The sequence below is a fragment of the Pinus tabuliformis genome, chromosome 8 (genome assembly GCF_031772625.1).
Source record: "Pinus tabuliformis cultivar Carrire ecotype Pingquan chromosome 8, CPIR1, whole genome shotgun sequence".
Lineage (NCBI taxonomy): Eukaryota > Viridiplantae > Streptophyta > Pinopsida > Pinales > Pinaceae > Pinus > Pinus tabuliformis.
The window spans coordinates 1,234,052,178-1,234,124,266 of NC_142294.1; the positions used below are offsets into that span (position 1 = coordinate 1,234,052,178).

Here is a 72,089-nt window from a genome sequence, read left to right on the forward strand (position 1 = left end):
TTGGGTTTATTAATCCCCTCGGTTTATAATATTAATCCCTTGAGTATATATTATTGATCCCTTAGATTTACAATATTTATCTTTTGGAGTTATCAATCACTTAGGTTTATAATATTAAATATTTCTTCGGTTTATTAATCTCTTAGGTTTATAATATTAATAAGCTCTTGGGTTTATTAATCCCTTAGATTTAAGGTTTTGGTTTACAATATTAGGTTTAGGGTTCAGGGTTTATTCTCGTTTACAATATTGGATTTAGGGTTTACAATAATAATGTTTATAATCATGGAGCTTATAAATTTAATCGTGTAGTTCTCGATCCCTTCAATTTATAATATTATTCCATTAGATTTATAATATTAATCCATTTGGTTATATATATATATATATATATGAGAGATAAATAAGTATTATTAGTAATAACCTAATGTTATTATAATGTTTTATGTTTATTATTATAATTTGAAATAGAAATAGGAATATATTAATTTAATATTATATAGCAATATAATAATCTAATAATATAATATAAAATATAGTATTAATATAATAAACATAAATATATAAATATACAATAATATAGTTCAAATTATTTATATAATTATTAATAATAAGATATAGTTAATTTTGAGCAAGTACACCTAATAGTTATTGCAGTTGTCTATAATGCGACTTTTTGGAAGCCTTTCCGGTGGGTTTTTCTAGTAAAAAACCGACTGCAATTTATTGGAATCACAAGTTTGATAGCTAGTTTTTGCACAATCAAAGCGTCCCAGGGTTTTTTCAGGGTGCTGAATCCAAATATGCGGTTAAAAAACCATTTTAACTGCAACAAATCAAGATTTAACCTCAATTTCTTCCGCCGGATTCCGTCACTGGAATCTCCAAAAAGTCGCATTATAGACAACTCCATAGTTATTAATGTGGTTGATATACGCTTATCGATGTATATCAACCACATTTACTAATGTGGTTGTAGAGATGTTTCATATACGTCTATCGACGTAAATTAACCACATTAGTAAATATGGTTGTGCTAGTACTATGGCCATTATGTACTTATTGGAAAGCGCTAAATTATAACCATTATATACTCATTAATGACCGTGAAGTTGATAATTTACTCAAATTTTTTATTAAATAGTCAAAAGGTTAGTATAGAATAATTGTTTTTTAAATAATAAACCCTAAAACAATCAATATGGAAGAATTTGTTAGTCGTAAACTACATGCAATTCTAGTGGATGTCCCAATTTGCAATTCGATTAAATTGCTTTGGTTGATATGGAGAACATTATTTATTTAAGTTGAAAATTTAACAACATTGCACCATTAAAATTGTAATCTATTACTAGTGGTATAGTTCAGGAGGCACTACTTGACTTCATCCCATTATAATTGTACTTCCAATATTTCAAGAGGCTGTAAAACTTATTGGTAACAATGAGGGCCAAATATTGTGTAAAGCATGATTGAGCACAATGGTGGGTTATCTGCATTTAAGTGCAAATGGAACATACCTAAATAGTTCTATATTTGAGGCATTAGGGTGGAAGATGCAGAGAGAAGGATTTAGGATGCTAGTAAACAAGAATTTTCACAGGAATGTGAAGGAGTGGGAGAGTAAAGGAGTGATGTTGTTAGAAGGGAGAGTGAGAAAGATTTAGGATGATGGTAAACAAGGTATAGAACTTTGCACAACAAGTTTACGATTCTAAAAATTCTCAACAAGATTTGTTGTGGGGTTAGTTATTTGATTTTGTGGCTCCTCTTCTAGTCAGCGGGCCTGCTTTATTTATCTTTCCCACATTACTTCCTCCATTCTTTGAGGATGCCACGCTATCCTTTTCTCGAGTTATGTCAAATTGTCTTCTTATTCCAATGTGCACTATATATTCTATTTTGCATTCTTTTTGAACACTTCTAGTTATATTGTCAGAGCTCTCATGCTAAAATGGACTGGGATAAACAGGGCAGTGTTCATTGGCTCTGATTTAGAATTTGGGAGAACCCAGTTTCACTTGGTATTTCATACTTGAGGAAGAAGTGGTTATTGACTTTCATCATCTCTCTACCTTGCAAAGACATAAAATTCAGATGTGGTCATACATGGTGGAAATTCTTTGGATTTTGTTGTTGTTTCTATTGCAAATAGAAATCTGTACTCTCACACTTTAGGGTTGTGGGTTTTTAGTGTGTGGTCCGTGAATTTTATTTTTTCCAGGTGACAAATTTTCTGAGTGCATTTTTCAGCGAAAATATTCTTGTGTGAGGTGTATATTTTATTTATTTCCTGCGTCTGGGGACACACTTTATTTGTTTTTGGAGGATTATCACTATAATACCATCCTTGAGGTGGTCTATCTTTCTAGGGTGGACTCTATTTAATATGTGTCGAAGATCCGCGTGGAGGAGGGAAATAAATTCTATGTTGTTATTTTCACGCGAGTTGTTGCTTACCTCCATTTGGGGATGGGCATATTTAATGGTATGGATTTGGGATCTGAATAAGTGATACCACATATGCGATCGATGCCCTTGGATTCGGAGCAGAAGATTTTTTATTCTGAATCCATACCTTCATCTATGTTGGTCACTTAGAATATCTATTGGAATTTTTGATTTTCGACGATGTACTGTTTATGGGCTCTATCTTCATGTGGATGTACGGCTGGGTTTGGTGAGATTTGGGAATTATATATGGTACATTCTATGTGGGGGGACTAATTATTCCTGACATCTATACCACTTTCCTTGGGTGTCATTTTGTTTCCATTTTTGGTTTCTCTCAAGGTGTCCTATTTTTATTCTGATCACTACTTTTGGCTTCCCTCAGTCTCCCCACTTCATGTGTTTTACATGGTAACGTGGTGAACACATATTTTATGCAAACATAAAATCGACACATAGAATATTAGGATATATACAAGTCATATGTATCCTAACACAAGGCTTTCATTCAATCCACTCTAGATGTTGAGGCGACATACTAGAAAAATTGGTTGGATGTGGGGAACCCAAGTTCGTCAACTCTCACACACGAAAACAATTCCTCGGAAAAACCAAATTTACTATGCAGTCAAAGGATTTCGAGACGTGCCATAGAACCCTAGACATAGGACACCAAGTAGGGAAGAAGGATTGTGGCGAAATCATTGAGACATGGACAAACACGAAACTCTTGAGTTTCGGTTATGAAATTCTTTGAGATCGAGTTACGAGTCTATAGAAATGTGCACTCGTAGGATGTTGGGACTTTTCTGATTTACAGGAGCCAGAGGACCAAAATACAATGGTCACCAAATTTTGGTTACACCCCTAAGTTGAATTGATTGATGAATCATCGATACAATTTCCATTTTGTACATTAGTATGATTTGGAGTGCATCGAAAACAACCCTTGGGTTAGGGGTGAAGTTTCCTCCATATTCATAGATGGTACATTGGCTTTAACCCTACAAGTGATACATCAAATAATAAGATGGTCTAGGTTAAATTTTTGACTCAGTTATTTTTAAAGGAGATCGAGGAGGCGATTGGAAGATTCATTTATATGGAACTAGGACGTTTGGTGGAGAAAGACAAGAAGGTGGCGTGGATCTTGGTGGAGTTGGGTTTTTCAAGGGTGTCTCCCATAACACATTGACATGGAATAGGAACAAATACATATAAACAAAACAACTAGATTACTTGGGCATTCCCTTCTGATGATTCCTATGCCATCATACTGGACATCTCTTGGCCTAATGCCCTCGATAGTTTCATAAAGTTGGCGGTGATGAAAATTCAAGGATAGGCTATGAGCGGGTGCGTCCTTTTGAGGACCACTCTCACTATAAGCCTATCCCAAGTATTGATTTTGATCCATATATATCCTTCTCATTTTTATTTATCCCACTCTTCCACCTCCCCTCCCAACCCTGATATTACGTCTCCTCCCCTGCACTCCGAGAACTTGGTGACTCCCCTTACCCTTGACCTTGATGTTTTTCCCAGGTTACAAGCCTCCCCCCTCTTCTACTCCCAGTCGCCTAACTTTTGCCCTTCACTTTATGAAATACCCTCCATTCCCTCAGATGCTATAGTGGGGTCATATTTTTCTTATGCCCCTCCTTATGGTTCCCCTCACTCACCAAGCCCATCCTCCTATCCTCCTCCTTATGTACGGGTTTTGTAATAATCCTCTCCCCATAACTTGGTCAAAAGTGACCTCGATTTTTTATGATTAACCCCTCTCTTCCATTAGCTTCCCTCTCCATTTATGAGGGTGTGGTACATTATACCTCCCCAACTATCAGCCCCAACTCAGCCCTCAAAATCATTGTTAGACGTAAGGGTGGAAAATGGAGCAGACAACTTCAAGGTAGATTGAACCCAGTGGCACTCAATTTTCTTGATACTTCTGACCTCCGTGATGTTCCCATATTCCATTATGTCAACCCTCTGACCCTTAGAGAAGATGTTCTTGAACCTTCGAATTCATGTTGATTTTCTTGTTCTTTAACATTCGATGCCTAGGGGACTTTTTTAAACAACTTTCCCCCAGGCACCTTTTCTATTTTTTGCTTCCTTCCATTATTGGGTTACAGAAAATGATGAATACCTCTCATAAGGTATTTGAATATTTCCAATATATCTTTCTGGAGTGGCACATGGTGGCTGTAGACTCATGTGGACTTTCGGGTCTTTTGGTAGCCCTTTGGGATCCCAAATGGATGTCTTTATTGGCATATAAATGTTTTATGGGTATCTTTTTGACATGGCAGACTTGCGAAGTTTCTGCTAGAATCCATTTCCTTAATATCTATGCCCCTTATAAAGACAAGTCTTTTTTTTGGATCATTTAGAGGCCAAGGATATTATGAATATTGGTTCCCTTGTCATGGTGGGAGATTTCAATGTCACACTCTCCATGCAGGATTGTTGGGGGGGGAAATTGCACGCGGGATCATTTGGTATATAGGCTACAATCAAATTTTGTTGACAATCATTTGTTGGAGATATCTCCCTTTCCTCTCTCTCCTACCTGGTATAGTGGTAGAGCTGATAAAAACTATATCAAGAAGTGATTGGATCACGTTCTAGTTAATGATAACCTTGTGGAGGGATTGGGTAATTTTAGATCTTGGGTGGATAAGACATACATATCATATCACCTTCCAATTGTATTATAGTGGTCGACCATGAAAATTAGATTGGGAATTCCCTTCAAATTCAATCGAACTTGGCTGGAGGATGAATATTTCAACAAATTAGTTACTTCAACTTGGAAGAAAGTGGATCTAGTGCCAATGAAGTCTTACATGCAACACATAAGTGAGAAACTACAACTCCTTAAGATTCGGATTTGGATATGGGAAAGACACAAAAATAATTGCATGTTAAAGGAGTTCAAGCCCCTTGTTGTGGATATTGAAAGACTGGGCATATAGCTAGATGGTGGGGATCTAAACACCTATTTATTGGAGCAGCTTATGGAGATGGAAGGAAAGAAAAGACATATTTTTCTCACTCTCTCCATTACTCATTATACTAGTCATGGATGGGCTTAGCCTTAAAATCAGGGAGGCTAGATCTTCTGGACTTAAGTTCGGTATAAATGTCGATATATGTCATATTTTTTTTGTCGATGATATCCTCACATTTGGGATGGTATCTAGGTCTCACTGGTTGACTATGCATTATATATTATGAGATTTAGAGATGGATTGGGGTTGAGGATAAATGGTGAAAATTCTCTAGAGGGGATGAGGAGGTGATTTCATTCATTGTGGGTATATTTGGAGTTGAAACTAAGCCCCTTTTCAAGTGCTTTACATATTTGGGATTCGATCTCAAGCCCAACAAATATAGGTCAACTGATTGGTTATGGCTACTGGAAAAATTTCAACGTAGATTGTTTGGTTGGTCAAATAGATGGATTACTTTGGGGGGTATGTACACCCTAACAAAGGTGGTACTACAATAGATAAAAATACATTGTGCATACCTATATTTACTTCCCTATTTTATTATTTCTTAGGTGAAGAGTATATTGGCACACTTTATTTGGGTTGGAACTGGGGTAGAAAAGGAATTCCATTTAAAAAGATGGGATAATATCACGAATCCAAAGGAATATGGATGATGGGGGATCCTGGAGGTGAAAATATTTGGATGGACATTGTTCGTAAAATCCATGTGGTAGACTCTAAACCGAGATGGGATATGGATGGAAATTACTCATGCAAACTATCTGAAAAATCAAAGCATAACCAAGTGGATTATAGATGGTGCGAAAGGAGAAAATGTGGGTTCATTTATATGGTTGAGTTTTCAGAAAGTTAAATATTGGTTCCTCCTAAATCTTTCGTGGTCTTTCGGTAATGGAGACTGCATCTTATTGGTTTCGACAACATTCTTATTTGTTTCAACAACATTCTTATGGTAATGGAAAATGCATCTTATTTGTTTCAACAACATTCTTGGAGTTCAAAATTATGTTTTCCTCCCAATGGACATGATCGATTGCTTACATGCTAGAGGATTTTTCATTCTGGCTCAGGTCATTCATTGGTGGCAGGGCTCGTTTCCTATTTGGAAGAGGGCTATAGAGATTGAACTGGTTAGACACAATGCCGAGGTCTGGGATAATTACATCCTGGAACTTAGAAGAGTGGTATTGTGTCTCTCTTAGGGAGGCGATTTCATCACTTTGGGTGGGGTTCTCCATCAGGGATGTGTACAAGGTAGCAAAGATGTACATGTATCTTTTGACCACAAGACACTCTTTAGATAATAAATTGATGGATCAAAAAAACATGAAAACTGAAGGTTTCTGTTAAGATCATAGTATTCACCTGGTTGGTGTGGTAAGATAAAACAATGACTTGGGAGAATCTACATAAGAGGGGTGTGTATGGACCTAGATGGTTCCACTATGTCATTCTTCTTTGGAAACTATACAACTTTTTCTCCTAGATTGCTCTATTTCAACACAAGTATGGCACTGAATGTCCTTGAATTTTAATATTCCCTTTAGTACTTACTTCTATGTTGAACAATTTTTGTGCTGGTGGTTGGAATTGGGTGTCATACTACAACCTATTCCTCTATGTATCTTTTAGGAAATATGGTGCGCTAGGAACAAATATATTTTTTAAGGCATGCCTATCAACATCTACAAAATATGCTCCTACATTGGCACTTGGATGGATATGCAGAAATTCGAGTACATACTGACAAAGATTTAAGTTTTCGTCTAATACAACCATGCATTCAGTTTTGAGCAAGACGGGTGGGAATATGTGGCTATGGTGCCAGCCTTAGGATTTGTGACAGAAAACAATAAAAATGCATTGGCATGGTAGCACATGCATTAACATGAGGGCTGAAATATTGGCACTATGGGGCCTCCTTTGGTTTACCAAGAAGCTTAATTTGAATACCATTCACATATACGAGGATTCCAAGTCTCTCATTGACAGTGTGTTGGGGAAAACTGCTCTTACCCCCCTGAGTTTGATGGATGGCTCAACCACATTCAAACTCTTAAGTCTTATTATGACTGCATTACCATTCTCCATATCTACACGGAACCAGACACTGTTATAGTATAATGTCCAAAAAGGGTCTTATCGAGGCTACGTGATGCATGCATTTTTGGTACCTCGAGGATAACACTGTTATATGGGCCAACTGCATACAAATCCCATAGGTTCTTTGCTTTCATTGTCCATTATATTTGTTGAATATTTGAGTATTCATGTCATTGTTATGTAGTCTCATTATGGGTCAACCTTATGCACTAATTTTTTTTACTTTTGAGTTTATAATCTTTGCCACATATGTAACCTTACCAAGACAATATAGAAGTTATAACACTTTGTAGAATGGAGTTTATATGTATGCACAATATCTCTCACAATTGTACTAGTACTTAATATAAACGATCATAGACCCATATTAAGTACGGATCTAACATGAGTCGAGAGGGATCAAGTTTCTTCATGTGCAAACTTTTTTAGAGTGCAAAATACAATGTATTATTTTTATTGTTTACGTTGTATTTTTTATTACTAAATAGAGTATCTATAGGACCAAATAAAAATTTTAACCATAAAAATATAGTTTTTTTCTATATATAAATATATATGAAGTTGATATTGACATAAATTAGTTAATATAAATCTTCAAATAATTTATTTAAATCTCTTTTGAAATATTTTTGAAAAGTATAAAATTTAAATATATAATTTACACAATTTTTTACTTCTAAATACTTTATATATATATATATATATATATATATATATATTTTTAATTTTTTTTTTTAATTTTTATTTTAAAAAACAAAATTAGACGTACCAATTTACAAATCCCCTCATGGCAGAGAATAAACCTGGTAGCTCAATTAATATATATATATATATTTATTACCAACCATATATTTAAAGAGATGAAACGATGCCACTGTCGAAGTTAACGTAATAATTTAGAAGTCTCTTAATTACGTAATAATTTTGGTTAAACAACTTTAAAAGAAACCATTTTTCTTGTATTCTATGTTTAATTCTATTCCTAAAATTCGCAAAGAAATAGAGGTTTCTACGAAAATTTGCCATTACGATGCTATGCAACAATCCGTGATTTCCACATTGCTTTTATATTATGGAGATCTTGTAGGGCAAAAGTACGCAGCTTCAGAAACTTTGGCAATGGAATGTATAAACAGCAAAGCTAATCATTAATTTAAGACATGCATATTTACAATCACATCATAAATGAATATTGATTGTATATGGGAAATCTGCAATGTAAACTTTTAAAGGAATATCGATAGTATATTGATTGTGATTTATACATTTAAATAATGTGATTGTTTTTCAAAAGAAGATGGAAATTAAGAAATAATCGCTATAATAAAATGTTAACATTTTATTACAAAATAATGTTAGGAGTTTATTTTCAAAATATTTATAATTAAATATAGAAAGGGTTTAAAATAAAAGAATATGGTAATTATATAAATATATAAAAAATGATTATGATAATATTATTATTTACAAATAAATATTAAATATAATAATAAATAATAATAATAATAATAATTATTATTATTATTATTTTAGGGTTTATATAATTTGGTGTGTAATATTTATTTTAGGGTTTATTATTGGATTTTCTCAATATGAAAATCAATCATGGTCAACCATAGTCAACCATGGTCCAATGTCACAATGTAACAAATATTGTCATATTGTCTCAATATGAACATCAAATATGGTCACATTGTGATAAAGATTGTCTCTTGGTCCAACGTCACATTGTGAAAATCATAGTCAACCATGTTCCAATGCCGCATTGTGACAAAGATTGTATCAATATAAAAATCAACCATGGTTACATTGTGACAAAGGTTGTCTCTTGCTCCATCGTCAAATTGTGACAACATGGTCATCCTTGGTGAACCATGATCCAACATCACACTATAACAAAGATTGTCTAAATGTGAAAATCAACCATGGTCAACCATTGTCTAATGTCACTGTGAGAAAGGTTGTCAGAATATGAAAATCAATCATGGTCAACCATAGTCCAATGTCACATTGTTACAAATATTTTGTCAATATGAAAATCCACCATGGTCAACCATGTTTATTTTAGGGCTTACAATATTTATCTTAGGGTTTATATACCTTAGGTTTATAATATTTATCACTTGGGTTTAACATTATTCCTTTGGTTTTTATATTCCCCTGCGTTTTAAGTATTAATCTCTTGAGTTTATTATTCTTTCAGGTTTATAATATTTATCTTAGGGTTTGTAATATTAATCCCTTGGGTTTTAGAATTAATCCCTTGTGTATACAATATCAATCCCTTGGGTTTATCAATTCAAGGGTTTGTAGAAATTTTGAATAATTTAACACATATTCAATCGAGATTATCCTGATCATGTACTATTGCGGAAAACATACACAATACATAAGCTCCTCTACGTTGATCATCAATATAGCAGCATCAATAACAATAAAACATCAAGAGCATTCACACATTAACACAGTATGTATCCCGGGGAAAGCATCGCGCTAAAAACCCCAACTATCTATGTATTAATGATTGAGTCATGTAACATTACACAACATAATACTTCTCACAAGTATCTCCACCTCTGTTACACACAATACAGCTCAGATCTGATCTCCAAATCTCTTCCACTGCTTGCCTGCCTCCACTGCTCAATACCTGCTCAAGAACTGATGAGAATGGCTTCCCAAACTCGTCTTTCACCTGCAAAATAGTCACTCACTCTTTGTGGACGTGAGCAAAGGCTAAAAATGTGGGCCAAATACGTGAGCAAACTCATTGGCATACTCAATCCCTTGATTGTGCAAGATCTGATGCACAACTATAGTCACAACTGATAGCAATCTGATTCTCTACCACCTGTCCCTATTGAACTGAACATGCACTGACATGCAACTGAGTTAACTGATGTATTCATTAGTTGTATTATGAGTTAATAACTTGTGAATTAATTAATAACTAATTCACCCAACTCATCTCTAGTCTATTTGCCAGTTAGACTAAATACAACCAGTTTAACACAATTAAACTGAACACAACTCCATCAACTCCACAATCAACTCCACCAAACTCAACTGATTGAGTTCTAACTGAAGTCATGCATGCAACAACTCAACTGACTCATAAGAAAAGCGTATTTCCTTCTGACAGCTGCATGTGCCACTTCTGTAGCTCAAACTGAAGTGCTCCAAGAGAATAAGATTAAGTTTATAGTCCAAATATTATTGTGAGATAATAATATTTGACTTTTCTATTTTTGACAGCGAGTCTAAAAATAGACTTTGATCACTCACACTGTGATCACTCACACTTTCATCAAAAATAGAAGTCCATCTATTTTTCCCAACTTGATCAATCATCCATAAACATAGACATGATCCATATGTCTAAAAATAGACTTGCGCCAAAAATAGCCTGCGGGCCTACTTAGTGAAGGCGACTCTTTTCACTAAGCTCCATCATCTTGTTGCAATCTCAACACTCCCTCTCGACAAGATATGGATTATCAGCAACCCCTATCCTGCCTCGGTGGTACTCGAATTTTCTCCTGGTGAGAGCCTTCGTCAGAATATCAGCATCCTGATCCTCCGTTGGAATGTACGAAAGTAACATGATCCTCCGCTACACACAATCTCTGATATGATGGTACCTGATGTCAATATGTTTAGATCTATCATGAAATACAGGATTAGCCGAGAGTTTAATGCAACTCTGGTTATCACAGTAAATCACAGTAGGATCCAAATGAGAACCGAACAAACCAACCAGGATCTTCCTCATCCATATAGCCTCGCATGCAGCCAAACTTGCTGCCATATACTCGGCCTCCGCTGAACTGAGTGCCACGGATCTTTGTTTCCTGCTGTACCAAGAAACTGCTGTCGATCCAATACTGAAGACCCCTCCTAATGTGCTCTTTCTGTCTGTTGGGCTTCCTGCCCAATCTGCATCCGTGAAGCCACATAGCTTCACCTCATCCTCCTGTCTGTACCACAAACCATATCCCGATGTGCCTCTCAAGTAGCGCAATACATGCTTGCCCGCCTTCCAGAAGAGCTTGGTAGGCTTAACCATAGCTTGTGAAAGCTGGTTAACTGCATAGCATATATCAGGTCGTGTATTGACCAAATACATCAACGACCCCACCAACTGTCGATAAACAGTGGCATCCACTTCTTCTCCCGAAGTGGCATCCTCCTTCCTCCAACCTCCAGGAAGAGGAGTATCAACAAGCTTGCAGCCATGTATGTTGAACTTCTCCAGTATCTCCCGAGCATACTTGCCCTGAGAAACAAACAGTCCACCACTGCGCTGCCATATTTCCAATCCTAGGAAATAGTGAAGGAGGCCCAAATCCTTCATCTCAAACTCTGTAGCAAGATCCTTCTTGCATGACAGTATCAACAGTTCATCACCCGTTAGAATCAAATCATCAACATACAGTACAATGATAAGCAACTTACCCTCCACCACAATCTGGTATAGGTTCGGATCCGCCTCGCTCTTGGAGAATCCAAGTCCTGTGAAATAGATGTCTATCTGTGTGTACCAAGCACGTGGTGCTTGCTTCAACCCATACAACGCTCTCTTGAGCCTGCACACATGCGACTCGCTGCTGAAGACTTCAAAGCCTTCGGGTTGCTCAATGTACACCTCCTCCTCAATGACTCCGTTGAGGAACGCAGTTTTCACATCCATCTGACGAATGTGCCATCCCATCTGCGCTGAGAGAGCAAGAATCGTTCGTATGGAAGAATACCTTGCGACAGGTGCAAAGGTCTCCTCATAATCGATCCCCTCAATCTGTGAAAAGCCTCGGGCAACAAATCTCGCCTTGTACTTCTCCACACTCCCATCAGCTGCCTGCTTAACTTTGTAGATCCATCTCGAACCCACCACTGATTTCCCTTCCGGTCTAGGAACAATCTCCCATGCACTGTTTCTGACAATAGAATCATACTCTTCCACCATGGCATCTACCCATGCGGGATCCTCCACAGCTTCCTCGAAAGAGGATGGCTCAGTCACAACACACTTGCTCATAAGAGCCATGTATCCAGTGTACCGATCAGGTGACTGTCTCTGCCTGCGTTGGGCTGTAGGTGGTCCTACAACTTTCTCTGCATCTTGAGCCAGTCGCTCAGCTTCTGTCAAGCGCTTTCGCCCTCTGATGGTTGGCGCTGCATGAGTGGTTTCTTCCACTCCATGAACCTCGTCCTGTGGCTGATCCACATCCTGGAGCTCATCCTTAGGAACTAATAGCTCCTCATCTGCATGCAAGTGTAGCTCCCTCTCAAGAGAACACTTCATGGCTTTCTCCTCTTGAAATTTTATATCCCGTCGCACAACAGTTTTACCACTGTCTGGCAAATACACACGATAGTTGTGGGGCGTATCAGTGTACCCCACAAATATCGCAACCTCTGCAGTCGGCTCCAACTTCTTTCTATCATGCTTCGTCACATGCATGTAAACGTTAGCACCAAAAATCATCAAATGAGAAAGATCAGGCTTCTTACCAGAATAAGTCTCCTCAGGTGTACTCATGCCAAGTATCCTATGAGGACAACGGTTCTGCACATAAACTGTTGTATTGCATGCTTCCGCCCACAAGTGAAGGGGTAGACCCTGATCATGCAACATTGCCCGTGCAGCACCCACAATCGTTCTGTTCTTCCGCTCAGCTACCCCGTTCTGTTGTGGGTTATGGGGAGCTATGAGCTCTCTACGAATCCCTTCTGCCTTGCAGAAATCCTTGAACTCGTCCGAGATGTATTCACCACCATTATCGCTCCTAAGAGCCTTCACCTTCTTCCCCGACTCCTTCTCGACCAGTGCTTTGAATTCACAGAACTTTGAATATGTCTCGCTCTTCTTCTGCATGAAGAAGATCCAGCACTTACGAGAGAAATCATCAACAAAAATCACATAATACCTGTGTTTTGCTGTCGAAGCAACTGAGAAAGGTCCACACACGTCTGTGTGAATTCTCTCAAGGATCATCGTGGCGCGACTATCCTTCTCGTGGAAGGTGGCTTTCACAAACTTCCCCAAAGTACACCCCTTGCACTGATCTGACTGCGCAAGTGTGCCTTTAGGAAGCCGTGTAGTGATCTGCTGCAGTATCTTCAAGGCTCCATGGTGAAGGTGACCCAATCTCCTGTGCCACAACTCGCCATCATCCCGGCTCACCAATCCTTCTGCCTTGCCTGCCATTGCTGCGCATCCATCTACATGCAACTGATAAAGGTTCCTCACTCGAACCCCTATCTTCCGGGTCTCACCAGTTGTCTTGCTGCGCAGGAAGGCCTTTCCCTCGCTGAAAACAACATCATACCCCTTGTCTTCTAAGATCGCCACTGAGATGAGATTCTTCTTCAATCCTGGAACATGCATGACTTCCTTCAATACAAAGGGTTTACCAGACTCCCTCTCAAAGGAAATGGTACCGATACCAGTAGCACTGTATCTACCATCATCGCCCATCTCGATGTGCACTCCAAGATCTTTGTTCTCTAGATCAGAGAACAAATCTCTATCTCCTGTCATGTGAAAAGACGCACCACTGTCCAGGAACCACACTGATCCCATCACACTTGAAACCAAGCATGCGATCAATGAAAAATCAAGCTCAAACTGAGAAGCTAAGGCCTCTCCCCCTGCAGATCCAGCAGCTTGCTTGTTCTTCTTCTTCTGCGGACAATTTGTGGCATAGTGTCCATGCTGGTGACAATGAAAACACTTCACCTTGGACATATCCTGCTTCTTGCCTTTTGCACCAGACTGAGAAGCTTTCTTGCTCTTCCCTTTCTTTGCTTTGGCAGCCAAAGCACAATTCTCTTCATCAGCTCCCTTTGACAAAGATCCGTCCCTGGTACTCCGCCTGATCTCCTCCTGCACAAGATCTGACCATAGTCTTTCCCATCCTGGCAACTTCTCCCGACCATTGACTGAGTCCTGATAGGAATGCCAACTCTTCGGAAGACCAAGGAGAGCCAAGCTCACCAAGTCCTCATCATCGACAGTAACCCCCACACTTCCCAGCTCATCTCGAAACTGAGTGAACTTCATGAGATACTTGGGAATACTGTCTCCCTTCTCGCATTTGATGTTTCTGAGTTTATCTTTGAGTGCCAGCTTCCTCCGATCGCTCTTGCTTTGGAATAATTCTGTTAATGATTTCCACATCAAATATGGAGTAGCCTTTCCATGGAGGCTGGACACAATGTGATCCTTCACGCCCTCCAACAGAATCCTTCGACATTTTGCGATCTTCTTTTGCCAAGCATCAGCTTGAGTAGCATCAGTAGGCTTTGGAATATCCGTATCTATGAACTCCTTCAGCCCGTTATCATCCAATACTGCCTCCATCCTGTCCTTCCATGCAATATAGAGCTGCCCTCATGAGCATACTCCAATCGAAATCCATTGAAAGACATTGCTGCGTTGTCACCAAGAAAACACTGCTGCAAATTCGAATTCCACCAGCAACCAACTCAACTGCTTCTGATCTAGAATTCGTGAGAACACAATATTTCTCGTACAGAGATTGACTGTATGGGCATTCACCGGATATCTCACCTTCCAAAGGAAGGATGAATCCAGAGGCTACCTGGCCTGATTACAGACTCTGCCTGAAGAAATAGAATGTAAACACTTCCTGAATAGTAGATCTGATGATCAATCCTTGCTTGATATCCTATAAAAATCTCTTCTACAAATCAAGCAGCTCTGATACCATGTAGAAATTTTGAATAATTTAACACATATTCGATGGAGATTATCCTGATCATGTACTATTGCAGAAAACATACACAATACATAAGCTCCTCTACGTTGATCATCAATATAGCAGCATCAATAAAAATAAAACATCAAGAGCATTCACACATTAACACAGTATGTATCCCGGGGAAAGCATTGCGCTAAAAACCCCAACTATCTGTATATTAATGATTGAGTCATGTAACATTACACAGCATAATACTTCTCACAAGTATCTCCACCTCTGTTACACACAATACAGCTAAGATCTGATCTCTAAATCTCTTCCACTGCTTGCCTGCCTCCACTGCTCAATACCTGCTCAAGAACTGATGAGAATGGCTTCCCAAACTCGTTTTTCGCCTGCAAAATAGTCACTCACTCTTTGTGGACGTGAGAAAAGGCTAAAAATGTGGGCCAAATACGTGAGCAAACTCATTGGCATACTCAATCCCTTGATTGTGCAAGATCTGATGCACAACTATAGTCACAACTGACAGCAATCTGATTCTCTACCACCTGTCCCTGTTGAACTGAACATGCACTGACATGCAACTGAGTTAACTGATGTATTCATTAGTTGTATTATGAGTTAATAACTTGTGAATTAATTAATAACTAATTCACCCAACTCATCTCTAGTCTATTTGCCAGTTAGACTAAATACAACCAGTTTAACACAGCTAAACTGAACACAACTCCATCAACTCCACAATCAACTCCACCAAACTCAACTGATTGAGTTCTAACTGAAGTCATGCATGCAACAACTCAACTGACTCATAAGAAAAGCGTATTTCCTTCTGACAGCTGCATGTGCCACTTCTGTAGCTCAAACTGAAGTGCTCCAAGAGAATAAGATTAAGTTTATAGTCCAAATATTATTGTGAGATAATAATATTTGACTTTTCTATTTTTGACAGCGAGTCTAAAAATAGACTTTGATCACTCACACTGTGATCACTCACACTTGCATAAAAAATAGAAGTCCATCTATTTTTCCGAACTTGATCAATCATCCATAAACATAGACATGATCCATATGTCTAAAAATAGACATAGTCTAAAAATAGACTTGCGCCAAAAATAGCCTGCGGGCCCACTTAGTGAAGGCGACTCTTTTCACTAAGCTCCATCATCTTGTTGTAATCTCAACAGGGTTCATATTCCTATGGTATAATATTATTCATATGGTTTATAATATTAATCATAGGGTTTAATATAAATTCCTTGGGTTTACAATCATGGTCAACCATGCACAATTAAGGTCCTATGTCACATTGTGGAAAATATTATATCAATATGAAAATCAGCCATGGTCAGATTTCGTAATGTGGAAAAGATTGTCTCAATATAAGAATCAACCATGGTAAAACATGGTTAACCATGTTTATTTTAAGGTTTATAGTATTTATCTTAAGGTTTATATACCTAGGGTTTATAATATTTATCCCTTAGGTTTAATATTACTCCCTTGGTTTTTAATATTAATCCCTTGGATTTATTAATCTAAGGGTTCATTTTCCTAGGGTGTAATATTATTCATAGTGTTTATAATATAATTTTTTTGGTTTAATATAAATCCCTTGGGTTTATAATCATGTTCAAAAATTGTCCAACCTTGCAATTTGATAAAAATTGTCTTGATATGGAAGTAAATCATGCTTAACCATGATAAACGATCGTTCAAATTTTCTTTGTGACAAAGAGTCCCAATATGAAAACGAATGATGGTCAACCATGTATATTTTAGGGTTTATAATATTTATCTAAGGGTTTATATACCTTGGGTTTATAATATTGATCCCTTGAGTTTAATATTATTTCCTTGGGCTTATAATACCTTGGAGTTTTAGAATTAATCCCTTGGGTTTATCATATTAATCACTTATAGGGGTTCATATTCTTAAGGTATAATATTATTCATAGAGTTTATAATATTAATCCTAGGTTTTAGTATAAATCTCTTGCATTTACAATCATGGTCAACCATGGTAAATGATGGTCCAACATCCAATTGTGCCAAAGACTATCTCAATATGAAAATCAACCATGGTCCAATGTCACATTATGACAAATATTGTCTCAAAATGAAAATCAATGATGGTAGAGGATGCTTAACCATGTTTATTTTAGAGTTTATAATATTGATATTAGTGCTTTTATACCTTGGGATTATAATATTTATCCCTTGGGTTTAATATTATTCCTCTAGTTTATAATCCCTTGGTTTTTAGTATTAATTCCTTGGGTTTATTAATCTAAGGGTTCATATTCCTAGGGTATAATATTATTCATATGGTTTATAATATTAATTTTTGGGTTTAAAATAAATCCATTTGGTTTATAATCATTATCAACTATGGTCCAACGTCACATTATGACAAATATTTTCTCAATATGAAAACCAACTAATGTTCCATTGTGACAAGGATTGTCGCAATATAAAAATCAACCATGGTCAACCATGTTCCAGTGTTGTATTGTGTCAAAGATTGTCTCAATGTGTAAATCAAGCATGCTCAATAACCATGGTCACATTGTGATGAAGACTATCTCCTAGTCCAACGTCACATTGTGACAACCATGGTCATCCATGGTCAACCATATTCCAACGTCACATTGTGACAAAGATTATGTAAATGTAAAATTCAGCCGTGGTAAACCATGCTTATTTTAGAGGTTATAATATTTATCTTAGGGTTTATATACCTTGGGTTTATAATATTTATTCCTTGGATTTAATATCATTCCCTTAGGTTTTTAGTATTAATCCCTTCGTTGTAATATTATTCTCTTAGGTTAATAATAATTTAGGGTTTTAGAATTAATCCATTAGGTTTATAATATCAATACCTTAGGTTTATTAATCGAAGGGTTCATATACATTGGGTTTATCAATCCCTTAGACCAACATTACATTGCGACAACCATGGTCATCCATGGTCCAACATCGCATTGTGACAAAGATTGTCTCAATATGAAAATCAACCATCGTCAACCATGACCAACCATTGTCCTACGTCACATTGTGCTAAACGTTGTCTCAATATGGAAATCATGGTCAACCATAGTCCAACCTCACATGCAACAAATATTGTGTCAATATGAAAATCAACTGTGGTCAACCATGTATATTTTAGGATTTATAATATTTATCTTAGGGTTTATATACCTTGTGTTTGTAATATTAATCCCCTAAGTTTCATACTATTCCCTTGGGTTTATAATGCCTTGGGGTTTGAGAATTAATCCCTTCGGTTTATAATATCCATCCCTTGGGTTTATTAATTTCAGAGTTCATATTCCTAAGGTATACTATTATTCATAAGGTTTATAATTTTAATCCAAGGTTTAATATAAATCCCTTGGGTTTATAATCATGGTCAACCATGCGAAACTATGGTCCGTTATGGTCCAATGTCACATTGTGACAAAGATTGTCTCAATACAAAAATCAACTGTGGTCAAATGTCACATTGTCACAAAGATTGTCTCAATATGAAAATCAACCATGGTAAAACATGATTAACCATGTTTATTGTAGGGTCTATATACCTTTGGTTTATAATGTTTATCCCTTGGATTTAATATTATTCCGTTGGGTTTCTAATCTCAATCCCTTGGGTTTTTTAATCTAAGAGTTCACATTCCTAGTGCTTAATATTATTCATAGGGTTTATAATATTAATCTTTGGATTTAATATAAATCCATTGAGTTTATAATCATGGTCAATCCTAGTCCAACGTCATGATTGTGACAAAGATTTTCCTAGTGTGAAAATCAACCATGGTCCAATGTCGCATTGTTACAAGGATTGTCTCCATATGAAAATCAATCATAATCAACCATGGTCGAACGTCACATTGTTACACAGATTGTCTCTATATGAAAATCAACAATGGTCAACCTTGATTGTTTTAGGGTTTATAATATTTATCTTAGTGTTTATATACCTTGAGTTTATAATATTGATTCCTTGGGTTTAATATCATTTCCTTGGTTTTATAATCCATTGGGTTTTTAGTATAAATCTTTTGAGTTGATTATTTCCTTGGGTTTATAATATCAATCCTTCTCGTTTATTATTCTAAGAGTTCAAATTTATAAGGTATAATGTTATCCATAGAGTTTTTAATATTTCTCCATAAGTTAAATATAAATCCTTGTGTTTAATTAATTAATAATTAAAAATATAAATTTAAAAAACATAATTTATATTAATAAAAGAATATTAATAAATAGTAATAATAATAATTAGTTAATTATTATTATTATTATTAATTAATTAATAATAAATGAAATATATCTATATATAAAAATTAAGTTAGATATAAATTAAGTTACAAGGTTGATATTAATATTTAATTAACAATATTTATATTAATAAATAATAATGATTATTTAATTATTATTATTATTATTTATTAAACAATTATGAATGAATGGATGGTTTATTTAATGAATTAATTAATAATGAATGAATGTATTATTATTATTAATATTTTTTTAATTAATAATGCTATTAAATTTTTATATAAATTTAATAATAATAATCTTAGTTAATAGTAGTAGTATTAATTAATAATAATTATAGTAATTATAATTATACATTTTTGGCGTGTATCAACCACATTTACTAATGTTATTGTGGATGTGATTGATATATCTTTTGGGCTTATATCAACTACATTTAGTAATGTGGTTGTGGATGCGGTTGATATAAGATTTGAGTGTATATCGACTACATTTATTAATGTGTTTGTGCTAGTTAACCCACTTTATTGAAAAATATCCATATGTTGTTCTTTATCAAATAATTTTAATTGTAAAAATAAATTAAATTTATAAAAAAATAATTCATACACATTAATTTTTGTCCAACTTTTATTTGAAAATTTTGATATATGAAATTACATCATAATCATTCAAATAATTTTAATAATAAAAAAATATAAAATATAATTAAAAAATAAAAATAAAATACAAATTACATTAATTTGTTGCAACTTCGTAATGCCTCCTCTCTCAATGTTTTGTTCTCTTTACAAGCATGTAATCTGAGATGTACTTTCCAATCTCAAATGTGTAGCTTTATATATATTGTTTTAAAATGCCATTCTATCTCATGATATTCATATTAGAAGAGGGCATTCTTAAGTCGATGGCAGATTCCTAGAATATTTTGGAATTGGATGAACATGGGTGTGATCAATTTTTTGACGTACCCATGTCCCTCTCATTCCCAAATATTCGGGGAATCTGCAATTGACTTAAGCTCAAGTGTAGAAGAGAAATACTTATATCATTTGGGGACTCCTCGAAGTTATGTGCAAAACGAGTGCAATTTGAAAATTTGGATAGAATGTCTTGTTTGAAGAAAACACTTTATTAATTCCTCGAAGTCAATATCTATATTTCACATACACTATTCTTCAATGAAGGATGATATTGCATGTGGATTGTTTCTGAGTTTCTCCCACCACCATCCTTAAAGGATGATATTGCATGTGCGTTGTTTCTGAGTTTCTCCAACTGACATCCTTATTGACGCAGTAAAAAACATGAGCCAACTCAACTTTTGATAGCCTCTCAAAATATATTGATGTTTTTCAAACATATTATGTTTTCGAGTTTTTAATTGGAAGTGGGATAATTTTATTTTGGTCAAATTTTATTTGTTGCTGATTAAAACGAATTTTTGGCTATAATCACTAAAAACTCCAAAACATTTACACTGAAGAGAATTTACAACCAAAACTTGTGATTCTAAGAAATTCATATTAAATTTTATTTGTTGCTAATTAAATTCATATTAATGTGAATTTGATTTAATATGAAGATCAACCTGGATACTAATTTCGTCTATGATAACAATTTCTTAGAACATGTTTCTTCTTATAAATATTTAGGTATTGACATTCCTCATGAGCTCAACTGGAATTATAACATTCAGAAAAGGATTATTAAATGTTGGAAAGATTATTATGAACTTGAAAACAATTTTAAGTCACCAATCTTTGTATGTGGAGTAAAAAAAGTTTCCTTTTTTAGACCCTCATTGCCCATCTTGTCTTGTATGGATGTGAAGTTTTGGGTTGCAGTGTATCCAAAGTTTCGTGGAGAAAGATTGAGATGATTAAAAAAAATTCATTGCCTACAACGTCAAGATCAAGGGAAATAACCCCTATCCTATCCTGCTGATCAAAGTTGGCCTTCCCCCATTGAAAGTAGGGCTATGTTTAAGCATATGATGTATAAGAAAAAGATTTACAACATGGAAGCCAAGAGGCTTCCCAAAATTTCTTCTAAATTTAGTTAAAGCCCCCACCTCCACCTCAAGTGTGGGTGGTATAAGGATGCCCAATCTTGGCTAAACCATTGGCGGATAAAGGAGGAGGTCATCCTTGGAATAAGGGGTAGTGTCAAAGATAGTATCACCTTTAAGGATAAATAGTGGGATGATAAGGAGATGGAGGGTAAAAGGAAGCTAACACATTATAAGGAGGTGATCAACCCCACCCTTGATAACCATAACTACCTCTATGTTTTAACCAACACTAAGATAAAAATGAACATCGCTAGGATTAGAACTAATTCTCATGAACTTCAAAGTTAAACTGGGAGGTAGTCTAATCCCAAGGCTCCTTGGGATGGTAGAATCTGCCAGCTTTGCTATACGAAGAGGGTGGAAGATGAAAAAGATTTTCTTTTAGATTTCTTGACTCTTACTCACATTCGCTTTCATTTCCCTAACATCTGTAACACTTCCAATCTTCTTGACTTGTTAAGTCAGATCAACTATAATGGTATTGAAGCACTTCTTTCCTTTCTTTTTTTATCATAGAAATAAGATCTTGAATAATATCAATTAGATTATTTTTCTTATTAAGGTGCAACAGGCCACATTGGTCTTAGTGGATATTAATCACCATCATCATCATCAAATAGGTTTCCAAAAAAATTCATAACTATTATTTTACTAATAGTTAATATTAGTCTGTTTTAACTTACATTTCATTGCATTCATTGTCTTGACACATTTTTGAGATTTTTAATACTCACAATAATGAATAAAAAGGTTCTTGGGATAAAAAGAATTAGTGACCGTACATTACTTTTTTATCAATAACTATTTACATGAATTATTTTCTATAAAATTTAAATTTATTTTTAGTTTTAAACTAAATTAAATAGTTATCTTTTCACAAATTATATTTAATAATATTCAATTTAATTCTTTATTAGATTTTAATTTTTAAATAAATGTTAAACTACTATACCATATATAAATCTTATATACCATACCATATATAAATCTTATACCCTCTTTTTAAAATTTTCTGCGCAATAAATAAATATTTTTAATTTGAATAAAAAAATTAATATATTTCTCATACATGTTAATTTGAATATATTTTAAAATTAACTACTATAATTTGAACGAAAAATTAATATACTTATAATAGGTTAATTTTAATATTTTTTAAAATTAATTAATATAACCAAATATTTGTATCTTATTATATTAAATTATTTATTATATTTAAAATTATATAAAATTTGTATAAATTTTAAATTATTTAACATATTTAAGATAATTTTACATTATTTAATATATCTAAAATTATATAATATATCTAAAATTAACCACCACCATCATCATCATGTTTAAATTATTTAATATATTTAAGATAATTTTAAAAAATTTAAACTAGTTGAAACAATTTCAACTATACAATTTTAAATAATATTATACTTTTTTATTATATAAACTGAATAATTATATTTGACAAATTATATTTAAACATATTCAATTTAATTATTTATTAAATTTTAATTTTTAAATAAATATTAAACTCACTCATAGATGCATATAAATATAAATAAATCTTATACACCATTTTCTTTTCAAATTTTCTATACATTACCTAAATAATTTTAATTTTATAAAAAAATTAATACATTTTATTAATTTAGTGGCGAACAATATTACCATTATCGGGAACTTCCAACAACAGGAAACGTGGATTGATTTTGACAATAAAGGCGGAAGAATTGGCTTCGCCTCTGGATCCTGCTCTACTTAGCACTCTACCTCCACGTACTGTATTGGGCTAATTAATTGTAAAGTTAAATTCCACCTCTTTCTGAAAAAGACGACAGTCGCCATTGAAAACACGATAAGCAGACTAGATGATTAGGTGAAGGTGATGTTAGATGAACGTAAGTTGGCACAAGGCTTTCTTATTATTAAAAGAGAAAGAGTCGACTGGTTTTTAGTATGATTTTTTGGAAGTTTTTTTGGTGAGTTTTTTGGTCTAATTCCAATTGGTAATCCATGTGCAATGAAATTTTTTTAAGAGTTTTTAAGGGTGTTGAATCCTGTAGCATAACACGAGCGAATATACGACACCACCCTCCAGGACTCTCGAGAACAGTGATGCAAAATCATTTTATTCGGGTACTCATATACACTAAAAAAACTAATTTAAATAACACAAATGAAAATTTCATCTCAATTTTTGTTTTAGATTCCAACACCTAAAAATCCAAAAAAACACACTAAATACAACTCCAAAAAAAATAGAATCCAGCTTTACAAAGAGTCAAAAAGCCAAATGGAATTGATGTATATCTGTAAACATTAAATTAAATGGTGGAAAAAAATAGTGATATGTAAGTGAGTTTCAAATGATGAGACATTGTTAATATCCTGAAATTAGAACTTTTTAATTATATATATCTATTTTTGTATTTTTAAACATATTGACCCCGCAAAAAATTGGTTTTAAAAAAATGATAATAAAAGATTTAACAAATAGATATATATAATTGAAAGCATCAATTTTATAAATGAATTATTTATACATATAATTTAATGGTTGTATAAAAAAATTACAAAATATTTAAACAATCGGATGGAAATACAGAATATAAGTGAAGTAGTGGTCAATTTATGATTATGAAATTTAAACTTATTTAAAATTAACGAAGAATAAAATTAATATAATATTTTATTAATACTCACTCTATAATGATATTAACGATTTTTTTTCTAATCATGAGAAATTAATAATGATAGATATTGTAAAATTATGACTAGTTGTCATGGGCATGGCCTCTGAAAGCTACAGTGTTGATGCAAGAGTGTCCGACTAAAAAGGCGACAACTGGAAATGGTTTTCTATTTTTGTTGGAAAGAAAGAAAAACATTTCGAATTTTGTTTTACTTAAATTAAGGCTGACATGGCCAGTGTCCTTTAAAAATTAAGCAAGCAAGTAAAATAGGATTAGTTAAGAGTATGTTTAAAGAAATTGTTAGATAACTGAAAGGTAACCGAGGAATAGTTCCTCAACTGAAAGAAACTACTAGTAAGGCATTAAAAAGAAAAAACCAGATCCTCATGAGGGAGGCTGCCATCGAGAGAGAAGAAAGGACATAGAATTTGAGATTACAAATTTTTCTTGAATAACTATGAAAGAATATGCATCTAGAACCTATCATTAAGGAAGCAAGACAATTTCTCCTTTTCTTGTGCATTAATGTTTCAGGCATTGTGTTAAAGCAAAATAGTGACATAATTCATTAAGAGGCCGAATGACATTGACAAAAGTTCGTGACCGAAGGCATCTCAGACCATGAACCAAACAAAGGCAAAGCCAACAAAGATATCATATCCTTCCTCAACAAAAAAAACCAGGTACATTTACATTCAACATTCAAGCACACCCATGCATTCGTTACATTTCCAAATCTAGGAAGAAGGGGTTGAGGTAGAGCCATTAGACGAGTAGCAGGTGAAGGGCTACAAGAAGAGATTAGGACTTTAACTGCACGTTTGGCAAGAGTGGAATCAGGAAGGCATAGAGATCTGGAAGGTGCGGATGACAATGAAGAGGAAAACACAACCATGACAGATGGGTAAGATGAAGAGGGACTAGAGATTAAGCTATTGAGGTCAGTTTTGTTGGCTAGTAGCAAGCCAAGACCAGAGCTTTCTAATTATGATGGAAGTTTGTCTATAGAGGCATTGTTAGATTGAATAAGTGAGCCATATAAACATTTTGAATATGAAGAAATCAATGAAGACAAGAAGATTAGGTTTGTTTTCACCAAGTTGAAGGGACATGTAGCACTGTGGTGGGATAGTGTGTAGGGAGAAATGATAAGATTGTACAAACCATTGATTAAAAAATAGGACAGGATGTTTGTTAGGATGAAGAACAAGTTTCTACCTAAAGATTACGAAATTTCCCTTTATAGAAAAGTACAGAACCTGAGACAAAGAATCATGATTGTAAAGGAATATATTGAAGAATTTTATAAAGTAAACCTGAGAGCTGGCTATGTTGAAGATACCTTTGAAAAAACAACGAGGTTTATAAATGGTCTACGGATTGAGATCCTAGACGAAATTATTATTCTTTCCCCTAAGACCATAAAGGAAGCCTATCAAAGTGCTTTGAAGGCGGAGGAAAATATTGCCAAGAAACAGAATTCCAGAAGATGACTAGTTCTGGCAAATGTAGGGGACAATCCTTTGGCAGAGGTAGAATTTCCAACAGTAATGAAGAGGGTAGCAGTTCGAAAACTTCTGGACATGCTGAAAGGGAAGGTAACACCAGAGGAGGAAGGTCATACCAGCGAGGAAGAGGTAATGGCATAGGCAGAGGAAATTCCTATCAGTGTTACAAGTGTCACAAGTGGGGACACAGGTCCTTTTAATGTCCTAAAAATCAATAAACCAGAAATACGTAAGTAGATGTTGCTCAACCTGATGAAGCAGAAGCACTGGCACAAGAGGTGGAAAATATTCGTGAAACTAGGGAAGCCTTGGTGTTGAAAAAGGTATTATTGGAACGAGCTAAGGATGTAGCTGATCAGACACACAGGAAAGCATTGTTCTGGACTGTGTGCAAGTCGCATGGGAAATGCTACAAATTAATCATAGACAGTGGAAGTACTAATAATCTGGTAGTTACTTAAATGGTGGGGAAATTGGGTTTGAAGAAGTTGAAGCACCCAACTCCATATAGGGTGTCTTGGTTGCAGAAAGGTCACCAACTACTGGCCAATTAGCAGTACGAAGTAAAGTTTCATATTGGCAAGTACAAGGACAAGGTGACTTGCAACATCATACTGGTGGATGTGTGTCATATTATGCTGTCTAGACCATGGTATTATGATAGGAAGGTCGTTGATGATGGGGAAACAAATTGTTACAATTTTGTTAAAGATGGGATAAAGCATACACTAGTGCCCATGAAGGAAGAGGATGTTGCAGAAACTAGTGGAACAAAAGCATTACTATTAGGTGGAAAAGACTTTATGCAAAATATGGAGGATAATAAGGTAAAATATGCAATTGTGCATAGGCCAAAACCAGTATTGGTCGATACTGAAATCATTGACTTACCTAAAGAGATACAGGACATGTTGCAAGAATTTAGTGATATTGTGGTAGATGATCTACTAGAAAGATTACCACCAAAGCAGAGCATTAGTCACCATATTGATTTCATTCTAGGAGCTAGTTTACCAAACAAAGCTACTTACTAGATGAGTCCGAAGGACAATGAAAAAATCAGGAAGCAGGTGCAAGAGTTGTTGGATAAAGGAATGATTCGGGAAAGTCTAAGCCCTTGTGTAGTTCCGACTGTTTTAGCTCCCAAGAAAGGAGTTGAGTGGTGGATATGCATTGATACCTGGGCAATTAACAAAATCCCTATCAGGTACATGTTTCATTTACCTCGGATGGATGATATGATGGATTGTTTGAGTGGAGGAGCATACTTTTCAAATATAGACTTGGAAAGCAACTACCACCAAATTAGGACTCGAGAAGATGACGAGTGGAAGACAACTTTCAAGAGTAATGAAGGCTTATATGAATGGGTAGTTATGCCATTTCTACTGAGTAATGCCCCCCAACGCATTAATGTGTTTGATGAAAGAGATGTTGAAAGAATTCATTGGTAAATTTGTGATTATATATCTGGATGATATACCTATATTCAACAAGACGAAGGAATAGCATTTTTGACATGTGAGGTACGTATTGGAAAATTTGTAGTAAAATAGATCACTGATAAATTTGAAGAAATGTTATTTTTTCAAGAAAGAATTAGTTTATTTGGGATTTGTGATTTCGGAGAATGAACTAAAAATGGATCTCGAAAGGTTGCAACCATAGTTAGTTGGCCATCTCCCAAGAGTTTGTCTGAGGTACAAAGTTTTCATGGATTGGCGAGTTTTTATCGAAATTTTATTAAAAATTTTAGTGGTGGCATGTTGTTGAGGAGTTATATAGAGAGTCGAGATCTATCCTCGGAGCCTTGGACGCCACTTTACTCACATTAATGCCCAAGAAAGATAAATTCAAGGACCCTAATGGATATAGACGCATTTCCCTATGCAATGTTATTTATAAAGTAATTACCAAGAAAATAACCAATATACTCAACTTATTCCTTCCTAAGATCATCTATCCAGAGAAGACATGATTCGTAAATGGGAGAAACATCCCACATGGTATCATGGTTATGCATTAAGCCATCCATTCTTTGAAGATCACAAAGAAACCCTGAATGATGATCAAATTGCAGCTATCTAAAGCCTATGATGAGATAAAATGGAAATATTAAAGAAATTTCATTCACGCCTTTGGATTTACAAAAGAATGGATTGAATGAATTTAAAATATTATTTCATCAATCTCCTTCTCAATCTTGGTTAATGGATCACCATCTCCACCCTTTTCCTCCTCTTAAGGGATCAGGTTAGGTGATATACTATCACCATTGATGTTCATCTTGGCAGTAGAAGGAATGAGGCATTCCTTCAAGGAAACAACAACTGAAAATAGGTTAACTAATCTTTGGATCTATCGGGAGGATATACCTTTGAACCATTAACAATTTATAGACAATACAGTGGGCCTGGGAAAACCAACAATGTAGGAAGCTCGCACCTTCAATAATATTATGGATCTATTTGTTGCAACTTTACGTATGGATATTAAAAGAAATATAAGTAATAAGTTTTATTCTCGAATAAACCACTAATAGTTTAATGGAATGTGCAATAAGTCTTGGTCATTCAAATTAGTAAACAACATTTCGAATATTTAGGCACTCCCTTGACAAATAACTCCCTCAAATGAAGCCTTTAGGAGAAAAGTTTCACAAAATTTCATAATAAATGTTTGCTTGATGGGGCCTGACCTAGGTTCGGAGTTAATTATGTTGGAAATAATACTGAAAGGGGGGCTGAATTAGTATTATCAAGTCAAATATTTCCTTTGTCAACTTCAGATAATATACGCTACTTCAGTTAATAAAAAACCGCATATATACGCAACTACAAATAAAGAAACTCGCGTATATAAAGCAGACTTATAATTAGATTTATCTTTCAGATGTAAGTTATTAATCTGTGAATCAGAAGTAAATAAATAGTACCAGAAACAGTGAAATAGAGAAGAAGAAAGTCACACATAAGAACAAAAGATATTAGGAGGAAACCCAATGTGGGTGAAAACCCCCTGCTGCAATTCGTCTCTATCTTTGTTTTAATTAGAAACTTCTCTTTACAATGTTTTGTACTGGTGCAGTCTTTACCAGTACATAGGCTGCAACCTGCAGACAGCTACAACTCTCTCTCGTTCTCCAGCTTTCCTGGAAGGGAGCTCCAACCCCCTTAGTTCTTGTACTAGCTTGAGATACTAGTACATAGGCTTCTACCTGCAGAAGGCTGCAACCTTCTCTTTGCTTTCAGGGACCTCATTGCTTTAATTTTCAGACTGGATCCACAGATAGCATCAATCAAACATCAAGAATTTCTACATCAACCAAACTTCTTTTCACCAATCAAAACCGAATAAAATAAACACTTCTCTGATCGTTGTACCCAGAATACAGTAACTGTAATCAAACACCAATTCTGAACCCAGAACACTGCAGCAATAAAACAGAAGCAGCTAGAACATAAATCAAGATATGTACGCTACTTCACTATTCAACAATGTGCATGTATATGCTTCTATACCACAACCAACCAGCGTATACGCTTCTTTCATTCACAGAAAAAGCGTGTATACGCACTTTCACTTCACTGAACCTGCGTACAGATCTATAAAGGATAATTCATTCTTTTAAACATTCAGTCATTAGTTAACCCAGATTATCAGATTTATAGATCAAGAGTGCGCTACATATAACAGATCAAAATCATACAGAAATATCAATGTTCAAGCATCGAGATTTTGATCCATCAATAGACCTTATCCTTCTTGCGCTCAGGTTTCTCCTTCATTTAGATCTAGATCTGCACCATAACCCAATCACCAGTATTCCAGATCTAGCACAATATCAGATATTCAATTAATCGGATGATCCTTTGCCACAAGATCTCCTTCCCCTTTTATAGTTTGAGGCCTTCCACAATACCACGGTCCAAAAACCATAATAAGCCAATACCAAGGACCCAATACCTGGGATCAATGCGTCTGACGAGGTATCATGGTCCAAAATCATAGGTTCAAGTACCAAGGACTAACTACCACAAACCAAAGGTAAGTTCTCCAACATATACGCGCTTTTCCTTGCATGAAAGTGCGTGTATACGCACACGCGCCTTTGAAACGTCTAACCCGCGTGTATACGCGACTTTGCCTATATGAACCTGCGTATATGTCTTTTCCTTCATTCTGAAAGCCTGAACTGAGATCTGTTACCAAAGAGAGTTGCCATGAAGGACAACACTTGTGCCATAGATCCAAACTTGTGCCATAATGCCAACAAATTAGCCATACAAATCCCTACACTATTGGCCGTTTCAGCATCATCCAAAGATGCACGGAATGAAGTCTCACCCAAAGCAGTATTGGGGGAATGCTAGAACCAAGTTTCCACACCCTTGATATGTTTGAGGGGTCGATTTATTCCAATTGTGCCTTCTTTCACGTAGGTTACTTCGCGCACTATTCTAACCTCCGATACCTTCACGATTTGCTATAATTGTCCTTTGCGCAACCCTAGCGAAGGGGTTGAGGTGATTTCGTGCTAATATGGTAGTGATCTGTGCTATTTCTCCAAGTTACATTGCGTATCTTAATTATCCTCTTATAGATGTTAGTCAACTTTGCGTAACCATATACTTTAACTCTTATTCACTTAATCTACATAGTTATATATGTTCACACACCATATAGACAACATAAATTCAATTTATACAAAATATATTCGATATAGAAAACAGGAAATAAATACACAAAATTGATGTAAAACTTCTCTTTATTAATGCTTCAATAGTTATAGACTGAACTCACCCTGTACACTCAGCTGCAGGGATATCCACACTTAGCTGTGGACTACTAGGCCTCTACACACTCAGCTACATATCCTTCTCCTACTCTATGACCCAAAGACTGTACTTTACACTTATATATTTCACTATCCTTCTATTCCATCTTCACTAATTGAACTAGATCTCTCAACTACTTAGAGCCTCGCTCTATTTATATAATCCCATGGTTTGCGGATCATGGTAGATTTCTAAAGCTGACATTTCATTACAAAATTGAGGGAATACAACCCTATGACTCATTTACAAATTCGTGCTCCACGCCCACAAAATGCGGAGTCCTTACATTGTATTTAAAATTTTTAGCCAAAATCTGGGCTTTAAGCCCCAAAACATTCCTTGGGGGATTCCGCGCCCAACAGGCCCCCAACACAAACATCGTGACTCTCCCTCGAGTCACTCTATCGGTGTGGATATCTTCACGTGTTAGACCTCCCAACTCTTCCTGAACTACTACAAGATTAGCAATGCACTTAGCGGTTGCCTGCTGCACTTCCTAGACGCGCTGTTCAGAGACCATTGTAGCTGAACTGGTGTCCTCAATCTATTCCGATGTACCTTGCATCCGCATGAGATTTGGTTTGATGGAGGCTATAATTACGAAGTTCTCGTCAATCCATCGTTGTACATGTGCCTTCAAGACAACTTCCTTGTGTTGAGTACCGTCCACTTGCTCCTTGAGTGCTTTATCATGTCGCATCCACATGACCCTCTCTGTAAGGGCTACCATCTATGCGATCCATTTTATTTCATCATATTATTGTTGTAGCTCGTGCGCCTCTATTTCTAGGCACTGTATATCCTCATCATCATGCAGAGTAGTGAGGATATCGAACTACTCTTCAAATAGCTTGGTACAATCCTTCACTGCACTGTTGATCTCTGTTATTCCGGCTATAATGGCACTGAAATGATGTTCCTTCACCTCTTCTGGAGTTGAAGGCTACACCTTCAATTGGAGCTCAGTTATCTAAAGGTTCAGCTCCAGCAGAACCTTGGCCATCTATTCCTTCACCTCGCGCAACCGTGCTGTGAGGTTCCAGATGCGTGCCTCCATTGGGTCTTCTGCTGGGATGTTCAACCCTGGGACCATCTAGTAGTCATCCTCAACCACTTGCAAAACCTTTCGGTTCTACACCACTATCTCATCGTGCTGCAAGCTCAACTATTCCATATTGATTTGTTGCTCGCTCATGACCGGGAGCATGCAACCCTCCCTAGCTCACAGTTCTGCAGTCACTCCGCCTTGCAGAACATAGAGCGTATCCTAAGGGAGCCCAGTTATGTTTATTCCAACTCCCTTCAGCACAGTTACCATAGGCCTGTTGGCCTCGTTTTTTGTAACCAGTGCTCCCTCTGGTAGTACTATAGTGTTGGTCATGTGGGCGCGCAACGTTTCCTTTGCCATGGCCATGCCTAGTGCGAAGTTGGTGGAGAGAGTACCAACCTCAGGAGTGTTCACATGTTACTCCTGTATCTATGCCCAGAGGGTCCCCAGCATTATCTGTTTTTCGTCAACGAACAGCTAGACGGCCTCCTGGTTTCATTTTTCATAATTTCCATCTATCTCTTATGAAAAAACACCAAATTCCATTTCACCTAGTGTTTCACCCTCAACCGTGTCATCCTCATGGAAATTAACTATCATTCCTTTGGAAATGCACATTCTTGTTCCCATGCATTATGTTTAAGATAAACCTTTGTACATATGAATCTAACCCTATCTTGGGGAATATTTATGGCATGATTATGATGGCGAGGTTCCAAATCTGATTCTAGCCAAATCTCACAAGATTCCAATGCACCCCCTAGTGTATGCTCAAATCTTCTTGGATGTGGTAAAGGAGCATCATGTTTTAACTCCTTCTCAATTTTAACCACTATGCATCGAGTCCTATGACCTTGGTCTTATATATCCTTTATTAACTTTATTACATGAACTTTTAACTCAGGGTTGTTATAGACCCCTCCTTTAGGGGAACACCATCCTCACTGTTCTATGCCACCTATGAACAAAAAGGCCATTGAAAAGAAAAATGTATTGCAGATGGAGCTTTATAACTTAGATCGATGTAGTATTTACAATGAACAACCCACTCCAAAGCAAAACCATAATTACAAACATGAAAACCATACCGCTTATTGGAGCTTTATAACGTAACTCATTGTGGTATTTATAATAAAAACCATACATAAATATGTACATATATCAAAAATTCATTTGCCTCCATTGGAAAATAATGAAGGATACATATCTTGCATCTGATCAACCATCTCCCATGTAGCTTCCTCATGCACAAATTGCTTCCTTCCAATGCATTTTAACTGCTCGATTTCTCTATTCCGGAGCATGAATTGTTTCCTCTACAACATGAAATGAGGTTCCATCTGGAATTCTCCTACTATCTCCACATGCATTATTGACCAATCAACCACATGATCAACATATTTCACACATATTTTAAGAAATTAAACATGGAAAACATCATGGAATTTCACTGTCAAAGGTAGTGTAAGTTTGTAGGCCACTAGCCTAATCCTCTCAAGCATCGCAAAAGGCCCACGATACTATGGTGATAACTTGGAACATGATCCAATCTTGAAGGATAACTTCTTGCGATTGATGCGTAATTACACATGATCCACAACATAAAACTCCTTAAATTCCCTATGATAATCTTCTTAACTCTCATGTCTATCCGGTGCTACCTTTAGATTCCTCTTGATAACCTGCATTTCCTGTTCCATCTCGACCATGATATATGGTACAATCAATACCCTATTCACTAGATCACTCCGACTGATGGGAGTATTACAACTGTGTCAATAGGTGCCTCAAATGGACTCATCCTCATTGACTCCTGATAACCAGTTGTGCAAGAAAACTCCGTTTGTTGATTATACTCCTCCCACCTCCTCTGCTGATGAATGACATACATCCTCAACATATCCTCCAATATCCTGTTGACCTCTCTATGTGTCTATATGTTTGTGGATGATAAGTTTTAATAAATGCCAACTCTCTATCCAAACCTGCAAACAACTCCTTCCAAAACTTGGAAGTAAAATTGCAATCCTTTTTTAAAATTATCTTCTTAGGAATACCATGCAATCTCACTATCTCCGGGATGAATACATAAGATAGCTTGCTCGTTGAAAAATTTGTCTTCACTGGACTGAAGTGAGATACCTTGCTCAGGCTATCAACCATAACCATTAAGGAAACGTGTTGCTTTAGTGTCCTCAACAAACATATAATGAAATACATGGAAATGACCTCCCATTTCCACTTTGGAATCAGAATAGGTTTTAACAAACCAACTGAGTTCTTATACTCAACTTTCACCTAACAACAGTCTAGACATATAGCAACAAACTCTACCACTTCCTTCTTCAAATTTGGCCAATAGTAGAACTTCTTAAAAATTGTCAACTTATTTTGATATCCTGGGTGACCTCAATACAACTTGACATGAAACTCCCTCAATATAATATTCTTGATATCACTATCATATGGCACATAGATCTTGTCCCAAAATCTCACCAAGCCATATGTCATGAGATGATAATCCACATCATGTTCACCTATACCCTGTTGCTATAACCTATGCCTAAGCTCCCTATATATGTCATCCTGTTCTCTTTCCTGTGAGATATGATCTTGTAAATATGTTCCATAAGAGCTCACAACTGCAACGTGGTTTACCTTCACTCTTCTCCCGAGAGAATCTACAACCATATTCTCATTTCCTTTAATGTTTCTGATCTCAAAGTAAAAATCACTAAGGGTATCCAACCATCTAGCTTGCTTGGAATTTAAATTATTTTGGTCAAATAGATGCCTCAATGCACTATGGTCACACATAAAAATAAATATTTTGCCAAGAAAATAATTCCTCCACATCTTCAAGGCATGAATAATAACAACCAACTCAAGATCATGAGTCACATAGTTCTTCTTGCACTCATTCAGTTTCCTTGAGTTGTAACACACCACCCATTCTTCCTACATCATGAATCCACCAAATCCTCTCTTGCAAGCATCCATACAACATAAACTCTTTATCTAGATTTGAAATCTTTGGAATTGGAGCATGTGTAAGGAAATACTTTAATATGTTAAAATTAGCTGCACATTCTTTTGTCCATTCAAATTTCTTTCCTTTCCTCTATAATTATTTAATATGATATGAAATCCATGATATGTTTTTGATGAACCTACTGTAGGAACCTGCTAACCCCATGAATGATCTAACCTCATACACATTTCTAGGAGCCTCCCATTCCATGATAGCTCTTATATTTTCCAAATCCACTACTATGATTTCCTTGGAGAAAACATGTCCCAAGTAATGTACATTTGTCTAAAAAAAATGCACATACTAAGCTTTACATACAACTGATGGTCTCTTAGAAATCTCAATACTACTACTAAATGTTCGACATGTTATTCCTCATTCATAGAATATATCAATATATCATTAATGAATGCAATCAAAATCTTGTTCAAGTAAGGACACAACAAAATATTCATCAAAAAAATGAAAGTATTTGGAGCATTAGCCAAACTGCAAGGAACCACAATAAACTCAAATCCCAAACCTGGTTTCGAAAGAAGTCTTGTATATATCCTATTCTTTGAGGCGCACTTGATGGTATCCTGATCTCAAGTCAATCTTTGAGAATAATGTTTCTCCCTTTAATTGATCAAGCACGTCATTGATCCTTGGAAATGGGTATGTGTTCTTTATCGTCACCTTGTTAAACTTCTTATAATCAATACACAACCTAAGAGTACCATCCTTATTATTTACAAACAATATTGGTGCACCTCAAGGCGACACACTTGGCCTAATGTATCCCTTGTCAATAACTTGCTTCAACTGAAACTTCAAATATACTAATTCTAGAGTGCTCATCCTATAAGGTGCCTTTGATGCTAGTGCTACTCCTCATACGGACTCAATAGAAAATTCCGCATCCCTATGGGGAGGCAACATCGCAATCTATGCTAGAAATACATCTTCAAATTGATGCAAGGAAGGGTACCTCTTAAGGACTTATGCATCCTCAACATACCTACCCTTGTAAATGGAAATATGGACTACAAACAATACACAACCCTTCCTACAATTGCACTTAGGCTGCATAGATGTAACTAGGATCCACGATGTAGGATTTTTCTTTCCCTACAAGATTCTCTTTTCCTCATTATCATCCAGGCACTAAATATCCTTATCATAGCAATCCACCTTAGTCCCATGAAGATAGAACTAATCTATACCCAAAAGCATAGTATATGATCCCAATGGAAGCAAATTTATATGTGCCTATGTAGGCATACCATTCAGCTCAAATGCAGAAGCTCTTACCATGAACTCTTTTCTTTATACCTATAACCAACTGCACCAACCAAGACATTGCATGCATTTATTTTCTCAGGTCAGGGTTAACATAACTATAATTTGATCCAGGGTCAATCAAAATAGAAACAAATCGATCACGGAGCTTACCTTCCATCTCAATAATAGATGCTTGGTGCTCCACCTACCTGTTATCCATTGCTACATATATCTAGGAATGATTTGTCCAACATCCCCAACTGTCTTTTCCTCTTGAGCACTGTAGATCTGAGGCTTGACACCCTGGCACATTAGACAATCCTTCTTGTGGTGATCTTTGTGAAAAATCTAGCACTGCCACAATTGTCTACCATCACCACTATTCTTCTATTCTCTATGCTGGGATCCATTACCCTTATCAGTTGCATTAAACTTCTTATAACAAACAAAATTATCTTTCTCACCTACAACCCGAGGTCTTTCCCACTTCGGTGGCAAGTTCCACTTATCTTTCTCATTCCCGTTCAAAATCATGCTTAGGCTCAACTTAACATTTTGATTTCTCATAAAAATTCTTTAGTTTTCAGATGTCTTCCTCTAGTGATCAAGGCTCATCAAACTCAATCTGGTTTATATATGCTGTTGGTAACCCACTGACGGACCTTTGAATCTTTTCTTTCTCATCCTTGAGGTAAGGAACATACCTCAACAAATCTAGGAACTTGCTAGTATACTCATCATCGGTAATACAACCCATCTACAGATCATAAAAATCCTTAGCTCTGTCATCGTAATATCTCTCAGATATGTACTTCTTCTTGAAGGGTCTTTTAAACTCATCCCAAATCAACTCTTCTTCTCAAATGCCTATGAAATTATTTACATCTTCCCACCAAATATTTTCTTTCCCTTTAAGACCGAAGGTAGTTATTTTAGCTTTAATGTTCTTTGAATAGTTGTGCAATATGGAGAATTTGTTCATCCCAAGAAACCATGCCTCTGCATCTTCTGGGTTCTTCATCTCTCTATCAAATGTAGGAGACTTGAATTTATTGAAATCCTTAGGAAAGTACTCATTCCTCCAATAATAATGATGACAGGGACAATGGTGATTATGTCTCGTAGATGGGGAACCAAAATGAAACACATACATACCAATCCTCCTGTCAGGTATACCCAATGATCTACCACCTATGAATGTGTCCCCTCTATCCAACCTATATCTTGACCGAGACCTATTACCATATGAGCCATTAGTCCTATTTTCACATTCTTGACTAATCCTTAGCTATCCCTATCTCTGAAAGTCTAAAAAAATCTGAAGGATGATTGCATAGATCCTGCCTAATTTTTATAGGCCTCAACCAACTTGTCATTATCTTCCTTGCAACTTTTGATATCTTCTTTTAAACACCTCAATATATTTTCTATATCAGGAAAATACTCATCTCCTTATTGCTCAACTTATTTGTAGGTAGAGTCATGTGAACTGTAGTCCACCATTTTTCTCATCATTTTTTATTCTATTCTTCCTACAAGCATGCCATGTTAGATAAACCAAATAGATACCACAATCAAAATCATACCTCAATGATGTTGAGGGGAGGCTTTCTCATCTGCAAAATAAATCCAAATTGCATGACACCTGTATAATCATAATCATATCAATATGGTAACATCATGCATGACAATACCAACTGCATACAGTGAGCTCATGCATGATAACCAAAACCAAGAAAATTCATGCGTAACAAAATGCATCTAGCCCATCTCGTTCAATTGTTTGAACCATGCTCTCATACCAATTTGTAACCACCCATCCACTTTTACCCACTTTTACCAGTTTGTCAGGGTAAACATGAGCTGAGGGTCGCTATGAAATGAATCAGCCTCCTAAGTACAGTAAAGGAAGTGGAATCCACAAACTGAAACTTTACTGACCTTCCTCAGGAGCTACAAGACCCATAGGAGCCAAACAATCATTCCAGGTGCCCAAACCAAAGATTACTTACCTTTTTTGTGATTTGGACTCCAAGATGCTTGCATAATAAGGAAATTTAGTGGTTTTAACCCTCGAGTCACATAGATAACCCTACCTCTGAGCGACTGCAGTCTATATCTTTTAGTTCTGAGCACGTGACGCCCAAATTTGAGCCACCTTTTTAGAGAAAATCTCTAGACCTCTGTCCAAAACTTGATAAAAAATTATATAACTATGAATGACACTAGTAGCGTACGTTTCATAAGATATGTTTTAGCGACTTCTGCTTACTTTTGCAATGTTTTGGGTTCTGGTACTGTTACTGTATTCTGGTTACAACATTCAAAGAAGTGATTGTTTGATTCAGTTTTGGTTAGTGTAAGGGTGATTGACTGATGCAGATATGTTTTGATGTTTGAATGATGCTATTGATGGATCTAGTCTAAAAATTTACAAAACGTGGTCCCTGGAAGAAAAGAAAAGATTGTATCCTTCTGTAGGTCAGCGCCTACTTACTAGTATATCAGCTAGTACAACAGCTAAGGGGGCTGTAGCTCCCTTCTAGGAGAAGCTGGAGAAAGATAAAACGTTGTAGCCTTCTACAGGTAGAAGCTTGCATACTGGTATAAGACTACAAAAGTACAAAAATATTGTAAAAAGAAGTTTCTTATTAAAAGAAGATAGAGACAAATTGCAGCAGGTGGTTTTCACCCACATTGGGTTTCCACCTTATATCTTGTGTTCTTGTGTGTGATTGTCTGCTCTATTTTTACTGTACCTGTTACTGATTATATGGTTCTGATACACATATTAAAGATCAACTGACTAAATAATTAGTTTACAAGGTGTACGCTGGTTTCTCTAAACACAGTTGCGTACATACACAAGTTGCATTATCTGAAGTAGTGTATATAAATCTGTTTATGGAAATGAAATATTTTTAAGTTGCTAATACTGATTCACCCCCTTCCCAGTATTATTTCCAACAATTGGTATCAGAGCAGGTCCTTCAGGAGAAGCTTGATCATTTAAAGGAAGATCTATCATCATGAGCAACTACGAAAAGGAGGCATCCATCAGGCCATCAATCTTTGATGGGAGCAACTTTATCTATTGGAAGGTAAGAACCACAACCTATCTTCAATCTCTTGGAATAGAAGTTTGGGATATCGTGGAAGGAGGATACACATTTCCATCAGAAACTCCTATAGATATGACAGGTAAAAAGCAGTATGAAACAAATGCAAAGGTTGTCAATACTCTATTGGGGAGTCTATCACAATCAGAATTCATCAAGCTTATGCAGCTCAAAACTACCAAATAAATATGGGACAAGATCATTCTAAGCTATGAAGGAGACGATCAAGTAAAACATGAAAAACTATAATCTCTCAAAATTCAATATGAAACTCTCAGAATGCACAATGATGAAAGTGTAGCTAATTATTTCTTACATATAGATGAGATTGTTAATTGCATGAAAAAATTGGGTTAAGAGATAAAAGAATTTACATTAGTTGAAAAGGTTCTAAGACCCTTGTCTCCTAAGTTTGAATCAAAAGTTTATACCATAGAAGAAAAGTACGATCTTCAGAGTATTACTATGTCACAACTGCACATAATCTTAACTACTTTTGAAATGAGAAAAGGGGCTCCATCAGACATGAGAGAAGGTGCATTCAAAGCTTAAGGAAAAGAAGAACTCAGTGAGTCAGGACATACATCAGAAGGATAGAAAGAAACAAATTTTTACAAGATCCTTCAATGGGGTTCTGGAAGATTCAGAGGCAAACTACCTTTCAAATGTTTTGCTTGTGGAAGAGTAGGTCATTATTTTTCCAAATGTCCTCACAAAGATAAGCTTAATAGAGGTTAGGAATAAAAAAAATGGAATAGAAAACAAAGTGTAAATAAAAAGAGCTACTATATGCATGAAGATGGTGATGGTTTATCAAATAGTGATGAAGATGAAAATATTAATGATTATAGACTTCTGATGACTTTTGAAGATGATGATTTCTTGGATGCTTTAGATGAAGATGGTCTCTATGAAGAAATTTCTAAACTTAAAATATATTTAGAAGAAAAAAATATGATTATAGATACTTTGACATTCCAACTTACTAAAAGGGAAAAACACAATGAAAAGTTAGAATGTGAAATTGTGGGTCTAAGAAAAGAAATTGAGAAAAAAAAAGATCTCAATCTTAGGTTTGCTAAAGGATCGGAAACTTCAGATGAAATTATCAAAGTGCAACATTATCCTTTGATAAAGATAGATCTTGGATATACTCAATAACTATCTCAAGCACAGAAGCCATCAACCTCCAAAATTTATCTAGATGCAGCAAGGAGAAGTGAACAGGTTGACAATCGTCGGCAGAGGCTTAAAACAGATCACCAGGTAAATTGACATCAATCTACTTCAAGGATGAAAAGAAGCTATAACCAACCACAGGTAAATCATTCTCAATTTACTTCAAGAATGAATGTCAATGGAAACTACAATCATCAGGTTAGTAGATTCGATAAATGCATGAATTTCTTTAATGGTCAATGTTTTTCATGTCATAACTTTGGACACAAAGCTGCTCAATGTATTGCTTACAAGGTCATTATAACTAGAGAAGCATGAAATCAAAGGAAGGTGACTAGGATCATAAAAAGGACCTACAATAACTTTTATGCTCTTGAAAATGAAATAAAATGCTCTATCTATAACAACTTCGGTCATGAAGATTCTGAATGCAAGAGTAAGTTTCAGCAAACATCTCAGAAAGAGAAAGCTTCATTGGGTCCCAAAACATGGAAAAAGAAAGAACTAGAAACCGAAAGATGTGGTATAGCCTTATATGCAGAAGGACAAGAAAATCAATGGTACATCGATAGTGGAAGCTCGAAACACATGATAGGTGATAAAGAAAAACTTCAGTTGTATAGTGCCTTAGAAAATGAAAGGAAGGTCTCATTTGGAAATTACACCCTTGCAGTGATTAAAGGTAAAGGCTCTTTTCTCTTAAAAGAAAAGGTCAAAGATGGAAATGTTATGTATGTTGATGGCTTAAAGCATAATCTCTTAAGTGCTAGTCAAATGAGTGACCAAGGAAATGAGGTAGTATTTCGATCAAATGGATGTGTTTTTCGTGAGCTTGATATAGGAGAAACAATGATCAAAGGCATAAGAACTCCAAATAATTTATACATACTCAAGGGAGGACAACAACAATGCTATCTAAGCAATAATGATGAACACGGGCTATGGCATAGAAGATTGCGGCATCTAAGCTTCCCTCAGATAAGGAAGGCATGCAAATACCAGGTTGTTCACGATCTTCTTGACATTAGAATTCCAGAAAATACAATATGCAATTCATGTCAATTTGGTAAGCAAACGAGAACCCATTTCCTTGAGAAGGAAGGATGAGCTACTAAGCCTCTTGAACTTGTCCATACTGATTTGTGTGGTCCATCAAGGAAAAAGTCACCTCGTGGAGAAGAATACTTTATATTGTTCATTGACGACTTTTCCAAAATGTGTTGGATAGGACTTCTGAAGCATAAAGATGAAGCATTTGAAAAGTTCAAAGCATTCAAAGCTTTGGTTGAAAATGAATCAGATCGCAAAATCAAATGCCTTAGGTTTGATTGAGGAGGGGAATTTACCTCGGATGAATTCTTCGACTTCTGTGGAGAACATGGAATAAGAAGGGAATTCTCTACTGCAAGGACTCCTCAGAAAAGAGTGGTAGAAATGTTGAATAGAAATGTTCAACAAATGGCTCGTGCTATGATAGATGAGTCTGGAACTCCTTCAACCTTCTGGGGTGAAGATGCATTTTCTGCCATCAATATTCTTAACAAAACGAATGTTCGGGTAAACAACAGTCAAACTCCTCATGAACTTTGGTATGGTAAGACTCCTAATGAAAAATACTTCAAAGTTTTTGGAAGAAAATGCTACATTAAAAGGGCTGATGAAAAAATTGGCAAGTTTGAACCTAGAGCAGATAAAAGCATTCTACTTGGTTACACTTCCTGAAGTAATAGATAGAAGTGTTATAATAAAAGAATAGGGAAAATTGTTGAAAGTATTGATGTTGTGATTGATTAAGCAAGCGAAAATCCAAAGCAGGTAAAAATTGAAGAGTGGGAAGAAGATGAGGATTATCCATCCACATCAGAGGCGCAAGAAGAAGAAACCAACGAAGCACCAAAAGAGAAAGTGAAGGAAAAAGAAAAGACTCTATCCAAATATGTTTAAAAAAAATCATCCAGAGACTCAAATTTTGGGACAGAAAGAGGCAGGTGTATAGAAAATAATAACTATTACAAAAGCTTCAAGCTATCTAGCATTGCTTTCCTCCATCGAACCACAAAATGTACATGAATCTTGAAAAGATGAAAGTTGGGTCAAGGCTATGAATGAAGAGCTTGAGAAAAATGAAAAGAATAATACTTGGGAAGTAGTTCCTAGACCTCATGATAAGAATATCATTGGAACCAAATGGATACTCAAAAGCAAGTTGAATAAAAATGGGGAAGTTGTTAGAAACAAGGCTAGACTTGTTTGTAAAGGATATGCTCAACAAGAAGGTATAGACTTTGAAGAAATTTTTTCACCTATTGCTAGACTTGAAGCCATAAGAATGTTCCTTGCTATTTCTAGCTTTCGGAAGTTCAAAGTATATCAAATGGATGTGAAATCTTCTTTTCTTAATGGAGATCTAGAAGAAGTATATATCGAGCAACCAGATGGATTCATCCTTGGAAATCATCCAAAACTTGTATGCAGACTCAGAAAGGATCTCTATGGTCTAAAACAAGCTCCAAGGGCATGGTATTATTGTCTTGACAAATACCTTCATCAACAAGTTTTTTCAAAACGATCAACTGATAGCAATCTATTTATAAAAATTGACAATGATAAATTGCTAATACTTGTGGTGTATGTTGATGATATCATTTTTGGAAGTAATGAAGAAGACATGAGTCAAAACTTTGCTTTGGTTATGTAGAAAGAATTTGAAATGTCTCTCCTTGGTGAATTCATATATTTCTTGGTTTACAAGTTCACCAAAATAAAGATGGTATTTTTCTATCACAAACCAAGTAACTTAAGCAGATCTTGAAGAAATATGGAATGGAAGATGCTAAACCAGTATGTACCCCTATGGTAACAGGATGCAGCCTCAACACAAATGTTGAATCAGCAGTAATACATCAACCAACCTCCAGATCTATGATTGGTAGTCTTCTCTATCTAACAAGCACTTGACTAGACATCATGCATGCAATAGGAATAGTTGGAAGATTCCAAGCAAATCCAAAGGAAGCACGCCTTCAAGCAGTCAAAAGAATTTTTAAATATCTTCAAGGGACACAAAACTTTGGTCTATGGTATCCCAGAGATTCAGATATTACACTTCATGCATATACATATGCAGATTGGGCAGGAAGCATGGATGACAGAAAAATCATTAGTGGTGGTGCACTCTTCATGGATTCTAGATTAGTGTCTTGGTTCAATAAGAAACAAAGTTCAATTGCATTATCTACATCTGAAGGAGAATATATGGCTGCTGCATCTTGTTGCACACAACTTCTTCGGATGATGCAAACATTGCAAGATATTCAAATCACTTGTACTCCACCCATCTCCATTCTATGTGATAATACAATTGCAATTAGTATTTCAAAGAATCTTATCATGCATTCCAAGACCAAGCATATAACTGTTAAATATCATTTTCTCCTGGAACAAGTGCTTGAAAATAAGGTCAATTTGGAGTATGTTCCCTCCATAGAACAGGTTGTTGATATATTCACCAAAACACTACCCAGAGAGACATTTGAATACCTCAGACAAAAGCTGGGAGTAGTTTATGCATCTTCTTTCAATTAACTGTTATCTGTTTCAGAGAAAAATGGGTGTACGTGAGTTTCATGAAGCGTATTCGCATACATACATCTGTTGCAGTGGATACAATTGTGTATATGTTGGTTTGAAGAATATCAGTGGGACACACTCATGATGAAAAGAGTCTGATATGGGTCTGCCAGTGATCATCTCGTACAGGTTCAGGAGGAGAATATACTTCTAATAATACATTGTTGGCATTATCTTAGTAGTTTTTGGTAAAATTTCACAGCTATTGGAACAACTACAAAGGGAGATCACGGTTGCTGATGGTGATTGACAGACGTTGTTGATGATAGTTGCTAATAACTATCTCGTTTTAGATATTTTGTCTCTATGTCATGTATATATTTACTATCAAGGTCATGTAATGACCTATTTTATTTCCCCACTATGCCTGGGGTGGATGATGTAATGTTCTTATCTTGTATAACCTTTGATGTATCCCCACTTGGCTGGGTAGATGAGTCAATCTTGGTATATCCACACTTGGTTGGGAGATGGATGTATGTATGAGATGTTGGTGATAGGAAGGTCATTTATAATGTATAGAGTCTTGTTCTTCTTGTAGAAGATCTTGTTGCAGACCTTGCTTATAGTCAGGGGGAGAATGAATAGCATAGTTTAGCATATGAGAGAATTCAACATGTCCTCAGGGGGTTCATAACCCTTTGTCCTTGATGACAAAGGGGGAGAGTGATAGTGACTTGGGGATGCCATCAAGTCCAAAGGGGGAGATTGTTGGCATTATGACACATGTTTGGCACTATGACACATGTGTTGTCCTTGATGGAAACTCACTCAGATGACACATCATAGTTTAGGCTCGTAGAATGAAGGAAAAAGAGGTATACACAGGTTTATCTTAACAAAGCCACGTATACACGCTGATTTGCCGACCAAAAGGCGTGTATGCATATGCACACACTTTCATGCAAGGAAAATAGCACACATGTTGGAAAACTTGATTTTGATCTGTGGTATTTGGTCCCTAGTATTTTGACCCGTGGTATTGATCCAAGGTATCTTGACCAAAGTTTTGACCCCAGGTATTTGGTCCAAGGCATTTCTTCTAAGTGGTTTTGGACCATGGTATTGAGTAAGGCATAAGATTATAAAAAGAGGAGGAGATCATTAGGTAAAGGCACTCAAGCATTGAATATCTTATGAAGAGCAAGATCTAGAATACTGGTCATTGGGTTATGGTGCATAGCTGGATCTGAATCAAGGAGGAACTTGAGCACTTGAAGAAGGATAAGTTCTATTGATGGGTCAAGATCTTAAGGTATGAAGAGAAGTGCCTTTGTGTGATTTTAATCTCTTGTATTTCTTACATGTCTTGATCTATAATATGATTTAGGTATAACTGATGTCTGAATAGTTGAAAAAGGGTAAATCACCTTTTACAGATCTATATGCAGGTTCAATATAGAAAAGGTGTGTATACATGTTGGTTCGGCAATTCAAAATAACGTATACAAAGGTTTTCCTTTATATATTAGCGTATGCATGCAAGTTCTACATATTGAAGTAGCATACATCTCAAAAATATGTTTTAGCTACTTCTGTTTATTGTTGCAGTGTTCTGGGTTCTGGTTGGGTTCTGGTACTATTACTGTATTCTGGTTACAGTATTCAGAGAAGTGATTATTTGATTTAGTTTTGGTTAGTGCAAGGGAGATTGATTAATGCAGATATATTTTGATGCTTGATTGATTCTATTGATGGAACCAATCTGGAAATTTATGAAACGTGGTCCTTGGAAGAAAAGAGAAGGTTGTAGACTTGTGTAGGTTAGCACCTACGTATTAGTATATCAGCTAGTACAAGAGTTAAGGAGATTGTAGCTCCCTTCTATGAGAAGCTGGAGAATGAGAGAAGGTTGTAGCCTTTCGTAGGTAGAGGCCTACATACTGGTATAAGACTGCACCAGTACAACAATATTGTAAAAAGAAGTTTCTTATTAAAATAAGATAGAGATGAATTGCAGTAGGTGGTTTTCACCCACATTAGGTTTCCACCTTATATCTTGTGTTCTTGTGTGTGATTGTCTACTCTATTTTTACCCTAAATGTTACTGCTTGTATGGTTCTGATACACAGATTAAAGATAAAATGACTAAATAATAAGTTTACAAGGTGTACGTTGGTTGCTCTAAACACAATTATGTACATACGCAAGTTGCGTTATCTGAAGTCGCATATCTAAATTTGTTTATGGAAATGAAATATTGTTAAGTTGCTAATACTGATTCATCCCCCCTCTTAGTATTATTTCCAACAGTTCACATGTTTGCAACAAATATTATGGTCTTGTTCCATAATAGGCATATGTTAAAATCATTAAATTCTCCAATTGCATGATTTGTTGCTGAGAATTCAAGGCGTTCATAAATCCTTGGTGTTGATGATGATTAATTGGACCATGAATTTTTGATGTGTCGTGATTAGCATGTTATGTTGACATGTAATTTATGGGTTCAAGCTATCTTGGTGAATGGGGCACTTGGTTATGTTAAGGATATATTTTATACGCCTACCTCTAAGCTACCTCAACTTCCAATGTTCACAACTGTTGTTTTTGATAAGTATGTTGGTGTTCCATTTGATGGAAAATCCAAAAATTGCCCCTATCACACCAATGATAAGAGGAAATTGAAAACAAATTCCTTTAATGATGACATGGGCTCTTACAATCCACAAGTCACAGGGATTGAATTTAGGGAGAGCGTCAGTTGATATCGGGACTAAAGAGCAGCAAAGCCTTACCTTCATAGCCATATCGAGAGTGAAATCAATAGATGGTTTATGCATTGCACCACCTTTCTCTTTTCAAAGTTATGCCAAGATGAAATATAGCACATATGTTACAATCAGGAAGAAAGAAGAGCAATTGAACTCCATATCTCTATGACATAAATAATAATAACATTGTGACCTTCTTTATAGTATGTTTTTTGAATTTCTTTTATTGTCCTCTTGATTTACTTTTAATATAATAATCATTTTCATATATTTATGAGATTAATAAATCCACCATATTCATAGTAATATTTGAGAAAGTTGTTTACATCATTTTTCATGTTGTTCAATTGACCTTTTTTCTAAGTGCCTACTGTTCTTTTCTTTGCAAGAGACCACTCAGACATAAACAATGAGTTATATGAACCAATCATTGAAAATTATTTTTATAATGAGTTCATATTGATATTAATATTGTGGATTCATATTACATCATGAAATGCAAAAATGGATGTTTTGAACCATCACCATGGCTTCTTTATAGTATGTTTTTTGAATTTCTTTTATTGTCCTCTTGTTTTACTTTTAATATAATAATCATTTTCATATATTTATGAGATTAATAAATTTATCATATTCATAGTAATATTTGAGAAAGTTTTTTACATCATTTTTCATGTTGTTCAATTTACTTATTTTAAGTGCCTATTGTTATTTTCTTTGCAACAGACGATTCAGACATAAACAATGACTTATATGAACCAATCATTCAAAATCATTTTTATAACTAGTTCATATTGATATTAATATTGTGGATTCATATTACATCATGAAATGCAAAAATGGAGGTTTTGAATATTGGCCATCACCATGGCGAATATTCATTTTTCGAATATTAACCACAATTTTATCTATTTCCACGGGTTTTTATATTGTATTGTGAAATGATGCTTATATTTGTAGAAATTGTTATATCTTTTGGTTCATGTAACACTAGATTGCTTTTTTCATGTAACATTATAACATTAAGTTTTTTAACATAAATACAAATGGGGTGTTACGTTTTATATATATATATATATATCTTTGTGTGTGTGTATTTGTTGGAGCTATAAGTTTTCTTTCCTATATTCAGAACAAGTTTGATAGAAATCATGTGTTCCATGCTACCTTTATTGATGATCATATTTGTGAGCTAGATCAAACAAAAACACATGTAAAATACTTGTTACATGTGCACTAGAGGGAGTCTAGGAGAAGAACAAGAAGGAATTGGCTGGAAAGCATTAACTATCATGATCATTATCCTATTGATTTGAATTGGTGGTACTTTTGTCATCGGTCTAGTTGTTTTTTGGAAGAGGCTGCTCCATAGATTACTTTTGATGGAGTGTTTCAACTTCAATTTTTTAGTGGTTAAGACTCAATGTTCTTTCTGTGGTTGCAATGTTGGTGAAATTGATTTTTTTTTTTCTCGTTGTTGTTTTTAAGAACAAAATTCTATAGCTCTAGTCTTAAAATGTCCTATTATGTTGTTCTTCTTTAAATCCAACGTGTGCAATTTAGATGTATTTTTTGCATTTATGTTCCTTTGTTCCAATGGCAGCGTTAATATTTTATTTATTTCTCCTGCATTTGAGATTGTTATTGTATTTTTTGTGGAGCCCTTCACTTTTATCACGTCTTTCATAAATGAAAATATTGTTTACATTTATAATATTATTGTTGGGCTTTCATGTTCTAGGTGTTTATATCAATATTCTTGATATTTATACTATTAATACATTCATGTATTGATATCTATGTATTTATGGCTTAAAATTTATTTATTGTTTATAATGTAGTGATATAAATGTGTTATTACTAATGTGATGATGATTTATCATTTTTTAATGCTTTATGATTTGCAATGTGGTTCTTACATTGGTTTTGGTTTATGTTTTGTATTAACGATTTCTATTATAGCATTATTTATGTTTATAGTATTGATGCCATCGATTTAGGGCTTAGGTTCGGTTTACTATTTCGTTGGGTTTATAATATTAAATGATTAGGCTTATTTTTTATTTAAGTTTGTAATATTAATAAGTCCTTCAGTTTATGATTTATTTCCTTTGGTTTATTAATCCCCAATATTAAGGTTTAAATAACAGTGCTAATGTTTAATATTAATCCCTTATGTTTACAATGTTTATACCTTCAATTTATTAATGTGTTGCTTTCATAGTATTAACAATCCATAGGGTTTATTGATCCCTTATGTTTATAATATTCATAATCTCATGGGTTGATCAATCCGTTGGGTTTAAAATATTAATTCCTATGTTTTATTAACCACTTTTTTTTTAATATTGATCCTCTGCCATTTTTTGTCCCTTGGGTTTCTAATATTTTTCCCTTGGGTTTATTAATTCCTTAGGTTTATAATATGAAATGCTTGGGTTTATTCATTCTTCAAATTTTTAATATTAATAAGTACTTTTATTTATCATTAATCCCTTGGTTTTATTAATCCTCTGACCTTAAAAACTTAATTGTTGGGGTTTATTAAGCATTTGTGTTTTAATATTAGCTCGTTGGGTTTATTGATTCCTTGGGTATATTGATTCCTTTCATTTATTACTCATTTTTTTATAATATTAATGCCTTGGGTTTGTAATATTAATAATCACTTCATTTTATAAAACCTTAATATTAAGGGTTAAATATTTGTCCAACTATTTATGATTATGTCAATATCACAATAGATTAATCTAATATGGAAATCAACCATGGTCAACCATGTTTATTTTAGGGTTTATAATAATCATGTTATGGTTTATATGCATTGGGTTTATAATTTTTATCCCTTAGGTTTATTATTCCCATGGGTTTATAATATCAATCCTTTCGGTTTATTAATCTAAGGGTTCGTATTCCTAGTTTTTAATATTATCCAACGATGGTCAACAATAAACAACCATGTTCGACCATGATCAAGCATTGTCCAAAATCAATCGCTTGGGTTTATTATTCCCCATTCAACGATGGTTTATTATGATTTCAACTATGGTCAACCATGGCCCAATATGGAATTGTGATAAGGATTGTCTCAATATGAAAAACGACGATGGTGAGTCATATTTATTTTAGCGTTTATAATATTTGTCTTAAGGTTTATATACATTGGGTTTATAATATTAGTCCCTTGGGTTTAATATTATTCCCTTAGGTTCATAATCCCTTGGGGCTTTAGTGTTAATCCCTTGGCTTTATTATTCATTTGGGTTTATAATATCAATCCCTTGGGTTTATATTATTATTCCCTTTTTTTTGATAGTATTCCCTTAGGTTCATAATCCCTTGGGGTTTTAGTATTAATCCCTTGGGCTTGTTGTTCCTTTGTGTTTATAATATCAATCTCTTGGGTTTATTATTCCCGAGTCAAACATGGTTTATTATGATGTCGACCATGGTCCAACATGAAATTGTGATAAGGATTGTCTCAATATGAAAATCAATGATGGTCGATCATGTTTATTTTAGTGTTTATAATATTTATCATAGTGTTTATATATGTTGGGTTTATAATATTAGTCCCATGGGTTTAATATTAGTCCCTTGGGTTCATAATCCCTTGGGGTTTTAGTATTAATCCCTTCGTTTTATTATTCCTTTGGGTTTCTCATATTAATCCCTTGGGTTTATATTTCCTTAGGCTTATAATATCGACCATGGTCAACCATTTTCATTCATAGCCAACCATGGCGAACCATTATTGAATTTCACATTGTTACAAGGATTGTCTCACCATGAAAATAAATCATGTTTATTTTAGTCTTTGTAATATTTATATTTTGGTTTACAAATGTTGGGTTTATAATATTAGTCCCTTGGGTTTAATATTATTCAATTGGGTTCATAATCCCTAGGGGCTTTGTATTCATCCCTTGGGTTTATTATTCATTTGGGTTTATAATATCAATCCCTTGGGTTTATTATTCACTTAGGTTTATAATATCAATCATGGACAACCATTGTCAATCATAGGAAACCATGGTCAGCCATGGTTGAATGTCGGATTATGACAAGGATTGTCTCACCATCAAAATAAATAATGTTTGTTTTAATGTTTGTAGTATTTATATTTGGGTTTACCAATGTTGAGTTTATACTATTAGTCCCATGGTTGAATGTCGCATTTTGAAAAAGATTGTCTCACAATGAAAATAAACCATGTTTATTTTAGTGTTTGTAATATTTATATTTAGGCTTACCATATTAGTCCCATGGTTCAATGTCACATTTTGACAAATATTGTCTCACCACGAAAATAAACCATGTTTATTTTAGTGTTTGTAATATTTATATTTGGGCTTACCATATTAGTCGCATCGTTCAATGTCACATTTTGACAAATATTGTCTCACCATGAAAATAAATCATGTTTATTTGGGTCTTTGTAACATTTATATTTGGGTTTATGAATGTTGGATTTATAATATTAGTCCCTTGGATTTAATATTATTCCCTTGGATCCATAATCCCCTGGATTTTTAGTATTAATCCCTTGTGTTTATTGTTCCTTCATGTTTATAATACCAATCACTTGGGTTTATTATTCCCAAGTCGAACATTGTTTATTATGATGTCAACCACGGTCCAACATGGAATTGTGATAACGATTGTCTCAATATGAAAATCAACGATGGCCGATCATGTTTATTTTAGTGTTGATAATATTTATCTTAGTTTTTATATACGGTGGGTTTATAATATTAGTCCCTTGAGTTTAATATTATTCCCTTGGCTTCATAATCCCTTGTGGTTTTAGTATTAATCCCTTCGTTTTATTATTCCTTTGGGTTTCTCATATTAATCGCTCAGGTTTATTACTCTCTTAGGTTTATGATACCGATCATGATCAACCATTGTCATTCACAGCCAACCATGGTCAACCATTGTTGAATTTCACGTTGTGACAAGGATTGTCTCACCATGAAAATAAATCATGTTTATTTTAGTATTTGTAATATTTATATTTCTATTTACGAATGTTGGGTTTATAATAATAGTCCCTTGGTTTTAATATTATTCAATTTCATTCATAATCCCTAGCAGTTTTAGTATTATTCCCTTGAGTTTATTATTCATTTGGGTTTATAATATCAATCCTTTGGGTTTGTTATTCCCTTAGGTTTATAATATGGATCATGGTAAACCATTGTCAATCATAGCCAACCATATTCAACCATGGTTGAATATTGCATTGTGACAAGGATTGTCTAACCATCAAAATAAATCATGTTTACTTTAGTTCTTGTAGTACTTATATTTTAGTTTACCAATGTTGGGTTTACACTATTAGTCCCATGGTTGAATGTTGCATTTTGACAAAGATTGTCTCACCACTAAAATAAACCATGTTTATTTTAGTGTCTATAATATTTATATTTGGTCTTACCATATTATTCCCATGCCTCAATGTCATTTTTTGACAAATATCGTCTCACCATGAAAATAAACCATGTTTATTTTAGTGTTTGTAATAAATATATTTTGGCTTACCATACTAGTTGCATGGTTCAATGTCACATTTGGACAAATATTTTCTCACCATGAAAATAAATCATGTTTATTTTGGTCATTGTAATATTTATATTTCAGTTTACAAATGTTGGGTTTCTAATATTAGTCCCTTGGGTTCAAAAACCCTTGGGGTTTTAATATTAATACCTTGGGTTTATTATTCATTTGGGTTTATAATATCAATCCCTTGGGTTTATTATTCCCTTAGTTTTATAATATTAATAATGGTTAACCATGTTTGAATGTCGAATTGTGACAAGGATTGTCTCACCATCAAAATAAACCATGTTTATTTTAGTGTTTGTGGTATTTATATTTGGGTTTACCAATGTTGGGTTTATAATATTAGTCCCATGGGTTTAATATTATTCCCTTGGGTTCATAATCCCTTGGGTTTATCATTCCCTTAGGTTTATAATATCGATCATGGTCAACCATTGTCAATCATAGCCAACCATGGTCAACCATGGTTCAATGTCACATTGTGACAAGGATTGTCTCGCCATGAACATAAATCATGTTTATTTTAGTCTTTGTAATTTTTATATTTTCGTTTATGCATGTTGGTGTTTACAATATTAGTCCCTTGGGTTTAATAATATTCAATTGGGTTCATAATCCCCAGGGGATTTAGTATTAATCCATTGGGTTTATTTTTCATTTGGGCTTATAATATCAATCCCTTGGGTTTATTATTCCCTTAGGTTTATAATACCAATCATGGTCAACCATTGTCAATCATAGCCAATCAAGGTCAACCATAGTTGAATGTCACATTGTGAAAAGGATTGTCTCACCACCAAAATAAATCATGTTTCTTTTAGTTTTTGTAGTATTTATATTTGGGTTTAGCAATGTTGGGTTTATAATATTAGTCTCATGGTTGAATGTCACATTTTCACGAAGATTGTCTCACCATGAAAATAAATCGTGTTTATTTTAGTATTTGTAATATCTATATTTGGGTTTACCATATTAGTCCCATGGTTCAATGTCACATTTTGACAAATATTGTCTCACCATGAAAATAAACCATTTTATTTTAGTGTTTGTAATATTTATATTTGGCCTTACCATATTAGTCCCATAATTCAATGTCACATTTTGACAAATATTGTCTAACCATGAGAATAAATCATGTTTATTTTGGTCTTTGTAATATTTATATTTGGGATTACGAATGTTGGGTTTATAATATTAGTCCCTTGGGTTTAATATTATTCCGTTGGGTTTATAATCCATTGGGCTTATTACTCATTTGGGTTTATAATATCAATCCCTTGGGTTTATTATTCTGTTAGGTTTATAATATCAATCATGGTCAACCATGGTTGAATGTCACATTGCAAAAAATATTGTCACAACACGAAAATGAATCATGTTTATTTTAGTCTTTGTAATATTTATACTTTGGTTTACCAATGTTGGGTTTATAATATTAGTCCCTTGGGTTTAATATTATTTGCTTGGGTTCATAATCCCTTAGGTTTTAGTATTAATCCCTTCGGTTTATTATTCATTTGGGTTTATAATATCAATCCCTTGGGTTTATTATTTCCTTAGGTTTATAATATAAACCATGGTCACCCATTGTCTATCATAACCAACCATGGTCAACCGTGTTTGAATGTTGCATTGTGACAAGGATTGTCTCACCATCAAAATAAACCATGTTTATTTTAGTGTTTGTAGTATTTATATTTGGCTTTACGATTGTTGGGTTTATAATATTAGTCCCATGGGTTTAATATTATTCCCTTGGGTTCATACTCCCTTGGGGATTTACCATTAATCTCTTATTTTTATTATTCTTTTAGGTTTATAATATCAATCCCTTGGGTTTGTTATTCCCTTAGGTTTATAATATTGATCATGATCAACCATTGTCAACCATAGCCAACCGTAGTTGAATGTCACATTATGACAAATATTGTCTAACCATGAAAATAAATCATGTTTATTTTAGACTTTGTAATATTTATATTTGCGTTTATGAATGTTGAGTTTATAATATTAGTCCCTTGGTTTAATATTATTCAATTGGATTCATAATCCCTTGGCGTTTTAATATTAATCCCTTGGGTTTATTATTCATTTTTCTTTAAAATATCAATCCCTTGGGTTTATTATTCCCTTAGGTTTATAATATCAATCATGGTCAACCATTGTCAATCATAGCCAACCATGGTCAACCGTGGTTGAATGTCGCATGGTGAAAATGATTGTCTTACAATCAAAATAAATCATGTTTATTTTAGTTTTTGTAGTATTTATATTTGGGTTTACCAATTTTGGGTATATAATATTAGTCCCATGGTTGAATGTCGCATTTTGACAAAGATTGTCTGACCATGAAAATAAACCATGTTTATTTTAGTGTTTATAATATTTATATTTGGGCTTACCATATTAGTCCCATGGTTTAATGTCACATTTTGACAAATATTGTCTTACCATGAAAAAAAATCATGTTTATTTGGTCTTTGTAACATTTATATTTGGGTTTATGAATGTTGAGTTTAAAATATTAGTCCCTTGGGTTTAATATTATTCCCTTAGGTTCATAATCCCTTGGGGTTTTAGTATTAAGCCCTTGGGTTTATTATTCATTTGAGTTTATAATATGAATCCCTTGGGTTTATTATTCCCTTAGTTTTATAATATCAATCATGGTCAATCATTGTCAATCATAGCAAACCATGGTCAACCATATTTGAAGGTCGCATTGTGACTAGGATTGTCAGACCATCAAAATAAGCCATATTTATTTTAGTGTTTGTAGTATTTATATTGGTTTTACCAATGTTGGGTTTATAATATTAGTCCCATGGGTTTAATATTATTCCGGTTGATAATCTAATATTATTATGAGTTGTTCTTATTATTAATTAATATTAATAATATTGAGTTTATATTATTATTATAATAATTATATAATAATATATATAAATAATATGGTGGTTATTATTTATATAATTATTAATAATAATAAATAGTTGGTGTTGAGAAAAATACCCATAGTAGTTATTAATGTGGTTGATATAAGTCTATTGGCCTATATCAATCATATTGGGAAAAATGGTTTTATATATGTTTCATATATGCTTATTAACCTATATCAACTACATTAGTAAAAGTGATTATGCTAGTAGTTAATTATAACTGTTTGTGATATCTCGTACGCATTTAGTTGAAAATGGTTACATGCTAATACCTTCAATATAACTTCCTTCTTTAAATTAGATGTTTTTAACATGGATGATCTTGATTTAACATTTTTATTCATGGATATGGATAGGCACTTGAAAAATCTATATTAATTAGTTAAACTATTTGCAAGAATAATGACATAAAATCAGTGTAATTATTTATATTTTGAAAAATCTGTGACATAGTTATCATATTGCCAATTAATTTAATGGCATAAAATCAGTGTAATTATTTATATCTCAAAAAATAAATCTGTGACATAGTTATCATGTTGCCACTTAATTTAGTGATGGCATTGTATTTTGTAGCAATCATAACAAAAAATTTTATTTATCTTTTAATTATAAATTTAAAAAATATTTTTTTCAATAATATTTAAATATAAATTCGAAATTAAGCATTTTAAATTTTACACATTCAATCACCATAACTATTGGATTAAGTAACCTTTTCCATTTTGATTAGTAAATCCAGTCCATATGACTTCCAGCTTAGGGATAGATCGTTGAGCCAAGGAGATTACAACCAGGAGACCTTGACTCTGGGTTTTGATTCTTTACAGGGCATTCGAATTCGGATGCGGGCATACCAATGGAGGGAACATTAATGGAACATCTGGGCTTTTAGGACATAATTGCCTTTCCTGCCCAGACAAAAAGCAAATATAGCGGCCAATTCTCTTACTGCCTTCCGGATTCGCTATCGTCCTCGTCAACGGGCTCGCTCAGCGTCGGTCAGAGTTCGATTCCTGCCACTGCCGCTTTCACCCCTCTCCTCTCAAATTCAGATTATCCCAGCTTCTATTTCGTGGGATTAAACGGAATAAGCGTCGGAGGCGAGAGGCTCTCGATTTCCACTGCTGCTCTTACAGGAGAAGGCACAATTGTGGATTCTGGAACAATCATAACTCGGCTTTCCCTAGACGCATGCGATGGCCTGAAGACTTCGTTCCGGAGCAATACCGATAACCTTCCGAGCGCCAAACCGGAGTTGCTCCTGGACACCTGCTACGACCTGTCTGGCTCCACCCAGGTCAACCTTCCCACTATAACATTTCACTTCGCGAACAATGCGGATGTGACTGTGACCGAGAAGGGGATTTTGTTTTCCATTACGCATGACCGATCTCAGACGTGCCTATGGATTGCAGGTAATTTTTATATGTGAATATGGACAACCATAATAAAACAGGTTCAATTACAGTGAAGAAATTGTTAACCATAGTGAAACATGGTGAAAACTTAGTGATATTAATAATAGTCGCACATTTTAATGAGTTTAATCATAATCAATCATCATCAAATATGATTACACTCATTAACTATGATTGACCATAGATAATTATGGTCATCATAGTCAACCATTGTCAATCATAATTAATTAACTCTCTTTAACATTGTTGAACTTCATCACCTATGGTCATCCATGGGAAATCAAGGAAAACCAAAGTGGATCATGATCATAATTTGTCAAACATGGTCACCATATTGAACATTTAAACCTCAAGATCAACCCATGCCCAACATGGCCAAGTATTGTTAAGGCATTATTAATGGTCCAATAAAGTCAACCTCAACATGGCCAACCATTGTTAATATGGTCAAATTAGGTCAACCTAGGTCACCATGGTCAACTATAATCTTCCATTATTAATATAATCAACCATAACGTTAATAATATTATTAATAATCCCTTATTGAGTTTATAATAGTAATAATTCCTTGGGTTTATAATATTAATCTCTTGGGTTTCTTAATCCCAAGGGTCTACAATAATAATTCCAAGGTTATTTTTTTATTACTCCCTCACATTTGTAATATTAATCCCAAGGCTTTATAATACTAATCTTAGCACTTACAATTTTAGGATTTAATATATTAATCTTATGGTTTATAATAATTAATCTAACGGTTTAAAATATTTGGTTTTAAGATGTTAGGGTTTATAACATTTACTTTAATGTGAGAGTTTAATATTGTGATGTTGGAATGGTACAGTAATGTCTGCAATGTCGCATTGTGACAAATTTTTTGTGAATGAGACAATGAATCTAGCGATGACGGTCACAATGTTACATTGCATTGCAATTTATTCAATGTCGCAATGTGACATTTCAAAATTGTGATTTAATATTTGGACTTATAATAGTATGGTTTCTAATATTAGATTTTATAATATTGTGTTTATAATATTAGGAACGTACTTGAATATCCCTAATCTACAACAACACTTCTCTATTCTATTAAGAAGAGTCTTTTCAATATAAATCATATAGAAGAAAAAAATTTCCGACGCATTTCGAACCAACTAGTGTGATTCATCTGGTCTTCATGATGAACCATGCTAGCTGGTTCGAAATGGATCGGCAAAAAATTTTCCTATGTGATTTTTATTGAAAACAATCTACTTTTCTATTCTTTTAATTTTTTTAGTTGCATCATAGATTACAAAAGTATATCAATGTCATTGTGGGAAATGAAAGCTTAAGAAACACAAGGAAAATTGTTTTCAAAATTTTAATTTAATAAATTGGTTTATTATTGGGTTTCAAAAAAATTAGCATTCAAAAAAGGAAAATATGAAATATGGAAATACTCATAAAAAATTAGCTCTCTTCCTGTCCACCCCACGATACTAAAGAAATTAAGATTCCATTAATCTGGATATGTTACTTGAAATTATATATATATATATATATATATATATATATATATCCCTAAGTAGTTACGCAAAACATATGTTTTATAAAGGGAGGTTGCCCTCTTTGCAGGCCCTATGGAATATCAACACACACATTTCAAGTAACTTAGTTTTATTAGAAATATTATTTTTATTTTTATTTTAGCATTAATTTAATTAATTCTAATTAATTTTAATATCAGTCCAATCACTTATAATATTGAAGCTTATATATTATGATTTAATATTGGATTTTATAATCTTATGGTTTATAATATTAACCCACTAAGTTTTAATACTAATCTCTTGGGTTTATAATATCAATAATTCGTCGATTTTATTAATCCCCGGAGTTTAGAATATTAACCCCTTGGGTTTATAATATTAATCTCGAGGGTGTATAATAATGTTGGGTTATACAATGTCATGGATTTTAATATTTTGTTTTTACTATTAGGGTTTAGAAAGGCACGTATACACATTGGTTCTGCATATCAAAACAACTTATACATCTTAAATTTGATTTGTAGATATGTACGCAGGTTCACCTTGAGAAAAGAGCATATGCATGTAGGTTTGATGCATTCGAGTAGCATATACCTCTTAAAATATGCTTTAGCTGCTTCTGTTTGTTGTCGCAGTGTTCTGGGTTCTGGCTTGAGTTCTGGTTACTGTATTTTGGTTACAGCATTCTGAAAGATCAGGGTTGTCAAAGTGATTGGTTGATTTGGTTGTGGTTGGTACAAAGAAGATTGGTTGATGCAGATATATTTGATGATTGAATGAAGCTGCTGATATATCCAGTCTGAAAATTTATGAAACGTGGTCCTTGGAAGAAAATAGAAGGTTGTAGCCTTCTGTAGGTCAGCACCTACATACTAGTAAGCATATCAGCTAGTACAAGAACTAAGGGGTTGTAGCTCGGTTCTAGGAGAAGCTAGAGAATGAGAGATGGCTGTAGCCTTTTGCAGATAAAAGCCTGCGCACTGGTATAAGACTGCACCACTACAAAAATTGTAAAAAGAGGTTTCTAATTTTAAAAGAAGGTAGAGACGATTACAGCAAGTGGTTTTAACCAACATTTGGTTTCCACCTTATATCTTGTGTTCTTGTGTGTGATTGTCTATTCTATTTTTACTACGCCTAGTTACTTTTTAGATGGTTCTAATGCACTAATTAAAGATCAACATATGATGAATTAACCGAATCATAAGTCTGTATGATATACGCTAGTTGCCTTAAACACAGTTACATATACACGCGAGTTACATTAACTGAAGTAGCGTATATGAATCTGATTATGGAGATGAAAAACTATTGACTTGATAATACTGATTCAACCCCCCTCTCAGTATTGTTTCCAAAAATTGGTATCAGAGCAGGTCCTTTAGAAGAAACTTGATCGCTTGAAGGAAGAGCCATCATCATGAGCAACCATGAAAGACAGGGATCCATCAGACCACCAAATATTTGATGGCAGCAAATCTGTTTATTGGAAGGTAAGAACCACAATCTATGTTCAATCTCTTGGAACAGATGTCTAAGAAATCGTGGAAGGAGGATATACATTTCCATCAACAATTCCCACAGATGCGGTAGGTAAGAAGCAATATGAAACCAATGCCAAGGTTGTCAATACATTATTACGGAGTCTGTCACAATCAGAATTTTTCAAAGTTATACAGCTCAAATCCACCAAAGAAATATGCGCCAAGATCATTTTCAACTATGAAGGAGACAATCAAGTAAAACGCGAAAAACTACAAACTCTCAGAATTCAATATGAAACTCTCAAAATGCACAATGATGAAAGTATATCTAGTTACTTCATACTTATAGATGAGATTGTTAATTTCATGAAGAATTTGGGTGAAGAGATAAAAGAAGTTGCTTTAGTTGAAAATGTTTTAAGATCCTTGTATACTAAGTTTGAATCAAAAGTACCTACCATACAAGAAAAGCAGGATCTTCAGACTATTACTATGACACAACTGCATGGAATCTTAACTACTTTCAAAATGAGAAAAGGAGGTCCATTAGATATGAGAGAATTCACATTTAAATCTTTAGGAAGACAACAACTTAATGAATCAGGACATATTTCAGAAGGAAAGGAAGAAGGAAACTTTGTCAAGAACCTTCAACGGGGTTTTGGAAGATTTAGAAGAGTCAGTCATTATGCTTCCAAATGTCCTCATAAAGCTAAGCTTGATAAAGGTAAAGAATCAAAAAAATGGAATGGAAAACAAGGTTTAAGTAAGAATAGCTACTATACGCATGAAGATAGCTATGGTTTACCAATTAGTGATGAAGATAAAAATAGTAATGACGATAGACTTCTGATGGCTTTTGAAGATGATGATTTCTTGGATACTTTAGATGAATATGACCTTTATGAAGAAATATCTAAAGTCAAAATCTGTTTAGAAGAAAGGAATATGATTATAGATACTTTTACATTCCAACTTGCTAAAGAGAAAAACACAATGAAAAACTAGAATGTGAAATTGTGGGTCTAAGAAAGGATATAGAGAAAACAAAATCTCTCAATTTTAGACTTGCTAAAGGATCAGAAACCTTAAATGAGATTATCAAAGTGCAGTGTTCTCCTCTGATAAAGACAGGTCTTGGATTTCTTGAAGAAGCATCTCAATTACAGAAGTCATCAACCTCCACTAAAATCTATCTTGATGCAGTAAAGAGCAGTGAACAGTTTGACAATCGTCAACAAAGGCTTCAAGCAGATCACCACGTAAATCAAGCTCAATTTACCTCAAGGATGAATAGAAGCTACAACCAACCTCAGGTAAATCATACTCAATCTGGTTCAAGAATAAATATCAACATAAACTACAATCACCAGGTTAGTAGATTCAATAATCGCATGAACTTCTTTAATGGTCAATGCTTTTCATGTCATAAATTTGGACACAAAGCTGCTCAATGTGTTGCTTACAAGGCCATCATGACTAGAGGAGCATGAAATCAAAGGAATGTGATAGGGATCATGAAACAAGCCTACAATAACTTTTCTCTTCTAAAAAATGAAATCAAATGCTCTATCTACAACAACTTTGGTCATGAAGAATATGAATGTAGAAGTAAATTTCGGCAAACATCTCAGAAGGAGAAAACTTCACTAAGTCCCAAAATATGGAGAAAGAAAGAACGACAAACAGAAAGATGTGGTATAGCCTTGTATGTAGGAGGACAAGAAAACCAGTGGTACATTGACAGTGAATGCTCAAAACACATGACAGGTGACAAAGAAAAATTCCAGTCATATAATGCCTTAGAAAAGGAAAAGAAGGTCTCATTTGGAAATGACACTCCTAGTGTCATAAAAGTTAAATGTTTTGTTCTCTTAAAAGAATAAGTTAAAACTGGGAATGTTATGTATGTTGATGGTCTAAAGGATAACCTGTTGAGTGTCAGTCAAATGTGTGATGAAGGAAATGAAGTAGTATTTCGATCAAATGGATGTGTTGTTCGTGAGCTTGATACAGGAGAAACCGTGATAAAAGGTACAAGAAATCCAAACAAATTTACATAGTCAAGGGAGGACAAAAATAGTGTTATCTAAGCAAAAATAATGAACACTGGCAATGGCACAGAACATTGGGGCATCTAAGCTTCTCTCAAATAATAAAATATTGCAGATTCCAGGTTGTTCGTGATCTTCCTAATATCAGCATTACATAGGATACAATATGCAAATCATTTCAGATTGGTAAACAAACCAGAGCGCACTTCCCTGAAAATGAAGGAACAACTAGTAAGCCTCTTGAACTTGTTCATACTGATTTATGTGGACCATCATGGAAAAAGTCACCTCGTGGAGAAGAATACTTTATATTGTTCATTAATGATTTTTCTAGAATGTGTTGGATAGGTCTTCTAAAGCATAAAGATGAAGCATTTGAAAATATCAAAGCCTTCAATGCTTTGGTTGAAAATGAATTAGATCGCAAAATCAAATACCTCAGATCTGATCGTGGAGGGGAATTTACCTGTGATGAATTCTTTAGCTTTTTGTGAAGAACATGGAATAAAAAGGAAATAATCCACTACAATGACTCCTCAGCAAAATGGAGTGATAGAAAGGATGAAAAGAACTATTAAACAATGGCTCGTGCTATGCTAGATGAATCTGAAACTCCTGCAACATTCTTGGGTGAAGCTGCATTCACTGTCATACTATTCTCAACCAAGCAAATGTTCGAGTAAACATCAATCAAACTCCACATGAACTTTGGTATGGTAAGACTCCTACTGTAAAATACTTCAAAGTTTTTGGAAGAAAATGTTACATCAAAAGGACTAATGAAAAACTTGGTAAGTACGAACCCAGAGTAGATGAAGGCATTCTCCTTGGTTACTCTTCCCAAAGTAAACGATAGAAATGTTATAATAAAAGACTTGGGAAAATTATTGAAAGTATTGTTGTTGTGGTTGATGAAGCATGCAAAAATCCGAAGCAAATAGAAAATGAAGATTGTGAAGAAGATGAGGATTATCCTTCCACATAAAATCAGACTTATTCTAAAGAAGAAATGAATGAAGCACCAGAAGAAGAGATAATGGTAGAAGAAAAGACTATGTCTAGGTATTTCAGAAAAATCATCCAGAGACTCAAATTTTGGGACAGAAAGAGGCAGGTGTACAAACAAGAAGAATTATTATAGAATCTTCAAGTTGTCTAGCATTTCTATCCTCCACTGAACCTCAAAATGTAAATGAAGCATGCAAAGGTGAATGTTGGGTCGAGGCCATGAATGAATAAATTGAGCAGATTGAAAAGAATAATACTTGGGAATTAGTTCCTAGACCTCATGATAAGAATAACATAGGAACTAAATGGATATTCAAAAACAATCTGAATGAAAATGGAGAAGTTATTTGAAACAAGTCTAGACTTGTTGGTAAGGTATATGCTCAATAAGAAGGAATAGATTTTAAAGAATCTTTTGCACCTGTTGCTAGACTTGAAGCCATACGAATGTTCCTTGCTCTTTCTAGTTTTCAAAAATTCAAAGTATACCAAATGGATGTAAAATCTGTCTTTCTTAATGGAGACATAGAAGACAAACTATATATTGAGCAACCAAACAGATTCATTCTTTTAAATGATGAAAAGCTTGTGTGCAGACTTATAAAGGCTCTATATGGTCTAAAACAAGCTCCAAGGGCCTGGTATTACCCTCTTGACGAATATATCCATCAACAAGGTTTTTCAAAAGGATCAGCTGATAGCAATCTATATACTGAGATTGAAAATAATAAATTTCTAATACTTGTTGTGTATGTTAATGATATCATTTTTGGTAGCAATGAAGAAGCCATGAGTTCGAATTTTGCTTCAGTAATGCAACAATAATTTGAAATGTCCCTACTTGGTGAGCTTACATATTTTCTTAGTCTACAAGTTCAACAAAAAAAAGATGGTATTTTTCTGTCACAAACCAAATATCTCAAGCAAATCTTGAAAAACTATAGCATGGAAGATTCTAAACCATTATGTACCCCAATGGTGACATGATGCAGTCTCAGCTCAAATGATGAATCAACAGCAGTACATCAACCAACCTATAGATCCATGATTGGTAGTCTACTTTATCTAACAGGTAGCTGACCAAACATCATGCATGTAGTAGGAATAGTTGGAAGATTCCAAGAAAATGTTACATCAAAAGGACTGATAAAAAACTTGGCAACTTTGAACCCAGAGTAGATGAAGGCATTCTCCTTGGTTACTCTTCCTAAAGTAAAGGATATAAGTATTATAATAAAAGACTTGGGAAAATTATTGAAAGTATTGATGTTGTGGTTGGTGAAGTAGGCAAAAATCCAAAGCAAGTAAAAACTAAAGATGATGGAGAAGATGAGGATTATCCTTCCACATCAAATCAGACTAATTCTAAAGAAGAAACCAATGAAGCAACAGAAGAACAAATTACGGTAGAAGAAAAGACTCCATCTAGGTATGTTCAGAAAAATCATCCAGAGACTCAAATTTTGGGATAGAATGAGGCAGGTGTGCAGACAAGAAGAACTATTACAGAAGCTTCAAGTTATCTAGCATTGATTTCCTCCATCGAACCTCAAAATGTAAATGACGAATGCAAAGATGAATGTTGGGTCAATGCCATGAAAGAAGAAATTGAGAAAATTGAAAAGAATAACACTTGGGAATTAATTCCTAGATCCCATGATAAGAATATCATAGAAACCAAATGGATATTAAAAAATAAGCTGAATGAAAATGGAGAATTTATTAGGAACAAAGCCAGACTTGTTTGTAAAGGGTATGCTCAATAAGAAGGTATAGATTTTGAAGAAATTTTTGCACCTGTTTCTAGACTTGAAGCCATAAGAATGTTTCTTTCTCTTTCTAGCTTTATGAAATTCGAAGTATAGAAAATGGATGTAAAAGATGCCTTTCTTAATGGAGAATTATAAGAAGAAGTATATATTGAGAAACAAGACGGATTCATCCTTGGAAATGATGGAAAACTTGTATGCATACTCAGAAAATCTCTCTATGGTCTAAAACAAGCTCCAATGGCCTGATATTATCATCTTGACAAATACCTCTATCAACAAGGTTTTTCAAAAGGATCAGTTGATAGCAATCTATATACAAATATTGACAATAATTAATTGATAATACTTGTTGTGTATGTTGATCATATCATTTTTGGTAGCAATGAAGAAACCATGAGTCGGGCTTTTTCTTTGGTAATGCAACAAGAATTTGAAATGTCCCTACTTGCTGAGCTTACATATTTTCTTGGTCTACAAGTTAAAAAAAATAAAGATGGTATTTTTTTTAACAAACCAAGTATCTCAAGAAAATCATGAAAAAATACAACATGAAAGATTCTAAACAAATATGTACCCCTATCGTAACAGGATGCAGTCTCAGCTCAAATGATGAATCAACAACGGTACATCAACCAACCTACAAATCCATGATTGGCAATTTGATTTATCTAATATGTACCCAACCAGACATCATTCATGCAGTAGGAATAGTTGGAAAAGTAATCACACCTTCACGCAGTTAAAAGGATTTTCAAATATCTTCAAGGAACACGAAATTTTGGTTTATGGTATCCTAGAGATATATATCTTACACTTCATGCATATATAGATGCAAATTGGGCAGGAAACATTGATGATAGAAAAATCACTAGTGGTGGTGCATTCTATATGGGTTACAAATTAGTGTCTTGGTCCAGCAAGAAATAAAGTTCAATTGCATTATTCACAGTTGAAGCAAAATATGTGGCTGCTGCATCTTGCTACACACAACTCATTTGGATGATGCAAACATTACAAGACATTGATATCACATGTACTCCACCCATATCCATTATATGTGATAATACAAGTGCCATCAGAATTTCAAAGAATCCAATCATGCAATCCAAGACCAAGCACATACCCATCAAATATCATTTTCTACGTGAACAAGTTCTTGAGTAAAAGGTCAAATTGGAGTATGTTCCCTTCAAAGAATAGGTTGCTGATATATTCACCAAACCACTGCCCAAAGAGACAATTGAATATCTCAGACAGAAGTTGGGAGTAGTTGATGCATCATCATGTTGTTAAAACTTATCTGTTTCAGAGAAAAATGGTTATACGCGAGTTTCATGAAGCGTAGTTGCATACATACGTTGGTTTCTGTGGATACAGTCACGTATATGATGGTTTGAAGAAAATCAATGGGCCAGAATCAGGATGAAAGAAGTCTAATATGGGTCTGATAGTGATCAACTGGCTTAGGTTCAGGGAGAGCATATACTTGTAATAATGCATTGTTGGCATTATCTTAGAAGATCTTGGTACAAATTCACACAGATGTTTTTGATTCAGGTGGAACAAGTTTAGGGGGAGAACATGGTTGTTAGTTTGGATGCTGATTGACAGATGTTGTTGATGATAGTTGTTGATGACTATCATGGTCTTGTTTCATATATTTGTTCTCTTTTATATATTTCATATATATCTTTTAATGTAAAGGTCTGAAACAACCTATTCTTTTACCCCACTATGCATGGAATAGTTGATGTAATCTTCTTGTTTTGACATGTATAAATAGTTGGTATATCCCCACTTGGTTGAGTGGATGAGTTAAACTTGGTATATCCCAACTTGGTTGGGTGGATGAGTCAAACTTGGTATATCCCCACTTGGTTGGGAGATGGATCTATGTATGAGTCATTGGTGATAGGAAGGTCATATATGATCTATGTATAAATTCATGTTCTTCTTTTAGAACATCTTTCTACAGAACTTGCTTATATTCATGGGGAACATGGAGCTCAATCAGCACACTTCAGCATATCAAAGAATTCAACATGAACTCAAGGGGAGCATAACCCTTTGCCCTTGATGACAAAGGGGGAGAGTGACTTGGGGTTGCCATCAAGTCCAAAGGGGGAGATTGTTGGCATTATGACACATATTTAGCACTATGACTCAGGTGTTGTCCTTGATGGCAACTCACTCACATGGAAGATCACAGTTTAGACTCATAGAAAGAAGAAAGAGAGCTATACGCAGGGTCCCCATTGACCAAGCCACAGGTGCACGTGGGTTAGCAGACCAAAAGGTGCATATAACGTACACATGCACTTTCACAGAAGTAAAGGAATGTACATGTTGGAAAACTAAGTTTTGGTCTGTGGTATTTAGTCCATGGTATTTTGATCCATGGTATTGGTCCAAGGTATCTGCTCCGAAGTGTTGACCCCAGGTATTTGGTATAAGGTATTGGTCCTAAGTGGTTTTGATCCATGGTATTGAGTAAGGCCTAAGACTATAAAGGAAGGAGAAGATCATTAGGAAAATTTACTCAAGTATTGAATATCTGTTGAAGAGGAAGATCTATTATACAGGCTTATTGGGTTATGGTGCATAGCTATATTTGAACCAAGGATGAACCTTAGCGCTTGATGAAGCATAAGTTCTAATGATTGGTCAAGATCTTAAGCTGTGAAGTGAAGTATGTTTATGTGGTTTTGATTATTTATCTGAATAACTGGTGCATGTTTTAGTCTGTGAATATGATGATCTAGGTATAACTGAAGTCTGAAATTGTTGTAAAGTTTAAATCATCATTTACATATCTATACACAGCTTCACTTTAGCAAAGGCATGTATACACTCTGGTTCTGCATATCAAAATAGAATATACATCTTAAATTTTATTTACATATTTGTACACAAGTTCACCTTGAGAAAAGAGTGTATGCATGTAGGTTTGACACATTGAAGTAGTGTATACCTCTTAAAATATCCTTTAGCTTGTTTTATTTGTTGTTGCAGTGTTTTGGGTCCTGGCTTGAGTTTTCGTTACTCTATTCTGGTTACTGTATTTTGATTACAACATTTTGAAAGTTTAGGGTTGTCAAAGTGATTGGTTTATTCCCTTGTGGTTGGTAAAAAGAAGATTGGTTGATGTAGATATATTTGATGATTGAATGATGTTATTGATGGATTGAGATTGAAAATTTATGAAATGTGGTCCCTGGAATAAAAGAGAAGGTTGTAGCCTTCTGTAGGCTGGCACCTACATACTAGTAAACATATAAGCTAGTACAAGAGCTCTGGGGTTGTAGCTCCCTTCCAGGAGAGGTTGGAGAACGAGAGAAGGTTGTAGCCTTCAGCAGGTAAAAGCGTGCATACTAGTATAACACTGCACTAGTACAAAATTGTAAAAAGAAGTTTCTAATTTTAAAAGAAGATAGAGATGCTTGCAATACGTGGTTTTCACCCACATTGGGTTTCCAACTTATATCTTGTTTTATTGTGTGTGATTGTCTGTTCTACTTTTACTACACTTGGTTACTATTTAAATGGTTCTTATGGACTGATTAAAGATCAGCATATGATGGATTAACTGAATCATAAGTCTGCAGCATATACGCTAGTTTCCTTAAACATAGTTGCATATACACAGGAGTTCCATTAATTGATGTAGCGTATATGAATCTGATTATGGAAATGAAAAAATATTGACTTGCTAATACTGATTCACCCCCCTCTCTGTATTATTTCCATCTATCTAGATCTCATTGGTTGACTATGCATTATATATTTATGATATTTGGCGAGGTATCACGGTTGAGGATAAATGGGAGAAATCATTACTTTTATTCTTTGGAGCATAGCAGGAGGTGATTTCATTCACTGTGGGTATATTTGCAGTTGAAACTTAGCCCCTTTGCAAGGGCTTTACATATCTGGGTTTCCATCTGAAGCCCAACAATTACAGGTCAACTGATTGGTTATGGCTACTAGAAAAATTCTAACGTAGATTGTTTCGATGTCAAACAGATGGCTTACTTTGGGGGTTAGGTACACCCTAACACAGGGGTTACTACAACAGATAAAAATATACTAGGCACACCTATATACACTTCCCCCATTTATAATTTCTAAGGTGCGGAGTATAATGGAACACTTTATTTGGGCTGGAACTGGGGTATAAAGGAAATTCTATTTAACAAGATGGGATAATATCACGATTTTGAAGGGATATCAAGGATGGGGGATCTTGAAGGTGAAAATATTTGGATGGGCATTGTCGATAAAATCCATGTGGTGGGATCGAAATCAAAATGGATAGAAATGTATGTCATTCATGCAAAATACTTGTAAAATTGAAGCATAACTGAGTGGATTAGAGATGGCTCTATAGGGAAAAGTCAGGTTCATGTATATGGTCATGTTTTCACAAAGTTAAATATTGGTTCCTCCTACATCTTCAGTGGTCTTTTGGCAATGGAAATTTCATTCCTATTGGTTTCGAAAACATTCTTGGCATTCAAAATTATTTTGGCCTCTGGTTGGGGATTATCGATCATGTACATGTTAGAGGATTTTTCTTTGTGGCTCAAGTAATTTAACGACAATAGGGCTCATTTCCTATTTGGAAGAGGTTTACAGAGATTGGAATAGTTGGACACAATGCTGAGGTTTCGGATAATTACATCCTAGAACTTAGAAGAGTGGTATTGTGTTTGTCTCAGGGAGGTGATTTCATCACTTCGGGTGGGGTTCTCCATCAGAGATCTATGGAGGTGGTGGAGACGAATATGTATATTTTGACCACAAAACACTTTCTAGATAATACTTGTTGGTTCTATAAAATATGGAAACTGAAGGTTCCTATTAAGATCATATTATTCAGTTAGTTGGTCTCGAAAGATAAAACAATGATTTGGGAGAATCTACATAAGAGGGGGGTACATGTACCCGGGTGGCCTTCGTTATTTCATTCTTTTGTGGAAGCTATACAACATCTTCTCCTAGATTTCTCTATTTCAACACAGGTATGGCACTAGATATCCCAGAATTTAATATTCGTTTTAGTACTCACTTCTTTATTGAACAATGTTTGTGATGGTGGTTGGAATACGATGGCATACTACAACCTATTCCTATATATCTCCTTTAGGAAATATGTTGTGCCGGGAAAAAAATATTTTTGAACACATCCCTATAAACATCCACAAAATATGCTCCTATGATGGCACTTGGATGGATATGCAGAAAATTTGAGTACATATTGGCAAAGTTTTAAGTGTTCATCTAATACAACCATGCATTCAGTTTCTAGTAGGGTACTTTGATGGCGTAACATGGGAGGAAATATGTGGTTATGGTTCCTGCCTTAGGATTTGCGATAGAAATCAATAAAAGATACGTTGGCATGGTGGCACATGCACTAACATGAGGACTAAAATCTTGGCACTATGGAGCCTCCTTTGGTTTACCAAGATGCTTAGTTTGAATACCATTCATGTATATGGGGATTCCAAGTCCCTTATTGATAGTATGCTGGGGAAAAATAATCTTCCCCCCCTGAGCTTGATGGACGGCTCAACCACATTCAGACTCTTAAGTCTTCTTATGAGTAGATCTCCTTTAACCATATCTACAGGGAATGAACCATTGACGCAAATATACTATCCAAAAAGGGTCTCACCGAGGCTACGGGATACATGCATTTTCAGTACCTGGAGGATAAGACTATTATATAGGCCAACTCCATAAAATTCTCATAGTTTATTTGTTTTCAATGTCCATTATATTTGTTGAATATTTGAGGACTCACGTCACTATTATGTAGTCTCATTATGAGCCAACTTTATGCAATTATTTTTTCTTACTTTTGAGTTTATAATCCTTACCACATATAGCCTTAACTCAACAATATAAAACTTATAGCACTCTATAGAATGGATATTATATGTACGCACAATATTTTTTACAATTGTACTCATACTTGAGATAAGCCAGTGTTTTTTTCTCTGAAAAAAATTATTACGAGTGGTATATTTATAGAGATAAAAATATGAAACTCTTGAAGTTAATGTAATAATCTAGAAACAACATCAAGCCTCTTAAGTACGTAACAAATTTGTTTTAACAACTTTTAAAAGAAACCATTTTACTTTTATTATATGTTTAATTCTATTTTTAAGGATAATTGCTCATAAAACTCGCAAAGAAATAGAGGTTTCTACAAAAATGGTATCAATATGAAAACCAACCATGATCAACCTTGGTAACATTGTGAAAAATGTTGTATCTTTCTCCATGTTGGTTTGAGGGGGCTTGCACCCATGTTCAAAGTTATTTATGCTAACCAACAAAACCCTACACTACAGGCCCTTCCAGCAACAACCCACGTAGTGCAGGTTGCAGTCTCACCCGAGGCAGTATTAGGGGATGCTATAACTATATTTCTACATCCAGAGGACTATGTGATGTGTTTTTATCGAACTTAGGTCTTTATCTTGATCTTCAAAAACCTTAACCCTTGAAAACCAGGATATACAGTAATTAACAGTTAGTAGATTTATGTCCTTCGCCGATTGTGCTAAACATGCATACCATCATATAAATAAATAGATCTACGTCTTCGTGAATCTATTAAGTAATTTTCCTTATTAATTTCATTAAACAGATCAAAAATATATTAAATTTAGATATAAAATAGTGATACATAGATACAAAGATAGTTCTTAAAAACAAGCCTTTATTATGCTTCAAATCTTCAATTATAGTTCTTCCCAACCCTGCACACACCGCTACATGGGCCCATGCACTCAGTTGCAAACTTAACAAGGTCTCCACGCACATAGCTTTAGGAACCTCCCCCTTCACCCAAGTACAAAATAGATTAAACCAGACTCAAATCATGCACTATTCTTACTTCTATGCTATCGTATGACTCTTCTATGACTTCCTTTTATATTCTTCTTCTTTATAATACAATGGTTTGCGAACCATGGGCAGGTCTCAAAGCTACTTGAATTTAACAAACTTAAGGGGCTTTGAACTTCCTAAAGTCCCCTTGACACCTATCAATTTGCGCTACCCACGCTCTACTCCTCAAAATGTAGAGACTTTACAATTTTTAACAAAATTTGACCTAGGGGACCCTATCCCAACACTCCATCATCACATTGTGACAACATGGTCATCCTGGTGAACCGTAGTCCAGCATCGCATTATGAACAATATTGTCTCAATATGAATATCAACCATGGTCAACCATTAACTAATGTCGCATTGTGAGGAAGGTTGTCTGAATATGAAAATGAGTCATGGTCAAACATAGTCCAATGTCGCATTGTGACAAAATTTTTGTGAATATGGAAATCCACCGTTGTCAACCATGGTCAACCATGTTTATTTTAGTGCTTATAATATTTATCTTAGGCTTTATATACCTTAGTTTTATAATATCTATCCCTTAGGTTTAATATTATTCCCTTTTATTTTTAGTATCAATCTCTTGGGTTTATTATTCCTTTGGTTTTATAATATTATCGCTTGGGTTCATAATACCTTGGGTTTATAATATTAACCACTTGGGTTTATAACACCTTGGGGCCTTAGAATTAATCCCTTGGGTATACAATATCA

The 72,089-nt window shown here is 34.6% G+C and overlaps 1 protein-coding gene across 1 annotated transcript; it reads left to right on the forward strand.

The window, feature by feature from the left end:
* The first annotated feature begins 31,984 nt into the window (after positions 1-31,984).
* LOC149239852 (aspartyl protease family protein At5g10770-like) lies at positions 31,985-56,627 on the forward strand. The gene is made up of 2 exons (XM_089369989.1): positions 31,985-32,140; positions 56,088-56,627. Exons 1-2 carry the CDS (start codon positions 31,985-31,987, stop codon positions 56,625-56,627), a joined length of 696 nt encoding a protein of 231 aa, XP_089226115.1.
* Positions 56,628-72,089: the final 15,462 nt, after the last annotated feature.

Excerpts from the sequence above, each read along its gene's own strand:
- LOC149239852 (XM_089369989.1), top strand. The coding sequence starts at position 31,985 with ATGTTTATTCCAACTCCCTTCAGCACAGTTACCATAGGCCTGTTGGCC. Across the intron at positions 32,141-56,087 it reads GTGCGAAGTTGGTGGAGAGA|GACATAATTGCCTTTCCTGC; the intron begins GTACCAACCTCA and ends CTGGGCTTTTAG.